The sequence below is a fragment of the Suncus etruscus genome, chromosome 8 (assembly GCF_024139225.1).
Source record: "Suncus etruscus isolate mSunEtr1 chromosome 8, mSunEtr1.pri.cur, whole genome shotgun sequence".
Taxonomy (NCBI): Eukaryota; Metazoa; Chordata; class Mammalia; order Eulipotyphla; family Soricidae; genus Suncus; species Suncus etruscus.
The window spans coordinates 69,298,190-69,370,278 of NC_064855.1; the positions used below are offsets into that span (position 1 = coordinate 69,298,190).

At 36.9% G+C, this 72,089-nt stretch overlaps 1 protein-coding gene and 1 pseudogene across 1 annotated transcript; one reads left to right on the forward strand and one right to left on the reverse strand.

Annotated features, from left to right (window-relative positions):
• Positions 1 to 18,951: 18,951 nt before the first annotated feature.
• Positions 18,952 to 55,649, reverse strand: TNFSF11 (TNF superfamily member 11). The gene is made up of 5 exons (XM_049778831.1): positions 55,428 to 55,649; positions 47,763 to 47,930; positions 25,344 to 25,356; positions 25,147 to 25,278; positions 18,952 to 19,373 (listed from the first exon to the last, which is right to left on the reverse strand). Exons 1-5 carry the CDS (start codon positions 55,647 to 55,649, stop codon positions 18,952 to 18,954), a joined length of 957 nt encoding a protein of 318 aa, XP_049634788.1.
• LOC126016825 (uncharacterized) lies at positions 45,317 to 45,428 on the forward strand (annotated as a pseudogene).
• Positions 55,650 to 72,089: the final 16,440 nt, after the last annotated feature.

A 72,089-nucleotide genomic window follows, 5' to 3' on the forward strand; every position in this document is an offset into this window, starting at 1 on the left:
GACTTAATTAATTATTTGTTTAAAATATTCAGTCTTTCTAACAACAGTGAACAACTCAGCTGAAATTCTGTAACACTCTGGGGTAAAGGTGCTGATACCTCCCCTAGAGATATCAGTGTTGCGAGAGGCTGCAAATCTCTAGCTGGCTGCTCCCAACCCAGATCTTGGTCTCCAAGGATATTCCCAGATTCCATTGTGAAATGGGTAATGAGAAACTCATAGATATAAAGAGCAAGCTCTATTTATTAAGAAATAAACCCAGCTCTAAACAGTCCAGCTCGTTCATATTTACATGGTTCAAAGATTAACTCCAATTCCATTCAATTGATTTATACTATTGATACACAGTGAATGACCCCTGGATGTACAACTATCCTTTTTTTCTGACAAGTATCAGGGTCTAGGAGAAGACATAACCCTGACCAATCAATTTTTAATTTGAATCTAGTACTTTATAGATTGCATAGCATCATCACTCCACTAAGCACTTATTTATTACAATATGTAAACTTCTCCTTCATCCAGATACAAATGCCCTTATTCTTACTCCACATCACAACTGAATATAGATGACCACAGGAATCAGGGAAATAACACAGAGTTTGGAGCACATATCAGCTTTGGGGGCCTGGAATAACATGTCTTTCTTTGCACCACTGGGTAAAGATCTGGTAGCCTAAGTACTATTGGAGAAGCCTCATGACAATAACAGAAATTAATTGATAAGTCAACAAATAAATAAAGTGACTCTAGAGACTAGATGAAAGATATAGCACAAGATAGCTGGATTAGCTGGAGAAGATGTTTGTAGTTAGTTTACAGAAGAGCAAAAGAGTATAATCCCAGGTTTGGGGGTTTGAGGCCTAGACTATATTTTATCAACAGTTGTGAACCATAAAAGGAGAGAGAAGAGGGGTAAACTATATAGGAAATGCAGTATGTGGAGATGAAATCTGTTGTCCAGTCTTTTCTACACTACTTTATTCTATACTCATTTAGATGGCCCTGATCTAGAACATTGCTTTACTCAGTAATTCAGCATTAGTATTGCTATTATTTTCCTTATGCTGGAGAATTAATCCAGGTCTCATGCTTTTCTGCTAAGCAGTTCCACTATTCATCCCCATCTTGACCATACTCTAACCCAAGTCTATCATTGCCTGGCTGGTTGAATATTTGATAGAACATGAGGCTCTGAAATCTATGGTTGTGGTTTTTGTGTGCAACATTAAATTGGTATTTTATTATAGTTCAAGGTCCTACAAAGATTTTTTGAACAGTGTACCCCCCCAGAATAACTGTATGCATACATATTTATGCATGTGCATGCACACACACACACACACACACACACACCATGTGAAGACAAAGGCAGAATTATTTAAGTGATGTGTCCACAAGCAAAGGAACTCTGCCTCTGACTACCATTCCAAGTCCATCTCAGAAAACAGGAATTGAGGGTATCGGTCACCATTCCCTTCCTACCCCATGTGGTCCTATAAACAAAAGAAAATTCCAAATATAAAACCACAGCACCACCTACAGGAAAACAAAAGAAAATAATTCAACTATGTAGATATAATCCCTCACCAGAATTTGGCTTTAAAAATAACAGAACAATAGAAATAATGAAAGAAAACAGAAAGATAGACATAATGAATGAAGATGACAAATATTCAGAGATCAAATACAAATACTCAGAATTGGAGAGTGTAACAAAGAATTTAGAAAGACCTATCCTAGTGGACCTCAATAAAGTAAACACAAAAAAACAAGTCTGGTATATAAAAAGTGATATACAGGTCAATAATGTTTGAAGCCATAAAATACTCTCCGAAGATGATAGATATAAGGGATACAATGAATAAAAAAAAAGAAAAATCACAGCAATCAGATGCAATCTCAGAGTCAGAAAAGACAGTAAAATTAAATACAAAATTCCAATAATGTCTTAAATGGAAGAGAAATAAGATTTAGGAAAAAAATGAAATATTCTATGAGATCTACTAGGCTTTATTAAACAAAATTAGAAAAATAATAACTATGAGAGAAAGTGAAGGGAGAAGGAGAATAAAGTATTTATTCAATATTTATTCAAAGAAATAACTGAGAATATCTCAAACTAAAAGAAAATACTAATGACTAAAATTTAGGAAGTTCACAGTACACTGAAATTTATAAGAGCATAAAAATTTCTACATCAAGATACACCATTATTAAATTTTCAAAAATCCACAATACAAAAATATATAAAATACAATATTAACCCTATTAAAATATCATAATATTTTTCAGCAGATAACCTACAGGCCAAGGAAGAGTCACATTATAAAAGATAAAAAGCACCCATCAGGGATTACTAAATGTGAAAGTGCATTATTTAGATATGACAGAAAAATAAAGACATCCTCTTGTAAAAAAAAAAATGAAATTTATCACCACCAGACTACCTTAACGGAAATAGTGAAAGATAAAATAAATGAGCTCAAAAGCATGAGCAGTGTTAGTATTATAATAATCAGAAACATAAATAAGAATAATATGCAGCAACAGTAAAATTAAATGGAAGTTAGAAATTAAATCGTTTGAAATCAAAGCTAACACAATGTTTATTTTGTAGCTTTTAATTTATTTTTTTTATCTTTATTTAAATACTATGGTTTACAAAGTTGTTCATAATACAGTTGCTTCAGGTATTCAATGTTTCAACATCAATCCCACTACCAAGTGTAACATTCCCTCCACTATTGTTCTGTCTCTTACTAATCCCACAAGCCTGCTTCCTTATCAGAAACAAAATAATTTATTAAATGTTACAATAGAATGGATCAAAAAAGTATCAAAAATACTTTAGTAAAATAATTGTGAACATTATTATATCTCACAATGGAATCATTAAAATTATTGCTTGGGGGGTTACTGCGCAGTTTGTTTCTGGTTGAATCTTCTATTTTTTTGTTTATTGAGCTTATTTGGGTTCAATGCTACTTTCCTATCTAATTTTGTGTTCATATTGGGCTATCAGTGTTGCATTTTTTAAATTTATTCAAAAATCATGCATCACATAATTGACATAGTTGACCATAATACATTTGTTCCCATAAGTTAAAGCGAAGTTATTTAAAAATAATAGAAAGAAAAAAGGAAAGAGAAGAAAGAAAACTTTTTTAAAGAGAAGTACAATTACAAGCAAATTTGTGAAAATTATTATATATCCAATGAGGTCATTAAGATATTGGCAAAAGGTTTAGTAAGCTATTGTTACTATCTTACTATTCTATTATTTTATTTGCTTCTAAGCATTAAGTGACCTCAGCTACACATTGACATCAAATATAATGAAGTTTTCCAGGAATTCAAAGCACTATTAGTGATACTATGGCTTTTGTGGAGCATGTTAACAGCTGCCGGGTCTCCAAGAAGGAGATGGAAGGAGAGGGTACCTTTACTCACTCAAAAAAGCTCTGGTGATATCAGTCCAAATACTAGCATACCTGGAGTTTGGTTAGATTGATGTATCAGTAGATAATAATAGAGAAGTTATGAAGCAGGGCCATAAGCAAGTGACAATTATGGGTAATGGATACAGCAGATGTGGCTTCGGTAGGTGGGGCCTTGGTCTACCCTCTCCTCCGGAGATTGTCAGCTTTCAGCTGTGTGGCTGGTATACATGATTTTTCACATCTTGGTTTACATCTCTTTCAAGAGAAGAGTAACTCTGTGTAACTGGCCTGGTACAAACATAGTGACTGTTTAGGGCATAGTTACAGCTTCATTATTTGGGGTGCTGTATGACCATGGCTGTGCCCCAGGATCTGTAGAATTGGGAGGATACACTGTCCAATTCCATTTTGAAGGGGCCTTAGAAGACCAGAGTACTTTGAGTTTCACCAGCTTGACTATGATCTCTTCTGAGATTAGTCATTCTTTTCAAAAAACAACAATATTTTCAATAGGCAAAGTTTAATTATAATCTCATAGACTCCACAAAACAAATATTCTGGATCATAAATAATTAGAAGAAAAAGTAAAGAAACCAAGGGAATAAGAAGAAAATAAAACCCAAATTAAAAGGTAAATACAAACAAACAAAATAATTAATTTCAGAAAGACAATCAGAAAAGAAAATATCAAAGGGCAGGGCTGTATTTTCTTTGTGGAAGGGTAATTATCATTCCCATTAATCAAAAAGCACCTTAAATGCAAATAATCTGCACTCACCAATCAAAGACACTGAGTGGCAGGCTGGGTGTTTTAAAAAGCAGAATTCATTATAATATTCACACTCACCAATCAAAGACATTGAGTGGCAGGCTGGGTTTTTTAAAAAGCAGAATTCATTATAGTATTCATACAAAAATGCACACATCAAATTTCAAGATTTGAAATATTGAGGATAGGGCTGACATTAATTAATATTTATGTACCTAATAGAGGTGCTTCTAAATATTTTTAAATTATAAATGAATGTAAAGGGAGATATTGGCAATCACTAATAATAATATGGAATCTGAATACATTATTACATTTGAGTGGATAGAATATCCAGATAGAGCATTCATAAGAAAATAATGATCTTAAATAGAATGTTTGATCTGATAAACTTAATATGTATGATAAATAAATATTTTCCATCTCAAAAATACACACTTTTTAAATACATGTGAAACATTCTCAAAATAGATCACATGTTGAAACACAAAATAAAACTCTCAATAAACATATAAAGTTGAAATAATAAGAATATTTTCTGATTATGATGGCATAAATCTAGAAATTAATGACAGAAAAGAAAACTAAAAATATGTCAAACATGTGGAGACTTAACAACATGTTTCTGAATAATTCCTGGGTCAATAAAAATATCGAAGGAGAAATTTTAATTTAATTAAATAAAAAATGAAGACACAAGATATTAGGTCCTCTAGAAAGTGGCAAAAGTAGTATTCAAAAGGAATTTGTAGCAGTCTAGGCCCTTAATCAATAAATAAGAAAAGTTTCTAGTGCAAAAATTTAACAATAAAATATCCCTCACAAAACTAACATTACATCTTAAAGAACTAAAAAAATAAAAATAAATCAATCATCAGGAGAAAGGAAATTAGAATGTAAATAAACAAAATTAAAATAAAAACAATTGGTAGAAAATACAGTAGTAAAACATATTGAAAATTCTTAATTGAATTCACTACAAGGAAAAAAAGCAAAAACTTTAATTTTAAAAACCAAGAAAACGGTAAAGTTACAAAAGATTTTTCAGAAACTTGAAGAATCAGAAAAGCTATAAATATTTATATGAAACAAAAGAAATGAAAGAGGCAAAGTTACAAAAATATGACAAAAATGCAAAGGATCATAAAACTATAAATATTTATGTGCAAGAAAAATAGACAAGAAATGGACAAATATTTAGAATTACAAAACATGCATGACTGAACCAGGAAGAAATGTATAGCAAGAAAAAATAACAGTCACAAAAACATAAAATAAAACTGTAATTTAAAAAATATCCCTAAGAACAAGAGTCCTATTCTAGATAGTTTCACTGATGAATTCTACAAAACTTTCCAAAAACTATCCTTTAAAAAATGTCTCTTAAAAAAAGCAAAGAGGTGCATTGCTCCTCCCAAACTTTACAGAAAATTTACAAATAATGCCACAGGGAATGCACTTACCTTGCACAGAGTCATGCCAGGTTTGGGCCCCAGTATTCTAAGGTCCTCCAAGTATGTTCGGAGAGATTGTTGAGTACAGAGCCAGGGGTTATCCCTGAACATTGATGGATGTGCTCCCCCAAAATTTAAAATATATATAGTTTACAAGATCTTGATACAAAGTTAGACAAGAACTGCACAATTGGAACATTTTAATCTGATAGTTCTGACAAAAAATATATGCAAAAATCTTCAACAAATTCTTAGCAAATTCAATTCAACACTAAAGGATGTATTCCTCATGACCAGGTGAGAATCATTTTAGGGATTCATTCATTCCAAAGATGGTGAAAATTCACCCTATCATATCAATAGATCCTGGGAAGTATTTGACAAGATTTTATCACAAATTTGTGATTTTTAGAAATCTTTAATGAATGTGAAGCAGAAATATACCTCAACACTACAAAGGCCATTTAGTCAAATCTATGTTTAATATCATTATCAATGGTGAAAAACTAAAAGCTTTCCCTCTAAGAATAAAAAAATAAGGATATTCATACTACCATTCATAATCAATGTAGTATTGGGTTCTAGTCAGATAAATTAGTCAAGAAAATATAATATTTTTACAAACCCAAATTGCACAAAGAACAAAATTATTACTATTTGCATATGAAAATGTACATAAAAATTTTCATGACAACCGGGCCCAGAGAGATAGCACAGCGGCGTTTGCCTTGCAAGCAGCCGATCCAGGACCAAAGGTGGTTGGTTCGAATCCCGGTGTCCCATATGGTCCCCCGTGCCTGCCAGGAGCTATTTCTGAGCAGACAGTCAGGAGTAACCCCTGAGCACTGCTGGGTGTGGCCCAAAAACAACAAAAAAAAAATTTTTCATGACAACCAAAACGCAATTAGAAATAATAAAATGGCAGAATACAAAGTCTGTGTAAAATGTCTGTTGCATTTTTATACCCGAATATCAAATGACAGTAAACAGAACTGAAGAAAGCAATTCAATTGACAACCACATCTAAAAGCATGAAATACTTGAGAGCAAACTTAGAATAGAAAGTAAAAGTTCACCCACACAATGCAAATTGTAATGTTAAAAGAAATATGAAAGACAAAGAAATGAATGATGCTATGTGCTGGTGAACTAGAATAAGTATTAATATTGCAATTTACCTAAAGCTATTTACAAAATTCAATATAGTTCCTATTGAAATTTAAGTAATATTTTTCAAGGAAATGACAAGCAATTCTAACATTTGCATGGAACTGCAAAGGATACTTAATAGCTAAAGCAGATAGGGGCTAGAGGAAGAAAAACATACAACTATATTACAAAGCTACAGGATAAAAGTTGTATTCGAGGAAAGACTAAAAACATTCTCAGACAAAAAGAACTCACACTATTTGCACTAATCAAACTGTCTCTAAACGAACTACTCTGAGATGAATTACACAATCCAAACACCCAATTGTAACAACAACAACCCTACACAACACAATGACACAACAACCCTCTCTGTCAATAATCTTAGGGTAGAGGATTGGATCAGAAAACAAAAACTAGATATCTGCTACCTGCAAGAAACACGCCTTTTAAGATAACCTTTTAGGATAGATATAGGCTTAGAATAAAAGGATGGAAATCAATTATTCAAACCAATGGGGGAAAAAAGCTGGAACAGCCATTCTTATATCAGGCCAAATTGCATTCAACCTCAAGAAAGTGCTCAGAGACAAAGAGGGTCATTTCTTATTGATAAAGGGAACATTAGATCAAGAAGGACTAACTCTGATCAACATTTATGCACCAAATGTAGAGCCAGCAAAGTATGTAAGATGCCTGCTCGCAAACCTGGAGAAACATATGGAAGGAAATGTGATAGTAATAGAAGACTTCAACACATTACAATCACTACTAGATAGATGCACTAAGTGGAAAACTAGCAAATTCTGTCAGTTTCTTTTTAGGAAAGGAACCTCCTGCACAAGACACGGTGGATGACACTGCATAAGGTAGACACCTCTTATAGTGCTCACTATCATGTTGCTTAGTACTCTAGACGTGAAAATTATGCTTATCCTAAAATGCTCCAGCCACAATCTAACCCAGAAAACTTCATTTAGCAAAGTTCACCCTGTCAATGATGAAGTGCCTAGAAATTGGAAAACCTTCCACTCTGAGGCACCTTCCTAATTTTTTCATTTTCTTATTTTATCATTCTTTATTTTTTCCTCTCCTCTTTTTTCCCCTTTTTCCCTCTTCTTTCCCACCTATATTATAGCTATTTAATCTATCTTTTATTAATGAAATTATTTTTAACCCATACTATGAGGGTCAGACTCCAATAACAACTTACAAAAGATCTCTTATCTGTTTATAAGTGAGAATGAGTTTGTATACAGTGGACTCCTTTGTCTGCCCAACCCTTACTGTAAACAATCCATGCCTATAACTGTATATAGCTTCTCATATATTATCCCTTCCCCCTTCATAACTCCTTATATCCTTTTTCCTCACAATCCTAATCTGCTCTCTCTCTCTCTCTCTCTCTCTCTCTCTCTCTCTCTCTCTCTCTCTCTCTCTCTCTCTATTTAACCCTCTTTACTTTCAATTCTTAACCTACTAGGTACCAAGTCCGACTGTCAGCTCCAATAGGCCACCACCCAGCTCCCAGAGCTAAAGGACACCCTCTCAGTCCCACATCTCAGGCCCTGGCAAGAAGTTGCAACCACCACTCCTACAGACTAATTCTCTGTGACACTTCTTCTCACACACCTCCCCTAAATGTGTACTGTTGCATGCTACTGAATTCAGCCCCAGAAGGAGCCCAAGCTCAAGGACACTACCTAATCCCTATTGCTGCAAAGCATTTCTCAATCCCAACAAGACCATGGTGTGGGATAAAAATGGGCCCTGGATCTCAACCCCCCCCCACAAGAATATCTCCAAAGACTTAAAGGGAATATCTATATTTTATTTTTATGTTTAATATCTCAATAGTTATATCTCTTAGTGTGTTTATCTCCAAAGTAAAAGTAGCCTCTTCCATCCTTTTATTTTCTTTCTTCCCTTTTTCTTAATATTTTTTTAATTTAAATATTTTCATTTTATTTTAATTTATATATATATATTTACTTGTTTGGGTTCTCCTGGGTAAGAAATTCTAGAAGCAAAGGTCTTGCTTGGGATAAAAGCTCAGGTCAAATACAGGGCACAGAGATTATATAGTTTGTCATTCTTATCCTCAAATACACCAGCAATATAACATTCCCTTTGGCACAGGCATACTAAAAAAGAGAAAATCTTATGTTTAGAAACAAGCTCTTATCTGCTAGGGATAAGAACCCATAAATTGTATAATACAGGGGTGCCTTCCACCCTGAACATGTGTCATGGGGACTCGACTTAGACTCCAGGTGATAAGCGACCGTCCAACCTCGAACCCCAGATCTCAATCTGCATAGAACTGACACAGTTCCCTGCAAAACTTCCCAGGGGAGTTCCTAATACCACTCTGGCACCAACTTACACCAGATTGATATGACATCCTGAAGAGGAACAGCAACAACTTGGGCTATTTTGCATTTTGTCATTGCTTTTTTTAATTTTCCCTCCTTTTCTTTTTTTAAATTGATAAGTTCCTAGATGGACTCCTCCCATCCTTTCTTTCCCCCCAAAGAAACACAGAACTTGAACCATCTTGTTCTGCCTCATAAATTGAGTGTGGGAAAAATAAAAGTGAATGGTATCAGGATCAGTCACATGAACATTGAGTGGAAATAAATAATGACTAGGCCTAACTACCAAACTCAAAATCAATGACAACAGAATCAAGACCTACAAGTTATATACAAAGGGGACCTGTTATACTAGCAATCTAGGGGGTAAGTAGGGGAGGTTTATGAGATGCATGCTGGGAATAGGGGTGAAGGGAGGTCAACACTGGTGGTGGGAATTGCCCTAATTCACTGTCACTATGTATAACTGTAAAAGACTTATAAAAAATACAATAAAAGTAAAAAATTATTGAAGTACCATACAATTTCTAGATATGGATCCAAGGTATGTGGGAACATAGATTTAAAAAGTTGATACATCCCTACCTAGATAGCAGATGCATCCTTGAGGAATGTCAACTGATTCAGCCTATATGTAAAATAATATGGTTACTCTAAAAAATCTAGGAATTGAGTTTTCATATGACCCAGCAATTCCAATTCTGGACATCTAAAACAAGGGCCCAAAAATTTTATTCAAAAAATACATTTCATTTCTATCTTCACTGCAGCACTATTCACATTATTCACAATAGTCAAAATCTAAAACAACCAAGTGTCCAAGGATAGATGACTAGATAAAGAAACTATGGTCCATATACACAAAGAAATCTACTTTGCTATAAGAAAAAATGAAACTATGGCATTTGCTGCTACATGGATGAATCTGGAGAGGATCATGCCAAGTAAAGTTAGTCTAGAGAGGGGACAGACACAGAATGATCTCTCTCATATATAGATTATAAAGAAACATAATTGGAGGATAACAAATTGATCTTCAGTAAGAAGTTTACTAAGTAAAGGAGGCTTAGGAGAAAGGATAGGATTGAAACAGGGAGATGCTGGAACAAAGGTGGAGGGAAGAGGACTCTGATGGAAGGTGGTATGCCAATATGTTTTATGCATGAAACACTACCATTAATGGGATTGTAAATCACAGTGCCTAAAATAAAATAAAAAATTTAAACTGAAAATAAATAAACATAAAAGAAAAACTATTGTCAGTAACTTACATATAAACAAAATTTATTTAACTTTGATTTCAACAATCCAGTAAAGAAAATAAAGCACACTATTTAGACAGCCATGCTACAAGAATAACATTTTTATCCAAGCAAGTTGCTAAGAGGACATTTCAATTAACTTGTCTTTGTCAAGCTTACTACATTGTTAAGAGCAGGAAACAAGGTGAACAAATTGTCAAGTTATCTTTAAGAAATTAACTCTAAACCTCTTTGGTTTTGTTTAAAGCAGTCAAGGCAACTTGTTTACCTTCTCTGTTAAAATGGGCCATTTCTCTATCTTGTCTTCTAAAATCAGGAAGAAAAATGAAGCCAAGTTAGGAGGGATGTTAAGCCTGATGTCTGCAGGTTGTTTTTAGCCCCTAATTTCATCTCAGTGTAAATGCAAAGTTATAGACAGTATCATGAAGCTCACAGGGGTAAAGGCACATCCTCCCATTCTAAAACCTGGCACCTCACTATTCCAGCTGATGCTGTTACCCTAAAACCTCACTAGTATTCTAATTCAAAAGCACACAAGCCTTACATCATGGGACTTTGATTTGTTTAGCACTTAGGGCTTCAATGTCATTTCTCTCTACTGAAATATTGATTGTAATGTTTGTTATCTTTCTAATTCAATGGTAGTGTAACAACAACAAAATTCTGGAAAGAAGATAGCATTCCTGGGGGCCTGAGAGATAGCATGGAGGTAAGGCATTTGCCTTGCATGCAGAATGTCATTGGTTCGAATCCCAGCATTCCATATGGTCCCCGAGCCTGCCAGGAGCGATTTCTGAGCATAGAGCCAGGAGTAAGCCCTGAGCGCTGCCGGGTGTCACCCAAAACAAACAAGCAAACAAACAAACAAAACAACTCAATCCCTTCCTTGTCAGGAATCCAGACAAATTTTTTCATCCTTGCTTCAGGAATGTCTACCTGGGGATCACAGGCACTTATGTACGTAGGAGGAACTGACTGCCATCTTGAAACCATGGCCACGTGCTAAAATCACATCCCTGAACAACATAAGTCTCAGTCCATATTATATTCACGATGGGCTAGATTGCTTATTCCTCCTGCGCTGTTGATCTGCACCTTTATTTGAGTTGAACTTGCTTTTTGAATTATAGACCACACATGTAAACAAATTCATGCTAGAATAGGGAGTAGAGGTGCTGCTTCTGTCCTGACATATTTGTTCTGCTTGTGTGGTTGTCTATTTCTTCTTCGCTCTAGATATTTCTCTAAACCTTGAGGTAAATTCTTCCCAATGCTCCCCTCTGTTTTATGATCTATTGCCTTATTTAGTTATATTTGATGTCTATTATTTATATTTCCCAAGACATGTGTATGTACCTTTTTCTTTTATATATTTGAATTCTAAATTTGAATAAGTTATAACCAAGTATCATCATCAGGCACGCCTCTTTACCAACAAAAGGTTCCAGGAGATTGCCACAAAGTATCAGTACCTCCACCTGCAGTGTGTCTATGGCATGTCTCTGTTCCTCATTCTGTGAGATGTTTTACTCTTTTTCTCATAGTGGTGGACAAACATTGTCCTTCAACTGTCTCCCATCAAAAATGAAATAATAACTTATTCATGGATGCTGGTGATTATGCCAAAGATTTCAGGTCATATTGCTCTGTTCTTTCAATTCTCTTGCCCTTTCTTCCATCATTCATGAATGCACTGTATTCCTAGGAGGTAGGAAGAATGCTTATATGTAATTTCATCTTATCTAGGTGTGTAGAGAGTACCATCAATCTCACCCACCTTCCTCTGAACTCAGAATCTTCGGAGAGGTAACATTTTCTTCAACTTTCTTCTATCCTTATTAGTGGTATAAACTCTTTCAAATAAGTTACTTTAAACTTCTAACTCATGGGCCAGAGCAGTGGCGCAAGCAGTAGGGCATTTGCCTCGCGAGCTCTAACCTAGGGTGAACCATGGTTTTATCCCATATGGTCCCCCAAGCTAAAAGCGATTTCTGAGGGCATAGCCAGGAGTAACCCCTGAGCATCACCGGGTGTGGCCCCAAACCCAAAATAAATAAATAAATAAACTCCTAACTCATAAACAACACCATATGTATCACTAGAAGGAATGAGAGAGTGTAAATCATATTAGAGTTGTCAGCAGAGACAGGTTGCCTGCTTAAATGGGGATGGGTTGGTAACAGGGAAGGTCAGGAATAAAGAGGGATTAGGTTTCGCATGAAGGGAGGATATTTGAGGGTGGTAAGTCTCTTGTCCTAATCTCAAAATAATATCATTAAAATATGCCAGTCAACACTTCATAGTTTGTCAAATCCAAATAGAAGTTTATTCATATTAAAATAAATACAAAGTTCCATTGTGAGGAGAGTTCAAGAGCACAATTGCAGAATTAATTGCAGAATTAATTTCATCCCAAGTCACTTATGGTTTGAACTTTACAGATTATAATTTGATATATTAATAGCTCTGCTGAGACAATAATTTGATATATTAATAGCTCTGTTGAGACAATAATATTGACCCCAATACATATTCACCCAGAACCTGAAACTGTGACTTTATTTAGAAAAGGGGCTTTGGGGACCAAAGCAATAGCACAGGGGGTAGGGCATTTGCCTTACATGCTACTGACCCGATTCAATCTCTGGCAACCCAATGGTCACCCAGGCCTTCCAGGAGCGATTTCTGAGAGCAGAGCTAGGAGTATCTCCTGACCGCTGCTGGGTATGGCCCCCAAAAAACAAAAACAAAATGTGGGGACTTTTGCAATGTAACCAATTACTCAATATATTAAATAAGGATTATTGTCCTTTGCTGCACAGAGACTTCATACAACAGTTAAAGGAAAAGACTGCTCTGTGCTTAACCTTGGGATGTAGAATTTAGCAATGGAATGAAAAGACAATAAGATGGGTTTCACTGAAAAAGAGTAGGCATGAAATCGAATGATTAGATTTCCTTTGCAGAGGTGATTTGGAGATACAGATACACAAGCACACAAGAAAGAATGCCAAGTAACAGTAAAAACAGAGGTTAATGTGATGCAGCAGCTTCAAGCCAAGGAGCCACCTAAGATTGCTGGCCAGTGTGATAAGTTGGGAGTAGCCAAGGAAAGAATCTTTCTTGCAAACCTGGGAGAGAAAGTGGCCATACTAATACCTTGATTTTTGAATTTTGGCCTTCAGTACTGTTAGCAAATACATTTCTACTGTTCATGAAAGATAACACATAGGCAGCACTAGGTAATTAATAAAATATCCTGGTATCTTCCACTAAAGAAATATAGCACAGCAGACCCATCAAAATGTCACTTAACTCCACATCACTTCATAATAAAGTTGAAGAAAAAATAAAAACAATGCTGACCAATGTGATATTAAGTCTTCAAAGACCTAATTTTTTGCCTTGCTAAAGTTTCCTAAGGATTATTGTTTTTTACTGCACAGACTTCATACAATAGTTAAAGGAGAAAACTTGTGCTCAATCCTGGGGATGTAGAATCTAGTGATGGAATGGAAAGACAGTAAGATGGGTATCCTATATTTAAATTCTTCCATGCACCAATCATCACACTTCACATAAATAAAATTCCTATTTCACATAGATAGAACTCCTGTTTCACATGGAAAGATGGTGTCCAATTTGGGCCACATGCCTAAGGAGACTGGGCAACATAGCTCTAACCTCAATCCTGAGTCAGGATGTTACCCAAATCTTTTTTTCCAAAAGAAGGCAAGTTTCATGAAGCACAACCTGAGATTGCTGAGATCAGGCTTTTGAAAAATAGAGCTTCTGCAGACTCTAAAGGAAAAGGCCTGAAGTGGTTTGTGTCCCAAAGAGTCACATCATGTAATTTAAGAACCTTTATCCATTATGTTGTATATCTATTATTTTCTTTTGGAAAACTAAGTTTCTGTGGAATCAACTACTATCCCCAGGTTTGGATGCTAGTAATAGAACAAGTAATTTATAGCTTTAGCAATTGAAAAGGACACTTGTGAGATATTTCAAAGCAGAATTTTACAAGGAATTATCCTAAAATATTTTTTAAAAACACTACCAAGATGGCGATTGCTATGGCTAGTCCACATCTGATAATACCAGAGTTGTATTAGCAACATGCTACCAATAGTAAGAACATTGATCAAGAAGTAATCACAAGCCTGCATAAAGTAATCAGTCAACAAAGGAGAGAGGAGGGGAGAGGTGATTAGAAAATAGCATTTCTGAATTACATGAACAGAAGAGTGGAAGTGTCATAACAGTGTTATTAATCAAAGGGATAGATTTCTGTTTTATTGGTAAAATCCAGCACTCACCGTGTATAAAATTTTTATTGTAAAAAGTGACACAGGGCTAAATCACAATCATGGGAATCAATAACTAATTAGCATTTATAAATGCAGCTACTGGGAAACATATTTCAATTTCATAGCAGGAACCCATGAAATCGATTAACAAAGCAAAAAGTGAAGAGAGTACTTGCTTTGCCTGCCCTGAGTGACTCCACAGGTGTTGTGTAGCACTGCAAGCTGTGTCAAAGTCGTATTCTCAAAATGTCCAAATATAATGTGATGCCACTAAGTCCAGTTAAACCAATAATTAGGCATAGAGAGAATAAATAAAATATGAAACTCTTGGCTTCCAAATGCATCATGTTTTCTGAGCCGTTTTTAGATGATCTTATAAAAGTGAATGGAACCAAAGAAAGCAGAAAAGGAACAAAGCAATTTCATCAACAAGAATCACTGCACATGTATTGTTTGGGGAAGATGCAAGTCTGTGTGAAACTGATATAGCTGTGAACAGTGACTTTAAAAGACAGATGGTTTCAAATTTGGCATGCATCCCTTCCTTCATTTTTGGCATGTATTAGGAAGAAGATTGAAATGGAGTCGTTAAAATGAGCAAACAAACCAATTTGCTATAGCATCCAACATGTGCTGATTCCTTGACAAGAGTTTGTCACTCCTTGACATATTCACTTAGCTGTTGCTCAGTGTTGACATGATCTGGTTCCATCTCAATCAGATGTAAATCTTCTCAACAATCCAAGGAACTCTGGAGGAACTTAATGATCCGCAGAGGGAGGGTGGGCAAAACAAGGATTAGGAAAACATAAAATGGAAAGGATTAATGAATACAAAAGGTCTGAAGATAAAGTACAGGGACCAAGGGTGCTTGCATTGCACATGTATAACTTCAGTCGATCTCCCCAGCACTGTGTGTAGTAGCCCTACCATCACTTCCAGGAGTGGTTCCTGAACAGGGCCAGAGTATGGCCTGAGAAACAGCTAGATGTGTTCAAATCTCATTTCCCATGAATACATAGTGGCAATAAAGACTAGAACCAGGGAAAAATGGGTGAAAAGAAAAAGGAATGAAAAGAAGCACATATGAATTAATAGTGGGGTCAGAACAATAGTACTGAGTAGGGCACTTGCCTTGCAAACAACCATTCTGGGTTCGGTCCCCAGCATACCACATGATCCTCAGATACCACCAGAAATGATTCTTGAGAGCAGAGCCAGGTATGGCCAAAAGTCAAGTCATACAAACAACAATGTAAAATAAGGTAGTAGTTCCTGCACTTCAGAACTTGCCACTTAACTAGTAAAAAACCTTGAGCATCCTTAGAAAGGGAAATGCTCAATGTTGAAGGTTGTACATTGTGTGACTGCAATTCAATCATGAACTATGGAATAATTATCTGTGGGGAAAAAACTGTAATATGACCACCTTGTAACCATGTGTTTAAATTAAAAATTAAAAAAAGAAAAGGAAAACACACTTTTCTTTTCCATCTGGCTCTTATACTTGGCAGTTCAGATGTTCTTTTTCAAAGCACCAACTAGTACTTACCAATTTTTTATTATATATTCAATCCAGAAAATCTGAAAAGATCTCTGAACTGCCAAGGGATTATGTACATGTAACATGCGCATTTCAGTCAGGTTAAATTTCCAAGTTCTTCCAGAGAGGTTCTCCCTTAGCATAGTAGATGCTGAGCTATGGGAGCTGCTCAAAGGGCTGGGGCCACCATGTGTTTTGTCACTACATCAGGGTTTTTACCATCTCAAAACCTTGTGTTTAAACTCATCTTTAAGAGAGAAGTCAGTTGCCATCTAAGTGAATAAAATAATAATGGGTCATTGGCATCTGCTTTTGAAAACTTTCAGTACACCTCCTTTCTAAGTCCAATTTTATGTCTAGAACTTGGATGATCTCAAGATCTCAGAAAGTTTGATGGTCCTCTTTACTGCTCTCATAGCATAATAGTACTTGAAATATCTATTGACTAACAGTATTCTTACTACACTGGCTCCTTACTAGAAGGAAAACTCAAGAATGGTAAGAGTACTATAGTGTCTAGAGTTCCTGGTACAATGTTTGCATGTAGTTTTTGGTAATGTAGAACAAATGCTAGCCACCTTTGACTACATCACTGAGTCATGTCATAGGAGCCAGAGTTATCATACAAACCAATGTAAGGGCCAGAAAATAAGCCAATAAATCTCTTTATATAACAAGATTTTATGCCAATGGGAAGTGTAAAAATTTTCAATAACCTGTCAAAATATATTTTCCCTAATAAGAGATTCAGCAATTAGAATATGTAGCCTGAAATCTCTGTACTAATTTATCCAAGATATTTTACTACAGTCACTATTTTTAATATCAAAGTTTTTTTTGTTTGTTTTTTGGGGGCCACAACCATTTGACGCTCAGGGGTTACTCCTGGCTATGCGCTCAGAAATTGCTCCTGGCTTGGGGGGACCATATGGGACGTCAGGGGATCTAACTGCGGTCCGTCCTATGCTAGCGCTTGCAAGGCAGACAGACACCTTTCCTCTAGCGCCACCTTCTCTGCCCCAATATCAAACAGTTTTAATACAATAGATGCAACACAATAGTTGAGTTCCACCACAGGTGTTCTGCTATTTATAAGTTTATAATTTGGGGGCTGGGGAGAACATATAGCAAGCTAGACACTTGCCTTGCAGCAACCAACCCAGGTTCAATCCTTGGTATTGTTTCCATGAGGTCAAAATGCCCATTGCAGTGCTTAATCCTTCTTCACTGTAGTAAAGGAAAAATATTCAGGATTCTTCCAGGCCCAATGATTGTCTTTCAGGACATTATGAAGAGAGCAAAGCACCATTTTTCTTTCCCAATATAAGAGAAACATAAACTTTCTAAGTGAATAAGCTTCTGTTTTCTATTTGGCTATACTCTTGCATATAAATCTCTTGCAAATAATTTTTCAAACTCCAAGGTTCATTAGTTTCATTGAATCTGTTCTGAATTTTTAATTAAATCTACATTTGTCCCAGTAACCTTTGGAAAGACAGACATCACATTACCATATTACATAGTAACATAAAAGAGGACTACAAAATGAGAGTAAGTTTTCTTATAAATTTATTTTCATAACCAAAAACTTTACATTTAAAAGCAATGATATTTTTGTACATTATAAAATAACTTTAAACATTAAAATCATATTTCCTTTTTGCTGATAAGGCACTGTTAATTTATCCATTAAAAATTAAAATTTACAGCACTTGTAGAAAAAAACACCTGTCCAATAATTATATAAATACTTGAAAGATTGCAGTTGTTCATTATGTATCTTTTTTGGGCAATGTCAGCTTTCTAAAGTCAATTAACTTCTAAATTTGAAAGGTACCTGGTGGCCAACATACTGCTTATTATTCAAGGCATTCATTGCATTTTTTTATAGACTTGACAAGTCTGAAAAATCTATAAAGTTAAAAAGAATGAAGAAATATAATACGATTGATATTAGCAAACAACAATGTTTCCCTTAGTTGCAAGTATTCCCCCAGGGCATTTACAAAGTGCACCAGTTAAATATGTCTGTACATTTAAAACATTAAATATGTCTACAGCAAGATATTTTTAAATATTTTGAATCAAATACTATAGCACAAATATAATTTACAATACTTTGCACAGAAAACATTACATCTGAAATATAACTTTAGATATTATATAAAAATACTTATATTTCTCTTCTTGATATTTGCAGGTTCCAGCATGATGTAAAAATCCAAAAGAACTTAACCCTTCAGAGAATGATTCATTTGCAATTAGGTGACAGCCTCATCCTGTCCGCTGCATAGTGGCATATAATCATGGTCTAGAGCCAGAAACTGAACACCCCATCCACAATAGTCCTACTGCCGTTTTCATTTAGCAATTATAATTGCCTCAATCTGCTTTAATTCTTGGAATTCATTACAAAATTTACAAAACCATTGTGTAAGAAAGCCTTTAGAGTTAACACTATCTGAGTGCAACATCTTCCCTTGGTACATATATATGTGCTTTCAACAGAGCCGAAAGGCTGCACAGTCTTCTTGTATGGTTGTGTTCTTAGTAGTCTCACATACCTATATGTCTTTTCTGGCTTATTAAAAGTAAGTTCTCCATACATCCTAGAAAACATATGTCAATTATTCCACAATACTGGCTTCACTCTATGTCTCGAACTTTAAAAGCCCCAAAGTATGTTGCATCTTGATCTGGATCAAGTAGTGAAGGGTTGGAGACTTCAATACTTATTTCCTCACCAGACCGTAGCTTAAAGAATCCTCCAACGTTTATGGAATAAAAATGGAATTCAGAATTTCCTGACCAGTTTTTGGTGCTTCCTCCTTTCATTAGGGTTTGAGAACTCGGAATTTTAATACTGGTTTTAATGACATAAACCATCAACTGAAGATACTCTGAAGCCAGGTTGCCTGAAGTTTCATGATATCGAAAACAAATGTTGGCATAGATGTAATAAAAGCCATCTTGGTTAACTATTAATTTTCCATTGCTGAAAGTCATGTTGGAGATCTTGGCCCATCCTCGGTTGTAGTACCAAGAGGACAGACTCACCTTGTGGGAACCTGAAGAGAGGAGAGACACGTGGTTTAAAATCTATTTCTTCAATGAGAAACATATTTCCACTAGCCAATGCTGTTTTCTTTTTTTGCTTTTGGGCCACACCCAGTGATGCTCAGGGGTTATTCCTGGCTACATGCTCAGAAATCGCTCCTGACTTTAGGGACCATATGGGACACTGGGGATGAAATCGAGGTCCATCCTGGGTTAGCCACATGCAAGGCAAATGCCCTACCACTGTGCTTTCACTCCTCCCCCTAGCCTATGCTTTTTCAGTAAAATGCAGACAAATAGTAGCCATTATTCCAGCAGCTTCTCAAAATAATTATCTGAGAGGAAAATACACTAGCTGCACTCTGCTCTGTACTAGGTGCATGAGAGACTACAAGGAACCAATCTCATGTGACCTACCCTCATGAAGTCTACAGTATACTAAAGATGTCTTCATATTGTTCATATAAGAAGCAGAAAACAACCCTGAGAAAAGAAAGATATTGATAATTGCCATAGGAATCCAAAGGAAAGAGAGAAATTTTTCCTGCAAGAGACATCAAGAATCTTTTTCTAAGTTGCTTCTATATTTGAGAACTGAGATGAAATATGGTAGAGTCAAAAGAAGCAGAAAATCTACTCCACATTGAAGAAAGACAATGAGCCAGAGAGAGAAAAGCAAGAATCAAGGAACAGAAAAGAACTGCCGGTCTTCATGTAATTCCACCTCTCTAACTCATGGAGAAAAGTTCATTTATACAGGATGCAAAGATCCGAGTCACAAATTTTATCAGGTTGAACTCTTAAACTCTATTCTCATCATTATCTCTTTTTACCTCCTCTAATAACACAAATGACTCCCAGCTTCTCCCAGAGAAGTTCAGCAAATAAATATTCTTGGTGTTGCACTCTCCATTTTCACAATTACATTCAATTCCTGTGATCAGAGTGTCATAAAATCTCCATGGATTATTAGGAATCTTCCTTCAGTTCCTTTACCGAGTTGAAATATGACAATGCAAAGGAAACACTTTCTAGGGCAATAAAAGTTTTACAGTATTTTCTCCATCAGCAGTCTCCAATGCTCTTAAAAGTTCAAATCTATTTTCATAGATGTATTAAAAAATCAGAAATACATTTTAAAAACAGAATAAATTATCATTGATATTTGTATGGACACCTCTTATCCAAATGGAAAAAAATATTGGCTAATGAGGGAAAAACTTGTTAGACAGTGTAAAATCCATAAACATGTTTCTCTCCAGGCACTTAGGCAAAGTTAAGTTTGTCATCTGTTAAGATATTAACAAGGCAAAACAGAGCTGAGCACTTTTTGAGTGGATTTAAAATGTATGCATCTAGGAGACATTTTTTTTTTTACTACCTAAGCCCTCAAAGAAACTAATCCAAGGACTCTCTTTAAAAGGGGAGCCCACAGGTCTGCTTTAAAAAAACTGGAAAGCTTTTGATGAGACTTTGTCATTGAAAAATACTTGCAGAATCAGAAACTTATACAAGCTACCTTCCCAGACTGCTTGAATCTTGGAGAACCCTGAGTATCTTCAACTACTCTATAGAATTAAAAAAAAAAAAAGGAAGTACTTTTCATCTCTGGAGTGCCACTCAGTAGCTTCAATAAGGCCTAGAGATCTTCATAACAAGTTGGTCTAGGGGCCAGAGCAATAGTACAGTAGGTAGTGTGACTGCCTTGAATGGTCTAACCCAGATTTGATCCTCAGCATCCTGTATGGTCCCAGAGCATGCAAGAAATAATTTCTGAGCACAGAGTCAGGAGTAACCCCTGAAGACTATTGGGTTTGGCCCCAAAACAACAACAATAAACCAAAAATCAGGCTGGTGCAAGAAACAATCAAGGGGTGATGCAAAAAAGAAAACTGCAACAGGTTTAAGCTAGAGTGCACAGTTCAATAGGCAGCCCTGCAAAGGCCAGTAATCTAGGTTTCAGTCCCTCTATGTCCATGGGTGGAATATTTCCTTAATCCAATGTCTTACTTACAGGATATTATAGCAAGCCAAAGAAGCCTTTAAGGGAGATAAGGCCTATAGTATCCATCTTTTTTTCCTCACAGGAAGTCAACCCCATGTCATCTTCAATCAAAGTATCACAAACATAAAGATCATCTCATGGTTCCAAATGAGTCAAGATGAGACTAGAATTATCAATTTACCACATCTTGTAAATACTAGTAATCCTTCTGAATTGGTTAACAACTGCCTCCTTTGACAAAGGCAATACAAAGTAAGATGCTTTTTATCTTAATCTATTTAATTTCCCAATTTTTGCCTGTGATTTAAATCTTCAGTTATTTGGCCTTATAGTTTATTTCCTCTGATGGCAATTAATAAAGGAAATGTAAGGACTAATGATTAATTATTTAGGTTGAAGTCTAAATCTATTTTCTGAACAGGATGAATCAGCTAATGTGAGAACAAGGACTATCCATGACATGACCTGGGAAGGAAAGAAACTAAAATGGGAGATGAGAGGAAACCTGAACTATATAACTCTCATCAGCAGCAGAGGCCAAATAGAATGGGCATCCTTATTTTCAACCAATCATATATCTTGTTGGTTTGTTTTATTTTTGGAGTGCCAAAGATGGAACCAAGAGTCTCACTCTACAGGCATAAACTCAACTGTTGACACAAATCCAGCCCATTATATCTATATTTGTATTCATTCATCAATTCACTTATCTATTCAGTGAACTAGTTCTTCAATTAATGTGTGTGGTGCTTTTCATGGACTTTCACTCTGTCTCTAATGAAGAATTATATCAGCAGTGTATTATGAGTCAATGGCCACAAAGTAGAGAAAGACATAAAAAATATAACATTTTTATGTCTGCAAGTCACAAACCACTCAACAAAATTTCAGTTTAAGTGAATGCTACACAAATGAAATTCCTTGGCACTCGAGTGAGCTTAGCCCAGTGAGGTTCTGGGACAGAGGACCAGTGGACAGGGAGGACTTATATTGAATGTGGATGAGCTGAGAGAAGGGAATACTGTTAGTGAGGAAACCTGCTAGAGAAAAGCAAGAACTGTGTAGCACATTTAAAGCCAAAGGGAGAAAAATCATTAGAGTAAAGGAGATGTGTCAAGAAAAAGACAAAATGAGAAAGATGAGGAAAATACATTGCAATTAAATTAGTAGACCTCACATGAAAAACCTGGCTTTCTATGACTAATGAGGCTGGCTGATGACCTCCCCAGCACCCATGGTCACTTCTGTTTGAGGCAGAAAACCTGTCCAAAAAACCTGAGCACCATCACCCACTCCCATATAAATCATGCATTCTAACTCCATAGAACTTCATTGTCATCAAGGAGCTTTCAAAACGGCTAAGTTAGTTGCACTGGTGGTATATTAGTAAGCATAGTTGCCTTCCAAAATGCCTAAGTTAACAGATACCCCACAACATATTCTTGCTTTTGCATAATAAAGTGTAAGCTAGGTCTTGAAAAGAGCATACACAATTAAAGCGATCTTCCTCTAATTATTCAATACAGCCTCAAACTGGGAGAGAAATAGATTCTATTTTTCTCTAAACAGAAGTATACAGAAACTTATTTCAACTCAGCTTCAAACTTTATAACCACTGGAAAACAACCAGGCATTTTGCCTTCTTCTTTGGCAATGATTTGAAGGTAGGTGCCTGAAGAAAGAGTTTTATAACTAATCATGCTTGTATTGCCAAACAGACTTTGGCACATAGTCTAATGCAATATTTATTATATGCCATTTAAAATGAAATGAAAAGATAAATTCAGAGCACTCAGAGCACACACAGCTGATAGAGCAGTATTAATTTAATTGCCTCTGCTAACATGTAATGTTCTACACTCCAAAACTCAGGGTAGCTTCACCACAAAACACACAAACACATCTAGGAGAAAAATCTGCTCATTATGAAATTTATAGCTAGTATAGGATGTAGTTTCAAAAATCTTTGATGAACCAAGGAGTTGGGTTTTTACTCTCCTATGTCTTGAGTTGGAAAAAAATCTCCTCATGATTCATGCTATGATAGTGGCTTCGAAACATTAAATAAAAACTTGGATTTTGAGCATCTGAGAGATAGAACAGTAATTAGGGCACATGTCTTACATTTAGACAACCCCAGCTCATCCCTTTTACTTCTTATGGTTCTCTGAGTATTGCTAGGTGTGATCTTTGAGCATAGAACCAGGAGTAAGCCCTGAGCGCCACCAGATATGGCCCCCAAACCAAAAAATATATATTAAATAAATAAAATAAAGCTTGGGTCATTTTAAACTCTAAGAAAATATATGTTATACCATTCTTTTTTTGTTTTTTGTTTTTTGTTTTTGTTTTTGGGTCACACCCGGTGGTGTGTGTTACTCCTGGCTCTGTGCTCAGAAATGGCTCCTGGCAGGCAAAGGGGACCATATGGGATGCTGGAATTCAAACCACTGTCCATCCTGGATCAGCTGCTTGCAAGGCAAATGCCCTACTACAAATGCTTTGCTATCTCTTATGCCCTGTTATACCATTTTTAAAATCAAATGCAATATAATAGTTAATTAAATTCATATAATAATCTTAAATTGCATTCACATAAGACTTACTTTATTATGCCATTTTCCCTATGGGCACTTACTACATGATCTTACTAAATCTTTAGAGCTTCCTTATGACATAGTACTATTCCCATCCTTATGAAAAAGTAGATGCCCAAATGATTTCCATGATTTGGACAATGTTACATGGCCAGAAGTAGAACAGAAAAACCTTAAACCAGGAAGTCAGACTCTAGGGCCCTAGAGGTAATCTACTCAAGGAAAAGAAGAACTCTGGTTTTATTTCCTTTTCAATAAAGTCCATTGCCAACTTCTAAGATAACTTTGAGTATAAAAATCATGACCTTGTGAATTATCCAGAATGGAACATGGCTTCTAAACCTGACACTACCTCTGACTTCGGGCAGATAACAAGGGCTTCATGAATTTTGGCTTCCCTGTTTGCACAATCTGAATGGTGATCACTACCATGAAGAGGTGTCATGAAGATTAGAAAAAGTGAACACAGAGCAAAATGAACATAGTGTTCAGAAATAGTATAACAACAATAATGTTTAATTGTCACTCTTTATCTTAATGTTCTTTTCATGTTCAGCTTTCCCAAGGTAGAGTAGGTATATCAGTATATATTATATGATTATTTGATATATATGATATTTGATATATATGATATATTATATGATATAACAACTGGTAAATTCAGGTAGATGGAGGGTTAAAGCTCTGAGATTCTTTATTTCCAGAAGATAATCAGGATTTCACAGCATTGAGTTAATTCTTACTAGAGAGCATAGATCCTTAGACAGGAGAAAGAGCACCTCATTTCCTAGAAGATTACTGCTTTCAATACATGATCTTGTGTCCTCCATGGAGCGTTGTATGAGAAAACTTCATTTATAATGGCCAGCATGAATTCATGTACAAAGGGTCTCTGGGTATTGCCAACTTACATTATGGCAAGAAAAAAAATGAGCTTTACTAGGGATTGTCATCTCAGTTCTGTACTGTCATCTGGTAGTCTTTTAAAGAAAATATACCTTTGATAATCTGAAAATAAAATAGTGATGATGTCCATTCTGACATGATGGATAATTGACTGAAAATGAAATGATTTCTTTACTGGCCTAGATGTTAAGACTCATAGACATTTAGACAAAGGCAAGTAATAGATTGAGTATTTAAATGGGCTAATAAATTACTTTTGATGCAAATGAAACTCACCTGAGGGAATGTCAGTGGCATTAATTGTGAGATGAGCAAAGGGCTGAGTATCAGGCTTATTTCTTCTGGTCATATCAGCCCGTGGAATTTCCAATATCACTAGAAATGAAAGAAACCATGTTACTCCAAAGGCTACTTACTCATCCTATGAGACTGAAAGCATTCAAAAGATCTATTCTTACCTCTTTCTGGTTTACTGTGTTGTAATTCCTAAAATAAAAAGAAAAAAAAACTTAAGTATACATTCATTCTTTTGATAAAGCAGTAAGAATTCAGGACTGTTGCACACACAATAAATGATTGCTCTTCATCAAAATGTCAGAAATCCATAAACATTAAAATTCCTTGACATTCTGGGTAGTTATTGAGGGACATCTGCACTTAAAGAACTCTGTTGATGTAACTGAAAAAGTACAACACATATTGGCCATCTAACAAAATGGACAATAAAATAAGAAATAAAAGACAATGAAAATTATAAAACATGGACTAATTAAATGTAATTAAACCTCTGTAGTGGGTAAACAAATGGAGATTAATTTAACTAGGAAAACAGCAATTACAAAGAATATATGACTCTCCTAATTCTTCAGGGAGGCTCTTTTGATGACAATATTGTTAGTGAATTCCTATTATAACACCAAAGCTCAGGTCACAGGAAAAAAGAATGATGTCTAGTTCCCAATGGTTAATTTTTTATTTTAAAATGTCAGTGTATTTAAGGTGTTGTGTGTAATTCTAAAAGCTTTAGAGTACTGATAATTAACCTAAAATATTGCCCCAAACAGAGGTTTAGAAGACTAAGCCAGAAAAGTAGCCCAGGTAATTGCATCTTTCTATTTGAGTCCTAAGAATGAAGGATCGGCAAGGTAACCTCGGGGCCACCTGAATTAAGCCTTTGCTATCATTAAATAGAAGGAGGAACAAATAAGAGTTCAGGTTCAAATTCCAGCTCAGCCACCTATGTAAACTGGCTATTAACAACATCTGTATTAGAAGGTGGTTGTGAAGATGAAATTAGATAATTGCATGTAAGCTCTTAGCAGGGAATCTGGCAAATTCAGATGAAACACCAGAGAGAGATTCCTAATGTCTGTTATTGATCTGTGCTAACCATTTCTTCCCAGTATCACTCTGTCCCATCCCCTGCAGTTTAAAAGATAAACTATATCACTAGAGTTATTTGCAAGTCATAGAAAGAAAGAAAGAAAGAAAGAAAGAAAGAAAGAAAGAAAGAAAGAAAGAAAGAAAGAAAGAAAGAAAGAAAGAAAGAAAGAAAGGAAGGAAGGAGGGAAGAAAGGAAGAAGAAAGGAAAGGAAAGGAAAGAAAAGGAAGGAAGGAAGGAAGGAAAGAAGGAAGGAAGGAAGGAAGGAAGGAAGGAAGGAAGGAAGGAAGGAAGGAAGGAAGAAGGAAGGAAGGAAGGAAGGAAGGAAGGAAGGAAGAAAGAGAGAGAGAGAGAGAGAGAGAAAGAAAGAAAGAAAGAAAGAAAGAAAGAAAGAAAGAAAGAAAGAAAGAAAGAAAGAAGAAGAAAGAAAGAAAGAAAGAAAGAAAGAAAGAAAGAAAGAAAGAAAGAAAGAAAGAAAGAAAGAAAGAAAGAAAAGAAAGAAAGAAAGAAAGAAAAGAAAGATAGAAAATAGATAGATAGACAGACAGACAGACAGACAGACAGACAGACAGACAGACAGATAGATAGATAGATAGATAGATAGATAGATAGATAGATAGATAACCTTTTGTTTTGTTTTGTTTGGGGGCCACACCCAGTGATGCTCAGGAGTTACTACTGGCTTTGGGCTCAGAAATTGTTCCTGGCTTGGGAGACCATATGGGAAGCCGGGGGATCAAATTGCAATCTGTCCTAAGTCAGCCACATGCAAGGCAAACATCCAACTGTTGTGCCACCGCTCCAGCCCTAGATATATACCTTTATACACACTTATAATACCTTTTTATAATATCCTTTTCACTGTATATGCCATTATACATTTCAATATATATATATATGTTATGTGATTTCTGGAAGAGGGATATAAGCAATTGTGTGATAGATGTGGTACAGTATATGAAACATCTAAAGCATAAACATTAACATTATTGTAAACCAGATTATAGTAGAAGGAGTAGTGGTAGTAGTAGTAAAAAAGCAGTAAAATAATAGATTAGGAGGGCCCGGAGATATAGCACAGCGGTGTTTGCCTTGCAAGCAGTCGATCCAGGACCTAAGGTGGTTGGTTCGAATCCCGGTGTCCCATATGGTCCCCTTGCCTGCCAGGAGCTATTTCTGAGCAGACAGCCAGGAGTAACCCCTGAGCACCGCCGGGTGTGTCTCAAAAACAAACAAACAAAAAATGGATTAGAAAACTTGAAGACAAGAAATTTGTAGATCTATTTTTTTCTTTTATCATTAGTAGAAGAGAGGGAGGACGGGAGATGGAAGCAGTTAAGTAAGGGGGACATGACAGGAAAATAATGGGTTGAATCATTGAAATGTCAACAGTAGCAGTTATAGGCACTTTGTGGTTGTGGTGGTGCAGTGTCTCTGTATACCAAAAGCATCAACTTAAACACTGATGGCTACAAACAAGGCAAAGTATTCCACCACTGTATGATCAATTCAGACAATGGTTCTGAGAACTTTCAACAGTGAAGCTAATGTCTCAGACCTCCAGCCTCAATGTGAGAGTCAAGCCCTCACAATTCCTCAGAGATTCCAATATGGTCAAGTTGGAGATTTTCTTGGAGTTTAACTCCCTGTCCAGACTCAAGTCAGTGATGATGTGGGCAGGAAATGTCTGTGCTTTGCCACCAAGAAATGGACTTCTCTGCCTGTTTAAACACTGCTTTGGGATAGAGCTAATGGTGTTCATTATAGCACTACTCAGAAGCACTTCCATTGTCTGCTAAGAAAATAAAAGGCATCAAGACTCAGGATGAATCAAATCTGCAGCTAGAGACAACTGGGATTCCTTACTCCATGTTCTATCTGCCATGGGTGTCAAGAACTGCAATTCCTTGCTGGAAACCCTGAAGGAAAATTCACATTTGAAAAAGAAAGAGAGCAGTTTGTGTCTACAACCTACAGCTACCAAAAAAAAAATGTATCTCAAATTTTCTCCCACTGTACTCTCAAATTTTTATTTGTTTGTTTGTTTATTTATTTATTTATTTTATTTTTGTCACACCTAGAGACATTCAGGGATTACTCCTGGCTCTACGCTCAGAGATTAATTCTGGCAGGCTCAATGGACCATTTGGGATGCAGCGAATGGAACCTAGGTCTGTCCTGGGTCAGCGATGTGCAAGGCATATGCCCTACCACTGTGCTATCTCTCCAGCCCCCATGTACTCTCAATTTTTTTGAGCTGCAATTCATTGTTATTTAGGTGCATCAATAAACATAACAGCTTTCTTTTTTCTTCCTTTCTTTTTTGTTTTTGTTTTTGTTTTGGGGCCACATCTGGTGATGCTCAGGGGTTATTCCTGCTCTAGTCAGAAATTACTTTTGGCTTGGGGTGGCCATATGGGCTGCTGGAATTCTAACCACCATCGGTCCTGGTTCGTTTGTGTGCCAGGTAAAAACCCTATAGCTGTGCCCTAAACATAACAGTTTTCTAAGAGAATACTTTTTTTTTTTTTAACAGTCTTTCACAGTCATATTTCAGTAACAGTGACAGTGAATTAGGGCCTTTCTCACCACCAGTGTTGACCTCCCTCCACAATAGTTCCCAGCATGCATTCCATACCTCCAACCTTAGCCCCCTAGACTGCTACCGTAACAGGTCCCTTTGTGTATAGCTTGTTATAGTTTGGGTCTCTTGAATCTACTGTCTTTGACAGTGGTTTGAGTATTTAGGGCTGACCATTTTTTATTTCCACTCTATGCTCCTGGGACTATTTGTCCCCTGCATCACATCCACTTTTTGTAGGGAGACATATAAGTGTGAGGCAGAACCAGATGATTCATGTTCTATAGTTCTATTAAAAAAATAAAAAAAGACAGGGGCTCCTATCTAGAAGCTATAAATATAAATAAAATTTAAAAAAAAAAAGAGAAAAGAGGGAGGCAGATGTCGCAAGTGCTTTTTTAGTTTTTGTTTTTGTTTTGCATAGATTCAGTAAACTTTGGGGGTAATGAGAAAATAAATTTCCTTGGCCTAAGAGTTATGCGGTGTCTCTACCCTTGAAGCATACTGTCATGAGACCAAATCTAGGTTCTAGTAAGAGAACATTTATTAGGGGCCTTGACTTGAACCTAGTCTGTAGTTAGCCTGAATGATTTAGAAAATATGATATATGTTTTAGAGAATCAAATAATTTTAGTAAAATAAATTTGAGATGTGAGGGAAGAGGAAAGAGACAGAGTATACATATTCAAAAGAGAACATAAACTTGGAAAAAAGTCAAGATGGACATTTTCTTTTCATTTAAAAACTTAGCTCTACCACTGCTTAGATACAGAAACAAGCAAAGTATATAAATACAAATAAGGAAATTGTGATAGCTGGTCACAGTAGATTCAAATAAAAAAAAAAGATTAGAGTGGGTAAAATGGAAATCAAAATAGCAAGAACTAAAGGATATTATGCAAGAAAAAAAATAAGTCCAGAAGTAAAAAATAGTTATTCAAATTAGCCTGCAGTGAACATACAATTGAGGAGTGGCTGAAATAAAAAAAACAAGCCCATAAACATTAACAGCAGAACTGAGGGTACCTGAAAGGAAAAAACATAGGGCATGAGATATAAGGTGCAGGAGGTTAAGGAAAGGTGATAGGTGGTCGGTTAGTTGGTGGAAGGTTGATTATGCTTACTTTTGAGCAATTAGTAAAATGACTCTTTTAAAAGTTAAAAAAAAAACTGGCAACAGAAAGATAATTTAAGGAATTGGATATATGCCTTGCATACCTAGGAGCACGTGGTTGCATGCAAGGACCTGAGTTTAACCCCTAGCATCACTTAGCCCCTCTGAGAACTGAATTGTGGGAAGAGTGGCCCCAGGGCCCCTGCGCATGTCTATAGATGCCCAAAATAAAAATAAAGGAAACTCCTTTATATAATTTTAATATGGATTAGGTGCTGAGACATACTACAGAGTGTTTTCATAAATGACTGTGGACTCCATTTACTTACAGATTTGTTATATTTTCATAATTTCACATACTAAAATTGAGTTTCAAATATTTGATGCCAACAGAGTTTCATCTACTATAGTATGACAGGTAGTAGTAATCTAGCACAGCTTTCAAGCATGCCGCTTCAAAATAGGGTGCCTGGGCTAGTGCCATAGTACAAGTTGGGTCTTTACCTTGCATGTGTCAAACCAAGGTTTGACACCAGCACTACATTGTATCTTTTGAGCACCACCAGGAAAAATCTCTCATCCAGAGTCTGTAGTATTCCTTTTTTTTTTTTTTTTTTTTTTTTTTTGGTTTTTGGGCCACACCCTGTGACGCTCAGGGGTTACTCCTGGCTATGCGCTCAGAAGTTGCTCCTGGCTTCTTGGGGGACCATATGGGACGCCGGGGGATCGAACCGCGGTCCGTCCTAGGCTAGCGCAGGTAAGGCAGGCACCTTACCTCCAGCGCCACCGCCCGGCCCCAGTATTTCCTAAATACAGCCAGGTGTAACCCAAGCCCATTCACCCTAAAAAGGGTTACTTCAAAATTCAGTTCTTGGGCACATAAAACATTTAAACTGGTATTTTCCAACCTCTTTGTTTGAGAAGCAAGTCATGAGAGCCAGAGGTGAAAGAGGCTCTGCCCAGATGTACAAAGAGACCACCCTTATCACCGAGACTCAAGGAGACCATGAGGAATTTCAAAGAACAGACTGCGCCAAGGTCCCCAATTCCCCAAACTTGATTCAGATCCTTTGGCTTAGATCGCATCTTTCAGCAATTTTTCCCCTTCAACTAAAAGTATTGAATCTTCTTTCCCTGATAAAGATTTCATGGCAAGGAGAACTCACATTAAATGCATTTGTATTCCATTCTCTTGTTCATCTGTCTTTTGTCAGCGAAGCTAAAAAACCTTTTGGGGCCCTGTAGATTGTAAGAGAAGAACAAGGGAAAGAGAGTATTCTCCCATATTTGTCAAAAGACTGCTAATGGGTGGATCCCTCCCTGGAGAGCCCTGAAAGTAGATGTATATTGATGAGAACTTGACATTAGGAAACCTAGCCTCAGAATTTTTAGGGACTTCAGAAAACAATGGGCTAAGGAGTCTTTTTAACAGCCAACAAAAGGCTGAGTCGCCATCCAGAGGTGATGTAATAAGATCAGCTCCACACTGGGGCTACTCATCATGCCATTCCTTGAGGATCAGAGACCTGGCTATGGACATCCCAAGCACAGATCTTTCCTGAATACCCCTTAGTATTTTTCACTTTCAAGATGCTAACAAACCCCTTTTAAGGCAAATCGACCACTGACAATTCCATTTATTTTCTAAGCTTTGCATCGGCATTGATCTTCTTCCACATGAGGTGTCTACTTTGTCACATTAATTAGTTTTCGAGTGTGCAGTGGTCTTTATTTTCACATATTAACAGTTAAGCATTCTCTTCTGATTTCTTTGAATTCAGAAAATTTTGAATGTCTCATTTTGGGAAAACACTGCAAAGCATATCTTAGTTCCTTTTCTCTGAACAAATGATTCAGATAAAAGAGTAAAAGAGAGCTTTTTTTAAAACAGATGTGTTTAATTTTATGTTAAACCCATGTATAAGTTAATAGTAATAAGTACAATAAAAAGCAATTCTTTGAGACGAATATCCAATACAATCCTACTCTGCCCACACTACCAGACATCAGATTTGCATGAGAAAGGTATAGGCAGTTCTGACACTCATGCACACAACCCCAGCAAATAATCCAACAGAAGCTGGGAACAGTTCTCTGGATAAAAAAGCTGGGCAGAAAGCCTTCTCAGCAATCTTCCCTTGGCCAAAAGCCACTAAAGAGAACCCAGTGTCCTGCTCTCCAGGAGGATCAGCAATCTGCCTTCTCAGAAAACAGTATGTTTAGCATCTGTTACAAGCAAGGGACAAAAAGAAATGCCCTGGTTTCTATAAACTACCACAACAAATAGAATAATTACAAATAAGTTGTCATGAAAATTCACATGAATGAATGAACTTATCATGTCACGCTGTAATAAGCAGGCTTTTCAGCAAATGCATGCATTTTTAGATAAGCATAATTTATGCCTAAATTATGACAGCTTCATTTAACCCTTTGAAACAGGACCAAAAAAGAAAACCTAACTGTTGGTAGACAGCCAAATTGAAGCCAATGAAAAGAAAGCCTCTGACATACTGCCACCTCGTGGACGTTGTTCGGTATGTCACATTCAGGACAGCACAGTTAGGCAGGTAGTCCCCACTCCTAAGCCTAAAAACTAGAAAGATAAGGACATTTCATCACATTTTAAAACATCCTTATTGTGCTGTTCTCTCACTTAGACTTTATTAGCTCTTATTCTTTGCTCAGAATGAATTTGAGCAGACAAGATAATAACTAATAGGATTTTCTTTTTCAACTTCAACTTTTACTTCAGCCATAGAAAATGCTGAAATTTCATTATGGCTCTTTCATGAGAGGAAGTACACAGAAGATCAAGGTTAATGTGTAACTCTGTGGTCTCTTAAAAGTCCCTGCTTCCTTTCAACTTCTCCCAAACTCAACGTATCTAAAAAGCAGAGGTGTGCAGAGAAGCACAAAAGGAGTCTGTCTGAACACCATAAGCCAGGATTCTTGATTGTCTTTTCACAGGTTTCTGAAGCTTTTGCCAAACAAAGGTGGAAAGGAGATATCCCAGCACTGGCTCAATTATACTAAATTTGTTTCACTTAAGAGAGATTATATTGTGCAAGATTTTGTTTGTTTGTTTTAGAGCCACACCCAGCAGTGAACAGGGTTACTCCTAGCTCTGTGCTCAGAAATCGCTCCTGACAAACCCAGGGAACTATATGGAATGACGGGAATTGAACCACCATCTATTCTAGGCCAGCCACATGCAAGACAAATGCCCTACTGCTGTGTTATCACTGCAACCCCATATTGTACAAGATTAAATTTGATATCCATGAGGATTTTCAACTGGTAGATCCTTGAAGGAACAGTTATGGGAAATTTGCACCCAAGTAATTCAAACACTTTCATCTTTTCACTCAACTGGCGATAACTACCCAAAACAAGACTTTGATAACATTCGAACTCAAGAAGGAATGCTATTAATTTGGTCTTAAGTTTGTTTGTCTGATTGCAATGGTCTTTTTCCTTGAAAAATAATATAAATTTAAGCTCCCATTGAGGGCCTTCACAGCTATAAAGATTCCCTAAAAGGGTCACATTGCTGGAGTCTGGACTTATCAGACTGAAAAATTCCATGCATGCATTGCGATGTGAATTGTGTAATCCCTGTGGTAACTGTCAATCAGTGCAGAGAAGAAGCAATTTGTACAGCCAGATGCTTCAAAACCACTGGCCCGGGTCTCAGGTGGCTGCCTCCCTCTGCAGCAGCTGCAGGGACAGCTGGCTGGTTGAATAAGGATTTAACACCCCTTCCCCAGATATAACACCAGGTTCACACGCTTGTTAACATATGTAATGCATTCTTTTTAACATCTTATGATACCCTTCAAGTAATTTTTCTCCAAGCATACCTACAAGAATAGAGTATTCATCAGCTGAGTTAGCACATGAATGCAAACACATGGATTGTTTCTGAAAATGAATAGCCAATTTCCTGTTCATGCTGGGAAGTCCCTGCAGACTTACCTAGTAAATAATGGAGAAATTCATCCCCTTTACTCCAGCAAGAGAACTATAGGCTTCCTTGAGCTCTCATTGTTTCTCATTAGGACTACTAGTCTCCCCTTCCTGAAACAATTGCTACTAGAATTGAGGAACCTAAAGCAGTGTTGTCCTTCAACCTTTATGAAGCCCTGCAGAGCACTCCATAGACCCTTAGTTACAATCACAGCAAGCAGTCCAGTAATTTCCAGCCCTCTACAATTGCAAAGCACCCAGCACTGGCCCATTGAGCAATGCTTGAAGACTGCCTGCTCTGAAGTAATATGGGAGCATATCTCTTCTCCAAATATAGTCCTTAAAAATTCAGGGTCAAAAATCACATTCCTTACCTAGATCTATAAAGCCTTGGATTGATATAGGACTGAATACCATTACTGCCTCTACTAGTTATACTTCTCTCACATCCCACAATTTCACAATCCCTCAAAAATACTTTGAAACCTCATCATAGGTTCCAGCCCTGCAAAACTATCCAGAGTTGGCTCTTCCATAAGGATCTTGCCTTTTGTATATGCAGATTTTTAAAACTTTTTTATTTAAACAAATTTATTACATACATGATTGTGTGGGTTTCAGTCATGTAAAGAACACCACCCATCACCAGTGCAACATTCCCATCACCATTGTCCCAACTATCTCCCTCCTCCCCCACCCAACCTTCGCCTGTACTCTAGACAGGCTTTCCTATTTCCCCCTCCGTACTTTCTCATTATTAGGATAGTTCAAAACTTGGTTATATATGCAAATATATAAAATATATTTTATGTACACAATCTTTCAAAGAATTGGCTCACCTATTTCAAACAGCTCTTCTTTCAAAGTGAAAATTTTCTTTCCAAGGGATTATTAGATTACAAGGCACAGAAAAAAAACTTTGGCTTTGTAAGCAGCCATGAAAGAGTTGGGGTCTAAAATGAAAATCTCAGCTTCTAGTTTTTCCTTACCTAAATTTGCATGAGCTTCATCATACCTGATACATCAGGAAATACCTTTTTATACACTTAAATGGATTAAATTCTACTAGTTTCTTAGAAAGAACCAATGTTTTCAAAGTTCAAGAGACATCTCAGCAATACATCTTAATGGCCAGGATCCATGGACACATGGTGCAATCTAAATCCAGTTACAAGTGATATGGTGGAGTATGGAGGGTCCCATGTAACAGAGTCTTAATGGATATCAGGAGAGGAGAGGACTTCTCTGGAAAGCATGAGGACTACTCCTTCCCCCTCCCAAATGGAGAACTAGGGGTGAGCAGCTCAGTAAGTAGAGAGGAGGGCAACCAGTGGATAGGATACAGTTTCCACTAAATCCTGAACCCCTCCAACTCAATTTTTTATTTTGTAATACAGATTTGGAAGGTCTCTCCAAAACCCAAAACTCTCTCAACACAGGATTCAACCTCCCATTTTCCATTTAAGCTACACCACTCTCAGTCTCACAACCAGTTGATATCATGTCTGGAATCAGCCTCTGCACATTACCCAGAAATTCTGAAAATTCTCCCTGAAGAATTAGACCAAGATGGGTATTTCTTCCCTCCTCCCCCACAGTCCCCACATGTCCAAATCACAAGAGGTCTCATTTCCTCACCCCAGAAGTCTGCTGATTAGAAGAAACACACTTTGGTCAAAGAAATCATGTACTTAAGCCACCTACAAGATCTGAGGAAATTGTGTGCCCTTGTGTTTCGAAAGCAGAGTGATGCTTTCCTGGCAGGGGTAATGGCAATGCTTGGGAATAGAAAATTAGTTTTTATTGTTTAACCTTCATGGTTTAAATGAGGAGGCTTCTGCTGCATTTAAAGGTCCCCTCGGGTTTTCATGAAGTAGCCATCTGACAGCAATATTAGTCTTCATAAAGAACAGTGATTTTAAAATGTCTTGTGCTTTGGTACTCGTTAAAGATGTTTAATCGAGGGGCTTGGCAGAGTGACTGCAGTGAGGTGTCTCAGGCTCGAAATACAGGTTACCAGCTCTCTACTTTCTATTACTACTTGAAGCAGAAAAATGCCACTTGACCTGGGCACAGCATTGGATGGTCAAAAAGCTGCCTCTTTGGAAGATGCTGCCGATCAGGGACAGAGAGGCACCAATCAACCACTGCAGAAGAATGAGACCACAAAGGAAAGAGTAAGGCTGTCAGTGAAGACCTCTCAAGACTCAAGGATCTAATGTGTTCAGGCCCCAAAGAAGGAAAAGCCCTCCCACCACACACAAAGTAGCTGGAAGATTATCTTTGAGTGGGAAGTTGCATTCAAACCCAGCTAGCTTTTGATGTTACTGAACAACTTGCCCCCTGCTGCTGATTACCAACAACAGGGATGATGGACACAATGCATTTAAGCTGGTTTCCTTGGGATCACTAAGCACCATTGTGTACCCATTCAACAGCATGAGAATTCTCCTCTCACAATATCAGTTCTTGGAGCATTCATATTAAAAGGACTCACATTCAAAAGACTGGGGGCAATGTCAAGACAGGCCCCATAGTTGAAATCCATGACCCAGTCAACACCAAAATGTGCTGGTTTTCCCTAACAAGAACACCTAACACTGACATTAAGAAGGGAGGGAACTATGAAGGCATGTTTTGGGAAACAATGCCTGAGTTTTGGGTGACAGAAAATTGATTCTTATCATGATGGGCCTGAAAAGACATGTATAGGGCTCTATGTAGTTCCATCTGCCACCTTTTTCACAAAGTGTCCTGATGACTGTCAAGTATTTTAGAGATCCTTCTATCCTCACCATCCTCCAGAATTCCTGGTCTAAGAGTCAAAGATGCTATGTTTCTAGCACATAGGTCCTTTCTGTCCAAATGCTGCATATAATTAAATTAAGAAGCAACCATTAGCCATACAATACCAGCAATTCCATGGAGGCCACCTAGTAGAAGATGAGTTGGCCTGATGGGATGAGATGGAGGTAATGAACCTGTAGGTCGAGGATTTCAAAGCATAGATGGTGTTCAGGAGCCTCACCTTAGCTGATGATTAAAGGGAACCACTGGGGAATTTCATAAACTAGAAAAATAAGTGACATATTTAGATTTGTATTTAATTTGTCTGTTTGCCTTGCAGGTGTCAGGATTAAATCCAGGATTCATGTGTCTTAGGCATGCGCTTTCCAAAGGAACCACTATCCAGGTCAGATTTAACATTCTAGAACACTCAAATGTAGAGAGGATAGTCTATGGTTGGGGATATCAGGATTGTGATTTCAGCTGCACATGAGTCGGGACAAGAAATGAAGACTGCCAGGATAATAGGCTACAAAATCAGATTCACAAGAAAAAGAGAAGTACTGGGAAGTTTGGGGGGGGGGGAGGGCTGTAGCATTCATGGGATGGAAGTAAGAAAAGTGTTAATGAAAATATAGACCATCTTTTTCCTTCTATTTGGGGCATAGACATAAGAGTATTTATTGGTATTTACCATGAAAGGATGGTCATGTGAGAAACAAGCAGAGACACTGATGGGAGATACTCAATTAACAGAACTTTCTGATGGCTAGGAACCCTTCTGTTAAAATTTTCTTTTTTTCTTCTGTAATCACTATTTTCAACCCGTCTTTAATTACTACTACCATTGCTGCCACCACATGTTCTCAAAGAGCAAGTGTTCTCAAAACTAGGGTAACACTTCAGAAATGAGGACATTATGTTCATTGGAATTCCCTCAGACCCTGAACCTCAAAAGGTTCAGACAAACAATTCTTGTCTTTCATCTCAGATACCAACCACTCACTACACATCTACCTTTCCAAATCCATACAGACCTGATCTTTCTTGTCAAATGCTTTCAATTCCCTCACTAAAGACTTCCTTGCCCACTGTGACTCTCATCTTTCTTAGGCTACTGAGAACACCATGGGCAGGATCCTTTTCAATGCTCATTCTAAAGCTTTCTTTTAAATGGGCAACCTTCTAGGAGAGGGTTTCCATAATTAGAGGGAAAAAATTTGTTCTTTAACTGCCACAGCACAATCAGTGTGACAAATACAGCAGCCTCGATTATCTTTAAATCAAGCAGAAGAAACAATGCTCTAGAGCACTGTTCATCTTTTTTGACCAGAGTCTTCTAATCCCTGTTTAGTTCCTCTGACCCTCCAGTCTATAGTTGGCCCTCTGATATCCTTCATGGCCTCCAATTTTTATCTGTGCCCTCTTGGAATATCCTGAGGGCCTATAGAGAACTGTGGGGACCCCAATTGAAAAATACTACCCTAAAGCATTGGCTTCCACTTTGTTGACATAGGCTGTCTTTGTAGGACAAGCAAACTCCTGATAACAATATCTCAGTGGATCCTTTACCAACAGTCCTTCTCCAAGTGAGGACCTTAGTTTTGTTTACTTCTGAAATCTCAGTCCAATTCTATGCCACAGGATTAGATATTGCTCAAGGAGGCATATTTATCCTGCTTTCTATGCTCTTAAAACTACATATCTGGGGGCTAGAGAGATAGCATGGAGGTAGGGCATATGCCTTGCATGAAGAAGGATGGTGGTTCAAATCCCGGCATCCCATATGGTCTCCCGAGCCTGCCAGGAGTGATTTCTGAGCATAGAGCTAGGAGCAACGCTGAGTGCTGCAGGGTGTGACCCAAAAACCAAATAAATAAATATATAAATGAATAAATAAATAAATAAATAAAAACAAAAAACAAAAGCAAAACAACATATCTGAAATATCATTTCTCTGTAGTCCTCCTGGTATGAAAATCAGCCTACCTCTGACACACAAATTGATCATTCATTTATTGCAATTTCTCCTCCCTTTTGTCCATCCTGAGATTCAGTATATCTAAGAAATAGTCCATTGTTGGCTAAAAAACAATAGATGGCCTCAGTTTTGTAGAAAAAGTTCTGTAGATATTACTTCAAGTTTCTCATAAAGACATCTTTTATAAATGCTAGATATGATTGGGGTTGACTGAATTGCAGTTCCCAAAACTGTTACATCAAACTGAGATGAATTCCCATTGGAAAACCACTACATGACTAACAGCTTGAAATTGGAACATCAGTGGCCCCAAGCCCCAAGATTACTGTGGGTTTATAAAAAACTTTCTTGGGATACATTTACATATATAAATGAGACAATAAATACAGTGTAAACTGCTTCTTGCTTCTTGTTTTCAGAAGTCCGTGCTTTTGAGCAACTTATACTAGGAAGCTAACAAAACAAGTAGTTAATAAATACCCAAATAATTATGTTTTCATAAGCATTTAAGATTTATTTAAATTAATTGATTGCTTATGTAATTTAATTTTTTTAAATTAGCATAGGCTTTTTGTACTAGTTTACCTAGGAATTTAAGCATCATATACAATGAAAACAACCATTTAATATGATGAACTTTCTAGTTTTAAATTAATGAAAATAATTTAACTAAGTACAATTATAATAATAAATATTCATAATAATAAAGTAATTTAGTGCTCAAATTCACAAAACTTTTTAAGAGACAAGCAAGGTTTACTCAAAGATTACAAGTCTGTATCTTTAGACATCTTTCAAAGTTCCTCAAGTCAGGGCTGGAGCTATAGCACAGCAGTAGGGTGTTTGCCTTGCACGCGGCTGACCCAAGACTGAACTAGATTCGATCCCGGTGTCCCATATGATCCCCCGAGCCAGGAGCGATTTCTGAGCAAATAGCCAGGAATAACCCCTGAGCGTCACTAGGTGTGGCCCAAATTCCAAAAAAAAAAAAAAAAAAAAAGTTCCTCAAGTAAAAAAGGTCCACACATAAATCCAGTTTTAAATATCTTTTGCTCCTAAAACATAATAATCCTAGAGTAAATAACCTTTGAAGCATAAAATCTTACCATTTAAATTTTTCATAGACTTACATATTTCAAGAATTCATTCTTGCTCATATAGTGAGTCCACTTTCCTGTCTTAACAAGGTTTAATAAATATTAGAGTACTCATTGTCCCCTATACCTCATCATTTCCCCCTTCCAATCAGTTATAAGAAACACCCTCCTGCAAGCTTTGGTAGCAAATGTTCCTTTATCTAGAGGTGAATGACATTGCCCAGCTTCTGCTGCAGCAAGATGTGCACTAATGGTTAAGTTCCATTTAATAAGAGTTCAATAAAAGGGCTGATATCTCAATGCCAGAGTGATGCCCTAGCTTTTTCTTTCTTATCTTCTCCAACTGAAAATAAAAACAAATGGAGGACCAACTTGGGTTATATACAGAAGGTGTCTCCTGACAATTGAGAAGGTCTGGAAGACTCATCTCAGGATTACTATATGCAAGAGAAGTCACATCTTTTTTAGAATGAGTGATGAGCCTCTGTTGTAGCAGGTTAGACTATGCTAAATAACAGTGAATATTCACTGAGGATCAAAGCATATTTGCTAATCTTTGGATGTTCTAAGTATCAAGAAAATTATTTTACATTATAATTGTGACTCTCCTAATAAGTCCAGATATGTACTAAATTCCTAGGGAATTAAAATCAACAACAAAAAAGAACTTCACATAGAATTCATTGTTCAAAAATCATAGCATTGATCTTATCTGAGTTTACCATATTCCTGTAATTTTTATGGATTTAGGAGTGTATTGACACCAAGAAAATGCTTGGCTCAGGATAAACAAGATAAATTATTGGTAAGCATTATAATCATTGCTTTTTCATATTCTGGAGTAAAATTAGAGTTTTCTCAAATTAGTCCTTAACAAATGCCAAAGACCTATTTAGAGTTCATATGATAAGGTATTCTCTCTAGAATTTTCAAACTATAGAGATGCAAAAGAGGTAGGGCCACAGGACTGAAAGCATAAGGTTACATCCAAAAATATCTGTTGTACTGTTATTGACAGAGGAGCTACTATCTCATACTATATTATTAATAATTATCAATGATAACACTGACAAGACATATGGTAAATGAGTAGCATGCTTATCCATTCTAAATGACTTTATGAGTTGATTAGTGTCCCATATGTATTTTAAAATATTAGTTTGTAGAATGCAGTCATCACCAGTTGTTTATTTTTTCCTTGATTTGTGATATTAAATTGAGTGTCAAATGTTCAAACATGAGCCAAATTACTAAGTCTTTATCTTAATACATTCCATGATGTCTAACTTTTTCTAATTGTGCTAGTCTTTTTTGAAGGAACACATTTAAAGCCCCGAAGAATATAGTAATTTAAATTAAAAAAAAAAAAACACGGGCTGGAGAGATAGCATGGAGGTAAAGCGTTTGCCTTGCATGCAGAAGGATGGTGGTTCGAATCCCTGCATCCCATATGGTTCCCCGAGCCTGCCAGGAGCGATTTCTGAGTGTAGAGCCAGAAGTAACCCCTGAGCGCTGCCGAGTGTGACCCCAAAACCAAAATTAAATAAATTTTAAAAAATTTAAATAAATAAATAAATAAATAAATAAAATAAATGCTCATTGCTTGATTGATACATTTAAGAAACAGTTATCAAAAATGTAACTTTAAAAGCATTATTACAAAATCAATATACACTGCTAGATCATGCTCCCTTCTATACACCAAGGGGTATCTAAAATCTACTTTGGAGAGTAAATATTTGTGTAACTTAATATTGATCTTTTTCCTGTCTCTTTCAATACCTTTCAAATACCTTTGCCCATTCAGTTTTTAAAGGAATTTTCATAAACAAGCAGCCAAAGTTAAACAAAACCTGGTCTCTTTACAAATGGAGTCTGAGTGTTCAGAACATATTTCATGCATGAATAGATGAATTTCCAGCAGATTTGTCAGTAGATTGTGACCACAGGCCATTCCCTACTCAAAGAGCAGGCCCTCCTCAGGTCTGAGCTCACCACTCTTTCAGATGGCAGCTTCCGGAGGGACACCCTAAACTGGAAATAAGAGCTGGTCTATAAATTGAACACTCTATTTGTCTTAGTGTTTTCTTTATTGTCATAGACTGTTAAGATAGACTTTGTAAATTGTGGTTGGTAGAGTTGGATCACTAAGAGGGTTTCAGAGTTCTGTGCTAAAGGGAAAAAAGGCCAAGAAAACTTAGCCACAAACCCAAGAAAGGGGTAAAAACCAGCATTAGTTGTCTGACCAAAGACAGGCTGGGTAAACATCATATTTTGCACACAAATAATATGATATTGTGCTTATGTCTAGTTTTTGTTACCTTTGGATGGGTTGATCTCTCAATAATGATTACAGCCACACATGCAATTTTGTTTTACACTTTCACTCAATCTAAAATTAAGATATAAGACCACTTATGAATGCTTTATATATTTATCCTATTCTTAGCACTGGCAAGAGAAATGAAAAATCAGATTATTCTGGCAAGATGTTTAAGATGTGATATTAACGAATAATTCTCTTCAAAGGAGAAATATTTGGCAACTAGTTTATCTGGAATGGGTTAAAGAAAAGTAAAACTTTGGATATAGAAGTATTGGCAAAGTGTCTAACATAGTAAGCGATCAAAAATAAAAAGGTTGGCCGGGGGGAAAAATAAATAAAAAGGTTGATTCTAAAGGCAATGTACAAATAACATTCATTTCCTTCCTAAAGATCCTTTGTGTGTGAGGAGGGGGAGGTGGGGAGGTTCCGACCTTCATCAGGTCATCTGCCACTTCTGAACATAGATTGGTATATTGTTACAGTTCATAATCCTTTTAGAAAGACGAACTTTGGGGCTGGAGCAATTGCACAGCAGATAGGGAGTTCACCTTGAATGCAGTTGACTTGGGTTTGATACCCAGCATCCTATATGGTCCCCCTAGCCTGCCTGTTAGGAGTGATTTCTGAGCAGAGCCAGGAGAAACCCCTGAGCACTGCTGGGTGTGGCCCAAAAACAACAACAACAAAAAGACAACCTATGTGTATATGTAGTTTTATTACCTATTCACTTCTATAATGCAAGAAAACAAATGTGAAATTAAAGTTTTGCATTTGGAACATTTATGACAGCCCTTCATTAGCAGTAGTGCAAATCACAATTTTAAAAATGAAAAGAGAGAAAGATAAAGAGGAAAGTGAAGTAAAATGCCTGCCCCAGAAGCAGGTGGGAGAGGATAAGGGAAGAAGAGGGCATCTGGGAATATGAGAGGGAAACTTGACATTGTAGAGAAATGCTCTCTGGTAAAGGTTGTTTTACATTGTATGATTGTATATAAATCATAAACAACTTTATCTGTGGGCAAAAACCTGCAGTATGAACAACCTTGTAACCATGGTGTTTAAATTAGAAAAAAAAAGTTCTGCACTTATCTGTGGGTTATATCAGTCTATTAGTCAAATTTAGATTGTGTGTTAGATTAGGGCAGTTGACATTTTGTGTCTGTCCACAAAACTATGTCCCTGCAACTTGCAAGACACAGAACCCCTCATGATTAGTGTTACTTCTCAAAAGTTCAACAACAAAACTCCAGAAGGCTCCTTAAAATACTGCATATTCTATTTTATTGCTTATCAATTTCTTTAAGTTTCTGTTGGTTAATCAAATATTTTATCAGCCACTTGAAAAGCTCAAAAGGAGGGCCAGAGCGGTGGCATAAGCAGTAGGGCATTTGCCTTGCACATGCTAACCTAGGACAGACTGCAGTTCAATCCCCCGGCATCCCATATGGTCCCCCAAGCCAATAGTGATTTCTGAGCACAGAGCCAGGAGTAACCCCTAAGAGTCACTGGGTGTGGCCCCCAAAAAGCAAAAAAAGCAAACAAACAAACAAAAAAATGCTCAAAAGGAATGGAACATTGAACAGGCAAGTTCTGATGGAGCAGATGAAGACGAGAAGTTTCACTGAAAGAGAGCTAAGTCTTCTCTCCATCTGGGATTTGTTTTCACTTAGGATATGAACTTACTCTCACCTCTAAAAATCACCAAATTGTCTCAGCACCATTTTGAATCATTTAAACTATATTCACTTACCAAAACTTATTTTACATTATATTCAATCATATATATATACATACAGAGACTGAGGAAAGGCATATGCCATCATGTGTAAGGCCCTGAGTTCAATCCCAGGAACTACAATGCTCTGACCCAGAAGCACTGACCTATCAAGAGTGTACATTTCTAGGGCAGCTCTGCCTATATCCACCCCAAGCATCACTGCAGGTGGCCCAGATTTATTTTTTAAAAAGTAAATTTAATACACACATACATAGGTCTACACTAAAATGTTCTCTTTTGTGGATTTGTGTCCTAGCCTTTGCTCAAGTAATGATTTTGTTTAGTGGGCCAGAAAGATATTACAGAGGTAAAGGCAATGGCTGGAAGACTGCTGACCTGGATTCAGTTCATGGCACCACATATATCCCTTGAGCCCTGCTAGGAGCGATCCCTGAACACAGAGACAGGAGTAAGCTCTATGTACCACTGTGGATGGCACAAAACCCAAAATAAGACTAAAACAAACAAACAAAAAGCCAACACACAATAGCTGTAGAGATTTCTAGTTTTCTAGTTTATTTCTGTAAGTCTTGTGCATTCATTGTTAAATTTAATTTTAGAATTTTAAAATCTTTTATGAAAGGATTCTTTCACTCATAGTTTTAACACTTGAGATTTTCTTTTGTTTTTGGTTTTTATTGTTCTTTTTGGTTTAGGTTTGGGGTTCAGCAGTGCTCAAAGCTCATTTCTTGTTCAGTGTTCAGGGATTATTTCTGGAAAGGTCTAGGGAACCAAATTTGGCACCAACAAGTAAGCCTGGATCAGCCTCATGCAAGGAAAAGACTTTAACCTTTGTTTTATCTAGAATCATAATATTTACATTTTTATAAATGGGTCATCTAGGGATTATTAGTATTTATAATTTTTTGCTTATATCTCATGACTTTCTTTTAAATCGTATTATCTGTCCTTCTAATATGTGTTTATTATTATTTTATCAGTTTATGTAATTGCATTATCTAGTACAGTCAAACAACATTAAATAATATGAGGTCAATGAGTATATTTGTGTTCCTGACCTTAAGAGAAATGCTACTACTTTTGGATTAGATATGTCTTTAAGTTTGAGCTATTTAGACAACTTTAAGAATCTGATTCTATTTTCTAAAGAATTTTCAGCAGGAATAAATGTAAACTTTTTGATAATTTCTCAGTATCTGAGACAGTTTTCTTCTTTCACCTATTAAGATAAAAATTAAAAATTCATTAAAAATCCTAATAGTGTCGGGGGCAGAGAGGTGGCACTAGAGGTAAGGTTTCTGCCTTGCAAGCGTTAGTGTAGCACGGACGGCGGTTCGATCCCCCGGCGTCCCATATGGTCCCCCCAAGCCAGGAGCAATTTCTGAGCTCATAGCCAGGAGTAACACCTGAGCGTCAAACAGGTGTGGCCCCAAAAACAAAAAACAAACAAACAAACAAAAAATCCTAATAGTGTCTACGGCCATACCACCCTGAACGCGCCCAATCTCGTCTGATCTCGGAAGCTAAGCAGGGTCGGGCCTGCTTGTATGGGAGACCACCTGAGAATATTGGGTGCTGCAGGCTTAAAAAAATGCTAATAGTATCTATTTTTATATTATTTATTTTCCTTTTTTAGATAATTTTTAAAATAATTTCTTTATTTAAGCACTAAGTTACAAACATGTTCATAGTTGTGTTTCAGCCATAAAATGCTCACACACCCCCTTCACCCGTGCAACATTCTTGACTAAACTTACATGTTTATTTACTAGAAGAAATTTGAAGGGTAATTTCAGAGCCAAGACACCAGTAAAATTAAAAGTTATCTTTTGTGGGGCTGGAGAGATAGCATGGAGGTAAGGCATTTGCCTTGTATGCAGAAGGACAGTGGTTCAAATCCCGGCATCCCATATGGTCCCCCGAGCCTGCCAGGAGCGATTTCTGAGCACAGAGCCAGCAGTAACCCCTGAGCACTGTTGGGTGTGACCCCAAAACAAAACAAAACAAAAAATTAACTTTTGTAATCACAGTGTTTAAATTAAAGGAAAAAATTAACTTCTTCATTTAAAAAAAACCCACAGTGTGATTGATATACATAGATAAATAGAAATTTATTTAGTAAGAATTATTTTTCCAACTAGAATTAATTTAATGAAGCAAATATTTGATTTTAAACTAATTAATAACCCTTAATGGATAAAGTAGTTTTTAATAGACACCTCTTCAGTATTTAGGATATAAAGTAAAAAGCACCTTAGTGAAAATAAAATATAAAACAAAATAACAAAAATCAATAGCAAACAAAATTGTTATTGCTGTAGCTTTGAAATTATAAGACTTATTAAGACACCAATTTTAAAGCCATTTTGAGTATCTACTGCATAAAACTAAATACCTATGAACTAAATATAAAATAAAGGTACTATTTATAAGAAAAATTCCTTTGTTAAATATATTAGAATAAAATGTACTTCATTGATATCATGATGGACTTTTTTTACATTTTAGTATACCTGAAATTAAAATACAATAGAATTTGATTGTCATCCTTGATTTTTTTAGCCAGCATTTTTTTGTGTGTGAGATTTATGAAATTATAATGAAAGCTGAAATTAGTGATAGCTAAGATTTAATAAAATACATTAAATTTCAACTAAAGAAAGATTACTTCAATTTTCTGCCTTTATCTCTAACATATATGCTCTTTTTAAAATAATTGCTTTTTTCTTTTATAAATTTTTATTTAAACACCATAATTACAAGCATGATTGTAGTTGAGATTCAGTCTTAAACAGAATACCCCTTCACCAGTACAACTGCTATGATGACTTGTAAATTTTCTTCCAATAAGCTAAATTATAATTGGATTTTGATTTAAAAATTTGAGAACTTTAAGTTTTACTCTAAAATCAACAGAGATAGACTAGGGAGTTGTAGAGAGTGGAAAACGTGGATAGATGTAAGTATCCAAGCAGATGTATACACAAATGTGTAGTGAACACAGATGTGTGTGTAAAATGTGCAGTGCATACAGCAGTATACCCACCAGGTAACTATTGGATTTCTACCCAATTTTGGGAGGAGTCATTAAGCAAAATAATTCTAAGGCTGCAGAATTCCCAAGTGACTTATCCAGGACGGCAATACAGGTTGTGTCATTAATGTTTCTCAATGAAAGTGTTGGTGGAAGATATAATTTGTCCCCTTCTCACTTTGCTCTCCCAGAATATGAGAAAACTCCCATTTCCTCATCTCAATCTGCATCTCATTTCATGTTCTACCCCTTACCTCCTCACCACTGAACAATAGAATAGTTAAAATTTCTCTAAACAGAATTCTAGATCAACTAATGTGGAATGGGGGGATACTCCATTACAAAACTAAGTTATATAAAAGAAATATTTACTGGAGAGTGCTGGGAGTCCAGAGAATAATTTCTAGGTCAGGGAATTCAAAGAAGCAAAGTGACCATTGACTATAAGAAACCATTATTGTTCTCTTTCCTAATATAAATTTAAGTCCTTTAGAAAAAGGAAGGAGGGGCTGGGAGACAGTAAAAGGGTTAAGGTTATTGCTTTGCATGCTTCTGACCTTAGTTCAACCTCCAGCACCACCCTGGTGCTACAATATAATCTCCAGAGCACTGGTAGCAGTGAGACATAAAGAAAATAAAATATAAGGAAATGAAAGAAAAATAGAGTGAGTGCTAAGATTAAAACAGAGGAAAAAAAAAAGATTTTTGTGTGCTGCTGTTTACTATGATCAACTACTACCAACTTCAAAATAATTCTACTAGACCCTTTGGAAAATTCTTATTCTTTTACAAATTAATACAATAAAAAAAGAGACAAAGCACTTGGCCAGTTTTAATTTTTAGTATTAGAAGCGTCAGCAGGCAATTTCAAAATGCACACTCACCATTTGCGCAGCTGCTTTAAAGGCCTGCATAATTCTCTTACAGTAATCAGGTATTAATTTCGTGTCTTGGCTCTCCAGACTTGAATCTTGCAAATCTCTGTTTTCGTGGAGTTTGAAAATTCTATTGATGCAGTGAGTATCATCTTCTGATATTCTATTAGGATCCATCTAAGAGAGAAAAAAAAAGTAAGGATATCAGAGTGGTTACCATAAGTAATTCTATTTCAGAATTAGGATTTTAAAAGTCATTATGTGAATAGATAGATAGTACAGAGGTTATGATGCTTGCCTTGTACCCAGCTGACTACAGTTCAAATCCTAGCAGCACATGCAGTCTCCCAAACATCAAAATAAATAAATTAAACTTTAAAAATATAAAAAAACATCATTCTGAGGACAGGAGCAATAGCGCAGCGGTAGGGGGTTTGCCTTGCATGGGGCTGACCTAGGATGAACCTCAGTTTGATCCCTGCTTTCCATAAGGTCCCCCCAAGTCAGGAACAATTTCTGAGCACATAGCCAGGAGTAACCCCTGAGCATCAACTGGTGTGCCCCCAAAAGTCATTCTGGTATGATTTTTTGTACTCAAGTATTAACAAAAACTTGACAACAATTTTCTTAAAGTTTCCTTCAAGAGAACATTATTTCTAGTTCATTTTTATATGTAGCTGACTATTATCCATGATACACATAGACACATTTAGTTGAGCAGGAAATTATCAAAATCATCTGGAGATAAGAATAAAAGTAGGAAGAGAGTATCAAGGAAATAACATGTGGACACATGATTCTGTAGAAATAAATTTTCTCTTTAAGTCATCTGCAGCAAGCTACATGGGATTCTGAAACCTCCTGGGCCAACTATAAGTCTAAAAATGTACCTACATAAGTAAAATAAACCAACATCACTTGTAGCCATCATGTTACCCTGTGTGACAAGTCTTTTCCCTTAATCTTTTCCCTTAATTAAATTTTAATTAGCTGAAAAAAGGATGGAGAATTTTTTTTCCTGGTCCTAAAGAAAACAAAAAGCCAAAATCGACACTTCCCTTTTCAAAGGCTGGCTCACCTGTGTTTTTCAGCATCACTGACCATGTGTGATGTTTGCAGTCCCATTAGAATGAGGGGTCCTGCATGAGCATGCTTTATGTAAACAAAGCAGGGAAAGGGGAGATGCAAAGACATAAGTAAGCAACTGTCCCACCCTATATATTCCCACTGTGTTTATACTCTGGTTGCAAATGGTAAGAGAACCAATATTTCTTAAAGTTCAACTCTTTTCTTTAAATTACCTACTTTTTGCTGGGACTTATAAGTCTTTCAGTATTGTCAGATATGCCCAGTAAAGATATCAGTTATTTAAAAAAAATAGTTTAGCACCTTCTTTCAAATATCCAAAGTAGGGGCCCGAGCAGTGGCACTAGAGGTAAGGCATCTATCTGCCTTGTAAGCGCAAGCCTAGGACAGACTGTGGTCTGATCCCCTCCCCCCCCCATGTCCCATATGGTCCTCCCAACCCAGGAGTGATTTCTGAGTGCAAAGCCAGGAGTAACCCCTGAGCATCAATGAGTGTGGCCCCAAAACAAACAAATAAAAATCCAAAGTAGGATGCCAGAAAGTAACACACTGAGTAAAGCACTTGCCTTGTACACAGCCAACAGAGTTTGGATCTCCAGCATCACATATGGTCATTTGAGCACCACTGGAAGTAATTCCTGACTGCACAACCATGAATAGCCCTGAGCACTACTGGGGTAGCACAAACATGACCACCCTGACAACAATCTAAAATATATGCATTTGCTTTCTACTAGGTACGCACTACTAGATTAATAGGAAATTGAGGGGAAAAAATCACAAAAATAAAGTTCAATTAATACAATCTCCCAAGCTCCCTGGTTTAATTATATTTTAAAAAATATTTAGAATGATGCACTGGTTTATTAAACTGGACAGTATTCTACATCTAAACTTCTCCAAATGAAATGACAGCCTTTCGATAAATATGTACACATTGATATGAATCTTATAATTCAAGTCTTACAAATAGAAGGATTAACTAGGATAATAAATGATATATAAATTATGAAGCAAACTATTTGCAACTTGTGTTTTTCACACTTTCTTTAGCATAATTATTATGAACCAGAATATGTGAGTTTTTAACATATGAAAAGCTTTTAATCGCATATTTTTTTTAAAAAAAATTTCTCATGCCAATAACTATCCCACACAACCAGAAAATCTGGGCAACTTATATGAAGGGTCATTGGGTTCAGACCTCAAAAGAAAAGAACCCAGCAAAGACCACAGCTGGCTCACCACCAAAAAACTGCCAAGCTAAAGAACAATGTGGTGTTCATTGGGAAATGCCTGGGAGACCCTAAAATTGGCTAAGCACTAGTCCTGCTGATCAGCTAAGCTGACAAGCTAAGCATCATCCATCAGAAGCAGACGTTCCCACAATTCAACTCCTGAAAGTCTTGTCCAAGTCCCTGTAAATATTGTGCTCAGAAACCTGATTGCAGGCCCAGTGTGGCATCTACACACAAGGATCACCTAAAATCTACATGCTAACCAGATGCCAGGTGACTCTGCAATGCATTTGCCTTTGAGAAGGGATGCATGGAATTATTATTAACTGTATTGTAAATCACAACAATTTAATAAGAAAAGAAAGGGGAAAATACAATGTCAAATAATAGACTTTCAACTATTAAAATGGCTTCAAATCTCCTTAGAAGCAAATTTTATGTTCTACATAAGTCACACCTATTAGTACAAAAGCACCTCAACAAGGGCAAGAGAGACAGAATGAGGGCATATGTCTTACATACAGTTAATTCTGGTTGATTGATACCAGGAACTATCTGTTCTCCAGAGCATCAACTAGTAGAATCCTGGAGATCCCAGAAGGATTAGCCTTTAATTCCTGTAATCCCCTTCACCAAAATGCTGAATGTCATTGCACCTTCAGAACCTTGCATTAAACTGTCCACCTAAATAGCCAAAAATCACTGGGTGGGGTGGACTCCTTAGCACCACTTGGGAGCCACTAACAAATAATCAATAAACAACAAAATGGTTAATAACATTTCATGTTTTGATGCAAAGAAATAAATTGCAGACATTTTGTCTCCCCTTCTCTTTAAAAAATGACCAGACTCCAGGCTCTGCATCCAATCCCACAGCTAATTTAATCAACTCCCCTAAGGAAAAGGGATCAAACTGACTCTCCAACTACCATTAAGAAGCCTGGTTTTGGAAAGCTACATTAGAGCTAAAAGATATATAAAGTTTCCCAAGTGTTGTCTGAAAGGGAATCACATAGCATAGCATTATCCATAAAGATATGTTGCAAGGACTTAAGGGTGAGTGAAAGGTTAAAATTTTTCTTTAACCCTGCAACTGTTTTTTTGTTTGTTTGTTTGTTTTCATATTCTTATGGTCTCCTTCCCTGCAAATGGAGACTAGAAGAAAGGGTAGGAGTAACGATTCTGAGAGCAGAGCCATGTACATGTGGGCCCTTGCTTTAGAGTCTCCATCCTGAAGAGGCTGGATTCAGGCAGAGAGGCTAGAGCATTTCTTGCAGACCTAAAGACCAAAGGGTCCCTTGGCACACAGCAGTCCATAGAGAATTGGTCTGCTTGAAAAATGTTATCTCAACACATTTTAGTTCATCTGCATTAATAATTAGAGAATCTGCATCCTAGAAATTAGAAATAATCATATTTCCAGTGTTGCAAATGATCTACAAAGCTTTTCATTGTGGTGAACTTGCCAGTTACTGGGCTAGATGCTCTCAATAGAGAAGTGAGCAAAACAGACTGAACTTGCACAAAGAAATGCATCCTCAAACCACAGTAAATTGAGTACAAATGAAATTGAGTACCTTGAAAAGTTTGAAACATCAAATAAAACTTGAATATCTGATTCAAAATGGACTTTTGAAGGCATTTATCAGATAATGTAATTTATAGAAATAAACACTTCTCTTTTTAAACTTCCTTGTAACTTAATCATTTCTGGGTGAAAAAAGGATGCTTGACATTTGTATTACTTTGTTATCTGATGGATTTGTGTTTGTTTGTTTGTTTTATTTTAGTTTTGTTTCTGTTTTGTTGCCTTTTTTTTTTCTTCAAACAGCATACCTCAAATCAGATTTTCAGTAGTAACTGCTGTTCCCCTGGGTAACTGGGCGTGTGTGTGTGTGTGTGTGTGTGTGTGTGTGTGTGTGTGTGTGTGTGTGTGTGTGTGTGTGTGTGGTGTGTATTTTGAGGGGGTGGAAAGTGAGTTTGAAGGGAAACAAAACCTGTGTTTTCTAAAAAAGCTTATCTTATAGCTAAACTCTAAACTTTGAAAATGGTTATAGAAATCTTAAAGAAAAATGAAAGCACACAAATTTTACAAGCAACTTTTTAAGAGTCCCCTCACCAATTCTTTGTAAACCAAAGTATGAATACTATGTGGTAAATATATAGCAAAAGCCACATGCTATTTTTTCTTTGGCAAGGTTGGTGGGGAAAAAGCCAGTCTACACTGGACCTAGTGCCACTGAGTGTGTTTTTAAATCTAGTCATAGGCAATCTGCAAACTTTCAAGAGTAAATTCATTTATTTAGCTATTCAGAAATGAGAAAGGGAAAACTGACATTGAAATTTTTACATTATTCTGGTATTCTCCTAAGTTATTTAAACTAAAATTAAACTTTTCTTTGAGATTTTACATAGTTACCCCACTTTCTTCCTTTAAACAAAAACAATGAAACTGTCTGCTTTTTCTCATTTTTACTGTAAACTGAAAATGTGTTATCTGATACTAGATGATTTCATTCTAATTCAAATGTATTCCAAAACCCCAATTAGTTTACCAAGAACTTCAGTAAAAAAAAAAAAACCCTTTGATTTGGGGTTCAAGTCAAATGGTGATAACATAAGTGAATATGTTAAATCAGTAATAGTAATGTAAATAGTAAATAGTAAAACTTTATTCACTTAATCAAAATTTGGAATGGTGTCTAATCACTTAGTCAAAACAAGATTTTAGCATAAATAAAAGTGAAAAAATGTTGGAGTGAACCCCTAACTACTCATTCAGTACCAGCTACCAAATTATACTAATCTTTATTCTAAAAACAATCACTATTTTTAAACAAATTCTATACACTACAATGTTTTATTTCTAAGTACCTAAGAATAAACTTTTAGGAAGCAAACAGAAAAGCTATATTCAATAAAATGCAACCAGATATGATGATATATTCCTAGTTTTACATCTTTGTTTGTTGTTGGAACAAACCCAGGTGTGCTCAGATCAGAATTTATTCCTGATTCCATACTCAGGGATCACTCATGGTGGGCTCAGGGACTATATCAAATGCCTGGCATCCAATCCAGGTGGACTACATGCAATATATTAGTAACCTCTAATAAATTTTGCATAAGTCTTAGAGAAAATCCAATCTCTGGGGGCATTTAGAAAAATTGTATCCAGATATCTGTTGACCATAAATTCTCGAAATGAAAATTTTCAAGTTAGTTTTACTAACTTGACTACTTATTTGGAAAGAATTGAGAGTATCACTTCCATTCATTTGACTTCAGGATTGCAAAGTTATGAGCCAGGGCAATAGTACAGATAGTAAGGCATTTTGCCTTACACGCAGCAGAATTTTGTGCCAACCCTAGCACCCAATACGGTCCAGAGTCTGCCAGAAGCGATTCCTGAATACAGAGCCAGGAGTGAGCCCTGAGCACCACCAGATGTGATAAAAAATAAATAAATAAAAGAAATAGTAGAGGAAAAGAACTACTGTGTCTTCATCTTCTGCTCTTTTACTAAATAGTTCTCTTCTCTCTATCTCTCTCTGTCTCTCTCTCTCTGTCTCTCTCCACTCTTTCTCTTTCTCTCCCCTATAAATCTTGTATGCTGCTTAAGTTCTTTCCAATTTCCTGGCAATATGCCATGTACATAGTACGTGGACATTGTATGTTGACTAAATGACTCTTAACCTCTGATTTCACGGTAATTAACAGTGTTATGTGCAATTGCAGGCACTCAATATGCAAGTATTATTGGGAAGAGGGAAATTGATAAACCACTCATTCTTGATTGCAGTGTACCCCAAGGAAAGCAGAATTTTCATATAGATTATCGTTCTCATATAGATTTAAGATTAGATTTATTTTGCAAACAAGCCACTCAAAATGTTTAAGAAAACAAAATCTCAACGAGTAAAGATAATTTTTATAAACATACAAACACAAACGCTCTGAAGTACTTACTATTCCTTGTATTTCTATTTTGCTTTTAGTAGGTGATCGAGCTAATTTTATAGAAACAAAATTAATATTTTGTTTTATCAACTAAAAGCCTATGCTTAAACGTCACAAAATTAGTGAGCAATTTTACTAAAAAAAGAAATCTATCTTTAAAAATTGTAAAGTTCAAGACTCTGGCACATGGCACAAACTGCCCCATACAGCCCAAAACCATGCCATGTTTTGATGAGTCCAGTTTGGTTTAGTAATCACCTTTGAATCTGAAAAACCAATATAATCCAAACTCAGCTCTCCTTTCCCATAAAAAAAAATGCACAGTCAGCACCCCACTTCCTCTGCGAAAGAGTTCACAGCACTAGAGGAGAACATTTGAATGAATTCACCAACTGCTCTGCAATTTCCAAGAAAACACAAGAGAGCAAACCACCAGAAAGCATAATATTACATATTTACCCTTTTCATTCCTACTATCTCTGCAGTTCTGAGCTGTCGTCCACAGTCCACTGGGCTTTCAAGAAGCTGTTGCAGGGGTCTACCACCACCCTAGCGACACACACACGCCTTCCTTCCTGCCCTCGCCAACCTCAGTGGGCAGGCACGTGTGTGTGTCGTTCTTGCTGTGTTGGCTTGCGCAAGAGCTGAGCCCTGCAGAACAGCTTAGCAGCCCAGCCCTGGTCCCACCACCAGGCTGCTTTAGCCAAGAAATCAATCCTTCGACCCATTTGGCTACAGGATCATCGCTATCAAGATGCTTTGGCACTCCCACACACGCACGCGCCGCTACCTTGGCTCCACGTGGCCGCAAGCACCTGCTACCAGGACCAAACTAAACCCGCAAGTTTGCAAAGTTGCCAGCCCTAGCACGGCAACTTCAACTCCCCCCAGAATAAAGTAAATGCCTAAAACCTACGGACACATCATCGCCGTAATTGCAAGTTCACCCTAACGCAAGCTCATTTTTTAGGTTCCAGTGAAAATCTGAGGTGATCGGCCAATGCTATCTCTCGCGGGGAAATTCAAAAACGCATCAGGCCGTGCGAGCAGAGTGCGGGGCGTGCGCGCCTCGACCCGCCTTCGGTTGATTCTTTTTATCCGAGGAGGCTTTCCTGCAAAGACATTTCTTTTATTTATTTTTTTAACTATCTAAGTTCATTTTATTTTTTAACTTTTCTCTTATTATTACAAATATTTAAGCACCATGACTCCAAGCATATTTGTAGTTGGGTTTCAGTCATCAACAAAATACTCCCCTTCACCAGTACCATAATTCCCACCACCAGTTACAGCCCACGACCAGGAACTACCCAAGGAGTTGAGATGGTCCCTGCAGGATGCGCCCCGCCGGCGCGCCCTAGGTGAGGTAGGCAGGTAGGCTGGCACTCACCTGCGCTCGGAAGTAGAGGAACAGGGCGACGCTGCAGACGACCTGGCCTAGTCCCAGCCCCAGCAGAGCCACGAACATAGAGCGGGAGGCGGCGGCGGTTTGGGGAGGCGCGGGCGGCGGTGAGGGGTGCAAGGCACCCTCATGCGGGGCGCTGGAGCCGCCGCTGCCCATCTCCTCGGAGCCACGCATGTACTTGCTGTAGTCTCGGCTCGCGCGGCGCATGGCGCTCGGCCCGCTTGCCTGGGCGCTCGCTTCCCTCTTTGGGTCCCTCTTAGAGCTCGTCCACTCCAAAGTCAACTCCAGAGGCAGCGGGAGCCGGCGCGGTGCCAGGGGTTTTAGCCGGGCAGGGCTCCTCCTGCCTGGGGCGCGCGGGCTAGCGGGCAGGGTGCCCTGCCTCCCCAACTCTTATAAACCGCTCCGAGAGGGTTTGGGGCTCGGGAGCCAATCAGCCCCTTGCGAGACGGCCGCTTCCACTCCCACCTCTGGCTTGCCTTCCTTCCTTTCACCCACCCTCGCCAAAAGGCTTCCTCCCCAAAGGGGCCTTCCGAGGAGGCGGCTTTTGGGTTGTTCCAACCAACCCTTGATGCACCCTTGACTGACTTCTTTCTTGCAAACCAGGAGGTGAGCTGGTGCAGATGTTTGTCTTGGTGATAAAATAAAAGTGACATCCAGGCTGATGTCTCTGGTGCTTGACATCCCTGGGCCTCAGTTTCTCCCTCCTCTATAGAGTTTTGAAAGTTAGATATTGTGAGTTGGTCCTTCCAGCCCTTAAACTCTATTGTCTCTGGCCTTTATACAATAATGATGTTAATTTTTCTTCTTTAATTACACTCACAACTAGCATAACAATGTTAATGAGTGAGAAAAGTAGAATGCCTGTCTAGAATACAGTCGGGTGGGGGAGGGGGGAAGGAGTGGCATTGGTGGTGAGAAAGTTGCACTGGTGAAGGGGGGTGGTCTGTTTATGATTGAAACCCAACTATAATCGTGCTTGTAATTATGGTGCTTAAATAAAGATTTATAAAAAAGAAAGAAAGAAAGAAAGAAAAGAAAGAAAGAAAGAAAGAAAGAAAGAAAGAAAGAAAGAAAGAAAGAAAGAAAGAAAGAAAGAAAGAAAGAAAGAAAGAAAGAAAGAAAGAAAGAAAGAAAGAAAGAAAGAAAGAAAGAAAGAAAGAAAGAAAGAAAGAAAGAAAGAAAGAAAGAAAGAAAGAGTCATCTGAGGGTCCTTCCTGTCTCCCCTTGTCTCTGTGCCTGCCTAATTAAACACATCAGCATGGAACATCCTCAGGGGTCTGAGCTACAGGCTATACCATGATGATTTCCAGTAGCAGGTTCCATGTTAGAAACTTGGGCAGACTTGGAAAGTTGTCAGAGCCACCTTCCTACATGCACGTGTCAGCATGTTCAAAGTGGTTTTCAGTGTAACAGGTTCTAAAAGTGGCAACTTAAAGTCTATAAATAAATATCAACTCGAATTCGAAATGAAAGGATGTTGAGGTATGATCTGATAGCAATGTTTGCCGAGTGCACTTCCTCCTCCTAACACTGTCCTCTGCATCGCAGCTGTTTGTACTGTGGCATAGAGACTGGATGGGCATACATACGTGGTTTTTGGGGAACCTGTATGGCACATCCAGACATAATCAGGACAGACGAAAGACTGTAGTTGAGTATTAGTCCTTTATTTTATTTGTGTGTGCATATCAGATTTGTGAAAAGATGAGATAAAAGATTTCAAATTAATATGGAAATGGATGACATTAATTGTATATTCCATGCATTCCTTGCCTGTTCCTTTCTTTTCAGTTTTGAGGAAATAGTTGGTGTTTTTCCTTCTTCATTTGGGAAAGAACTAACTCTACATTTCAGTCTTTTTTGTAATTCTCCATTAGAAAAGAAGTTTTTTTTTAATATGTTGTAACATCTAAAGCCACAATGTCTCTACTGTAGTTCCTTCCATGTTCTTCGAGTGTTTCATACTTTCTTTGTATTTTGAATAATTTGATTCTTACAAAAAGTTTCCGCAAATACGTAAATCATGATCAAGTATACTTAACGCAGCAGTTTCATAGAAAGTTTGTCATTTGACATTCCTAACTGCTTAGAAGTTACTTTTCTTTAGTCACCTAATGATATCATTGTGTTCTGGTTTCTAGAGGTTAGAAAATGTACTCTCAAATCACTTATTACTTCTTTAAAGCTCTTTCTGGCCTATTTGTTTATTTGCCAACATTCCTACACTTCAATGTTTAAACCCCACAATTCAAGAACTTAATTTGTATTATTTATCTCTCTACCCCGATTTTCTATAATATTACTTGGTAGAATAAAGTGAGCAATAAATATGAACTGAATAAAACATGACTGCATGCCAGATATATCTACGAGGATGAGCAAAAGCTTGTTCTAAGACATTCTAAATAAAATTATATTTTAAGTGTAATTAAAATGTTTATATCTAATGAATTCTAACTTTACATTCTATAACATCTTTCTCAGAAAAATCTAAAGTGTGGGAGATGGTCCTACAAGGTTATCTCTCTTACTCAAGCTCTACAAGTCATCTCTCTTACTCTTATCCTGAATGGTGGGGCTAATACCATATGTCCATTTACCTTCATTGGAGTCAAGTACATTCAGAAGAACTAAGCTGCAAATGGAGAGACAGGTAAAAATAAAAGAACTGTACACCTGCTAGCTACTGGCTGTAAAACTATACACATATAAGACATTAGTGGAGATGGTAGGTCTGCTTTATGAGTGATCATAGAGTATCGTGACTGAACAAGGGCTGGAGCTGATAAGATGAGGTGACTGATACTGGCCTGAAGTGACTAGTGGAAAAGGCAACTTTAAGGTACAGAGCTAGCAGGGATTCCCCCTATTCTGAGTCAGACTTCCATGGATCCTGTGGAAGTATTTTTTGATAAGGATCAGGTTGAGGGAAATGTCAAATCCATTTCTGTCCTAGCTCAATATGCAAAGCACCTATATATGCAATTTTTTCTCTAATTGTAAGCATTGTATTTAGTTTCCTTCCAGCTATTACATCCAAGACATTGAGGAAAAGGAATCCACAGTCTACCACAAATTCATTCCAGTCACATTGTCTCTCACTTGAATTGATTGTTATCTAATTGGTCTCACTACTTTCAGGCTTACTACCCCTCAATAATTTCCTTTGAGGCAAAAAATATTTTCTTTTAAATTTGAAATTAATTTTAATTGAATCATCTTGAGATATACAGTTACAAAGTTGTTCATAATTAAATTTCAGTCTGACAATGTACAACACCCTTCAACAGCACACATATCCCACCATCGATGGCCTCCTTTTACATTTCACACTCCATTTTGCTCTCCCCCTGTCAGCCTTTGGGGCAGACCTTCCTCTCCCTCTCTCTCATTCATTTTTTCTTTTAGACACTGCTGTTTGCAATATTGTTACTGAAGAGTATTATGCATACACATTATCTCCATTCAGCACTCAGTTCTTGTCCAGAGTGATCACTTCCAACTGTCATTTCATAGTGAACCTCTTTCTGCCCTAACTACACTCACCCACTATATATATATAGTCCTACCATAATAATTATATGGGCTGAAGACATAGCACAAAGGCTAGTGCACATGCTTTCCAGACCAGAGACCCAGGTTCAATTCCTGCACTCATGGTTCTCCAAACACCACAGGCATTGATCTCAGACAATTGAGCTGGGGATAGCCCATTTTAATTTGTGTGGGGATAGCTTACACTAATAGGGGTAGCCGAACACCAAACAAAATAAAGATACTGCGACTTTTGTATGGTGTGTTTTTGACTGCTAGGGCTTCCTATATGACCCAGATTTGATCCCCGTATAGTTTTGATCTCCATATGGTTCCCTGTCTCCCTCTAGGAGTGATCCCTGAACACAGTCATGAATAATCTCTGAGCACTGCCAAATGTGATCCTCTTCCCCCAGCCAAGAAAATTGAATACACAAAATATTTTGGCATTCCTCTACAGATGGTTTAACTGGGAAGAAGACTAAATATGAAGAGTAAAGTGTCACAAATAATGTCAAGTAAATAGCCTAATATAGCTAGAAAAACATACTGAAAACTTTAGGGCTTATAATGTATAAACAATATTGAGGAATAAATACATGTTTTCATAATACTATTTTTACAGAACTTAAGAAAACTTGAATGTGGACAATCTTCAGATTTTTGTATAATTATCTACAAAATAACAGTCTTTAAACATTTTAGTCTTAGCATCATTTTACTATTAAAAATCAGATACAACATGCCAAAGATTTTAATGTAAAATATATCTATCAATCTATGTATTAGGAATTAAAGCAGACAATTTTTATTCATTGTGGTGACAACATATTATGTTTATGAAAATAGATATGTCTGATAAGAAAAATATTAGTGAAAAGGTTGCATTACTTAAGTTTGTAAAATATTTGTTCAAAGTTGAAATACTCACCAATCTGTTTCTGTACCCAATGGGATATATCACATAATGTTTTCCTTAAAGTATATGAAGAAATACTAATATATAGTTAGAAAATGAAGGAATGTTTTATTTGCCTTTTCAGGTAATTGTGAAATTCTTCTTTTATACTATATAAAACTCAAATTATGATCATTTGTCATTATTTGTAATGTGGAAACTAAAGCTATGAGTGAATGTTCCTCTTCTGCTAGAAATAGTATATTAGTCTATCTTTGTATTTAAATGGGATGATTTTATAACAATAGAATGGGTCATTTAGAAAATATTTATCCTCTGAGTTCCATAGATCTCAATTTTGACACATTTTTTCATCACCAGAAAACTCTTGAGTATTGGGAAGCAGTTATACACATAGTTTGAAATAAAAGTTTTCCAAAATTCGAATTTGTCTTTGAAAGTATGAACTATCATTGGCAGTAAATATTGTCAATTGTTTTCCTTAAATAGACTAACACACTTTATTTATTTTCCATGTGATATTTGTCAAATATCCAAGTCTGGAAAGCATAGTCTTTCTGTCAGAAAACTCAACACAAATGCATTTTTGTAAGACAGCTATATTTATTTATGCAAGAGAAGTGCTTGGGGGCAGTGCAATAGCATAGCAGATAGAAATTTGCCTTGCATGTGAATGACCAGGGTTTGATCCCCAGCATAGCATATGATTCACAGAGCCTCCCAGGAGTAACTTCTGAACATAGAGCCAGAAGTAACACTTGATTGCTGCCGAGTATGACTCCCCCCAAAAAATAAGTAGTGCTTAAAGATTTTTTAAATTTTGTCTCATGTAATATTAGAAATGTAGATTTCACTTTTAAAATTTATTAAATACAGTTATTTTCACTGATCAAAAAATATTTAAAAGTGAAACTGGATTTTTAAATCTATGAAATAAGCAGCAAGGAAGGATACAGTGACCAGTAGTACACTACTATGGCTTCTATAATTAATTTGTGTGTGGTCTCCTGCCTTTTGCCTATTAATGTAAATGTCAAAAGAAAAAAGTGATAATGAGACTAACATTATAATGTTATGGAAACTATCCTAATGTCACACTAACATTCTGGAATTATCATCATATAAGAACAGTTTCCTTCTTGAGGATCCTTTGAACTGCCTCAGGGATTCCTGGTAACCGGATCTCAATAGTTTAAGGTTTTACTTATGAAATCTTGCTCTTTTAGAAGAGGCAATTACTCAATCAAAATGCCCAAAGATATTAAGTTCTAGGGATCATGAAGTAAGAAAAAAATTCCCTTGTGCCAAAGAAAGGAAGCAAAAAAAGGAGACTAAGTACACTGTACCCTGGCTCACTGCTTGAGTTCCTATTCTTTAGAGATCAGTTAGTTGTGTCTGTTCTCCCAATTAAACATCCAGGTGGTTCCACCACAATTGACTAATACAAACCTTTCCGTTTGATTTGTCGAATATTTCTCTGTTGCTTTTAAATCTCACCTATGCATTTCTTAGAGGCCTTTATGAAACACTGGAACAACACAGACAGAACTTCCGTGGACTTATGTTAAATAATTTTACTTATTGAAGTTTTCCTGAGATGAAAAAAAAAATCCTAAGACAAAAATTAACAAGCCCCAAAATTAACGAGATAAGCATATTCCTAACAGCAAATTATACTCAAGTTTAAACTAGGCAACCACTTTGATTTGATTATGAAAGTGATATTGAATAGACTTCTCAAATGGGTGATGCTGAGCTTTAGCTGAAGATGGCTGTGAGATGCAGCTGATGTATGGAAGGCAAGTTGGCTTCTTAAAAGATAGACATTTAGGTGGGAGAGGGTGACTGTGTGTGCCGAAAGATCTAATTAGGAGCAAAAATTCTGAGGGAGGAAGTGCCATATCAGGCCTACTGATTAGAGCAAGTTGCAATTCAAAATGTATAGCCCCACTATGCCCTCTCTCTCTCTCTCTCTCTCTCTCTCTCTCTCTCTCTCTCTCTCTCTCTCTCTCTCTCTCTCTCTCTCTCTCTGCAAGCACAGTTAGTTTATTAATATCTGAGTCCTTATTTTAAAATAGGGGTGTAGGGGCCAGAGAGATAGCACAGTGGTAGGGCATTTGCCTTGCAAGCTGCGACCCAGGACCAAAGGTGGTTCAAATCCCGGCATCCTATATGTTCCCCCCATGCCGGCCAGGAGCGATTTCTGAGCACAGAGTCAGGATTAACCCTGAGTACCGCCAGGCATGGCAGAAAAACAAAACAAAACAAAACAAAAATAATAGTAGCATAAAATAGGGATGTAACACATATAACTCAAACCGAACAAAAATGGGTTTGGTAATTAATAGAAGCAATCTTACTTAGTAATATAAATTTTGTTTTTGCATGGAGTGAAATCTTCCCTCCACAACTCTCTGGAAATTTACTAAGGGTGTAAGAGAATGGAGCAGGAGGGGTCAGGTGTACCAAAAGATAAGAAAGACCTGATTTAACTGACTAATTACAATCTGGGTTGTTCCTCTTAATATTTGGTAAAAGGCTGTTTCAAGATAATTCTTTCATAGAGAATTTTCATGCTTCCTTGGGGATTTGCCAACAAATGCATCTGGAGTTTTTCTAGTTAACTTCTTAACTGCTTATACCCTCCCCTCAGTTTTTGCAACTAATGGTAAATCCCATTTTATTTCTCCTGATCATCCTATTTTTTAGGTGCACATATTCTTGTAAGCAGTACCTCTAAGTATAATTCTGCTTGCATACTTAAGATCCTGGTACAAAGTTACACACTGTTGTCAGTGAAATAGACCTTGTTCCCAATTCAGCTATTTTTTTAGTTTTTCTACCAGACTGACATATTAAGCCACAATCAAATATGTTGCAAGAGTTAAATTCTGGTTTCTTTGTCATTTCAAATCAACAGATTACCAAGAGACACATGAAAATATGTTCCTAGTCACTCATCATTAGGAAAATCCAAATCAAGACAACAATGAAATACCATCTTACATCAGTGAGGATGGCAAAAATATCAAAATTAATGGGAATAATCTCTGTTGGCAGGGTTGGGGTGAGAAAGGAACTCTCATTTACTGCTGGTTGGAATGCTGCCTGATCCAACCCCTCTGGAAAACAGTAATGGAGGGTTCTCAGTAAATTCAAAATTGAGCTGTAATATGACCCAGCAATACCTTTTTTGGGTATCTATCACAGGACAGGAGAACAGTCACTCAAAATAAGGTATACACACCACTATTCATTGCAACACTTAGTTCAATAGCTAAGACTTGGATTCAACCTAGATGTCCAACAACAGAGGAGTGAATCATGAAGATGTGTTATATTTATACAATGGAATACTACATAACTATAAAGAATGATGCAGTCATGGAATTTGCAGCAACATGGATGGCACTGGAAGATTTTATATTTAAATGAAGTAAGCCAGAAGAAAAATAACTACATGTAACTCCACTCTGGATTTAGGTGTATCTACCTGAGACCTGCCCATTTCTGGGAGGGGTCTTGGGAAGTGGATATTATGTTATCTTTACCTGCTGAAACCCTCCCATTTTCTGGGAGGGGTCTTGGAGAGGTTAGATAAGGGCTTTGTCCCAGGGGATCAGGCTTTTTGGTCTTTTGCCAGCATGGAGGTCAAAGGGAAGATGGCTGAAAGGAGTTAAGACGCAGGGCTAGCTAAGAATGACTGTATGTTTAATTGGTTATAGGCCAATATGTGTGGATATAGGCCACACATGTGGTGGATAGGGTATGAATAAAGCTGATACTTCCTGAAGCCTGACTGTGAATGAGATTTCTACCCACCACTCTCATGAACCTCCAGACCCGTCGGCTGAAGAGGATTGCAGAGCCATGTGGCCTGGGATGGCAGAGAAAGGTCTCTCCATCCATCCATCTCCATCCAGCACCATCATTAATTATTTAACACTACAACTACAAAATAATATCACATATATTTTTGATATTTAGAATAATTGCATAAAGAAATGCAATGGTCTAAATGGTATGTGTCTCAAACACCCTTGGACACAGATTATAGAGAGGAGAAGGAAAGAAAGTGGAGGAGGAGAAACACCAATTGAAAAGATGGAGAACCAGGGGCCAAGTGGTCTGAGTTGCAGAAAAAAAAAGGTAACTATTTTTTTCTCTTGGTGGAGGACTAAATATTCAAGCCAAAGTAACAAACAATGAAATCAAGAGACCCAAACTCTATCAATCCAATTTTTAAATGGGCCTGTTATACTAGCAGGCTGGACAGCAAAGAGTGGTGGTTGGGATAAACTCTGAGAACATGGTGGATGGAGGTCAATATTGGTTGTGGGATTTGCCCTGATCCATTGTATGTCTGATATACAACTAAAAAGCACTATATAAGTCACAATAGTTTCAATTAAAAAATTCAGAATTAATATCAAATTCAAATACTAATCAAATATCAGAGATTACCTAAACTATCCCTTGTTGCTTTATCTTCAATATTTTATGTTCTAAGCCTAGATTACATATATCTTTTCTGCAAGTATCTTTCTTTGAAATATGGTAATTTTTCCCACCAGTAGTATTTTGTTCCCACTTTGACATAAAAAATATCTACTTACCCTATAGTGTAATTAGTAAAATGTATTCTAAGCACATAAGAGAAACTCTTACTCTATAGTGTGTTTAGTAAAATGTATTCTAAGCATATAAGAGAAGCTCTTGACCAAGATTTCGGAGTTTAGAAAAGATTTTGAGGAAGTCATGTTTAAAATGAGACTTTTGGGATAAATAATAGTTGTAAAAAAACTATACGAAAAGCACAGTTAGGAAGGCTCAATAGCAAAATAGGATGTATTCAAAAAACTTAAACAAGTTCACCATAATTTTATCATAGTGTGAGGAAGAAATCAGTAAAGATGTGTCTAGAGAAAGAATGAGACCAGAACAATGAGTAAGGATCCAATCACTGTCATTGTTCAGCATAATTGAGATTTATATTTAATTCTAAGACCTATGGAGAGCAAATAAATTTTTTTGGTTTTTGGGTGGGGGGGGACACCTGGTGATGCTCAAGGGTTACTCCTGGCCTTGTGCTCAGAAATCATTCCTGGCTTGGGGGACCATATAGGATGCAAAAATATTGAACCGCTATCTGTCCTAGATTAGCTGTGTGCAAGGCAAATGCCCTACTGCTTGAGCCACCAATCTGGCCCAAAGTAATAGAAAATTTTTATTTGGTTTTTGAACCACACCAAGCAACACTCAAGGGTTACTCTTGGCTCTGTGCTCAAAAATTACTACTGTCTGGCTCAGGGAACTATGTGGGGTTCCTGGGATAGGAACCTGGGTTGGCCATGATCAGGGCAAATGCCCAACCTGCTGTACTATATCACTTCGTCGCTTTGAAAATTTCTTATCAGGGAAATAAAAATTCTAGTTTAAAATTTAGAACATATTTGCCTGCAATGTACAGGATGAGTTGGGGATCTTCTAGAGAAAGTGGACAGTCAGTCTGCAGACTGAGATGATTTACTAAATTTTCACCATGGTGTCAGAGGTTGGAGAAAGAAGTGATGAGTGCTATAATTATATAGGAAATGTAATACATTGGCTGTGGAGGGTGAGGAAGAGAAAGGACCTAGAGTTAATCTTCAAGTTTCTGACTTCTGAGGTTGAGATGCTATTCGCATTAATTAGAAATCCTGAAAGAAGAGCAGGTGGATGTGCTCTGTACCACACTTGCAGGTCTGAAGCTCTCCTATGACATTTCCCCTGAACTTATGTTAATTTGCTGGCTCATATTTGACCTTCAAGTTTTGTGTGGGTAACCTTCAAGTTTTGGTCTTTCCAAATGACTAGATTTTTTCTAAGATCCTCCCCATCTTTTCTTTTAATTTATTCCATCACTTCCCTTATTATAGATTATTTATGGGTATAATTTCAGTAAACTATGAGAGCATGAGGGTAGGGAATTTGTATTATTCTTTATTGTGCCATTATCACTTAGCAAAAGACAAGTATCTTTCACATTGTAGACATTTAATCAGTGTTGCTGAATAAAGTGAGTCCTCATGTGTCCTTAGCATAATGGAGCACATTTCAGGTGAAAAATATGTGATATAATTCTGAGTAAATAAATAATATAAATTACCATATGGCATCATTAATAACAACATGTAAACAAAACATTGCTGAATTGCACTTGTGAAATGGTGAAAGAAAAAGATTAAATAAATGCAGACTCTAAGACTGGAGAGATAGTTTAGTGAGTATAGTGATTGCTTTACACACTGTTGACTCTAGATTGTTCTTTTTTTGGGGGGTCACACCCAGCAACACTCAGGGGTTACTCCTGACTCTATGCTCAGAAATCGCCCCTGGCAGGCACAGGGGACCATATGGGATGCCGGGATTCGAACCACCGTCCTTCTGCATGAAAGGCAAATGCCTTATCTCCATGCTGTCTCTCCAGACCCTCTAGATTGTTCTTCATCATACATCTGGTTCCTTGATCCTGCCAGGAGTGAAACCTGAGTGGAAAAGGCAGAGTTATCTCTAAGTATTTCTGGGAGTAACCCCCGAACAATTAATTAATTAATTAATTAATTAATTAATTAATTAATTAATTAATTAATTAAAAAATTAAAATGGAGGCTATTATGGTCTTTTTTAACTAATATTACTGAATAGCTGAACAAATAAAAATCTTTTTTCTAACTAATATCTTATGTTCCTTCTATTATACCAAACTAGCTCTCATAAAACTAGATTCTCTTGCAAAATAAAGTAGGTGATAGCTCTGCATGCTCTTAACATGTCTATGCTCTCTTACAGAGAAAAAGCTTTAAAATTTAAAATAAATATTTAAAGTTATTGAGTAAATATAGACTTAATGATATTTCCTGGGTGGATAACAATTTTATGTATCACTATTTGAACTATAAAGGAAACCATATCTACCTTTTGCATTTATTTTAGTACAATATGGGAAAAATACAAAAAACAAGTCATATTATTTTTTAAATATTTATATAATTCATTTCTAACCTTTAGCTTTATTATTTAGACTTATTTAGATTTATCTTTAATCTTTAGCTGAATCACAGAACTAGACATAAGAATTAATACTGTATTAGTGAAATCTCCCCTATGGTCAAAGCAGTTAGAAATGTTCAGAGAGAGATAGCACAGTAGGGTATTTGCCTTGCACGCAGCCAACCCAGGATACACCTGGGTTCAATTCCTCATGTTCTATATGGTCCCTGAAGCCTGTCAGGAGTGATTTCTGAGCACAGAGCCAAGAGTAACCCCTGAGTGCTGCTGGGTGTGACCTCCCCCCAAGGAAGGAAGGAAGGAAGGAAGGAAGGAAGGAAGGAAGGAAGGAAGGAAGGAAGGAAGGAAGGAAGGAAGGAAGGAAGGAAGGAAGGAAGGAAGGAAGGAAGGAAGGAAGGAAGGAAGGAAGGAAGGAAGGAAGGAAGGAAGGAAGGAAGGAAGGAAGGAAGGAAGGAAGGAAGGAAGGAAGGAAGGAAAACTCACCAGTCACTGGGACTATTGGTTAACAAAATAGAGATGTTCATTTTTCTTTATTTCTGATGCATATTTTCTTATTCATATTTTCATTAAAAACATTATTTTATAGAAATTGGGTTCAATAGAGAGGAAGTCCAAGAGAAGATATAATTCATTGATAAATCCAGGACATTTGAAAGGTAACATAAAGGGTGGAACAATGAAATCTCCCCAGAAGAAGAAACGGGTGAAGAAAATTCAGTTGAACTCCGACATCAGAGCCTACCCAGCACACTAATTACTTGGCATGGAGATCCTGTCCAAAAATATTATACCGATTTATTTTAATTCCTTGAATGTCTTAATTCAAATCAGGACACTTACTTTTACTCAGTGCCATAGGCTTCTTTTAAAGATAGTACCAGTTTCTTATTTCATTCTGACTTTGCCACAAGTCCAGGATAATAAAAGTTCAAGAACTTCATGAACCAGTTCAGCACAGAGAACTCAGAGATTAGTCAACAGCTTAAACAAACAAGGCTGGCCAGGTGGTCCCTGCTTTAGTTCACCACAGTCTGGAACATGCACAAAGGTATTTAGGAAAGGACTTTCGAGTGCTTCGCTCCTTAACCAATCTTCCTCACTCCAGACTCATCTCATCTGTTCAATTGCAAGACATTTGACCTATGATAGTGAGAGATGGTTGGTTGCTGGTCCTAAGGACCCCTCCAGTCATCCCACAATGTCGCTCAGGAAGAAACAGTTTTTGGAGCTGAATGCATCCACTCATGGAGACCCTCATCAGTCTTCTCATCCTCCCTGCCAGAGATTTGAGGCTACAAGCTAGCTGGCAACTGCTACCTGGGCCCTCACTTTTAGCTGATGAGGAGTTGGGAAGAATGGGGAGGTGTAAATAAGAGTTTAAATAAACAGAATGAAAACAGACTGTAATTAATGGGCTCCACCACACAGTTAAACTGACCTGCTTCATGGTTTCAGACAGTTTTGGCTTCACCAGAGGACATTGCTTTTTCTGCAATCGCTCAGTTTAGAAAGTGAAGCAGGTCCCACCTTAGTTGAGACTAGATGGGAAGTTAGTTCAGCTGTGTTGTCAGAGTGAAGGATTTTTTTTGGTTTTGTTTTGGGACCACAACTAGTGGTTTTTAGGACTTATTATTGGATCAGCACTCAAGGATCACTTCTGCAGGTGCTCAGGGAAACATATGGGGTGTCAGGATTAAACCAGAGTCAGTGGGGTACAAAGCAAACACCCTACCCTATAGTATTTCTCTGGTCCATATAAGAGTGAAGTTTTTGTTTGGTTTGTCCTGGGTTTTGGATTTTGGGGGGTGGTTTTTGTGGGGTTTTTTTTTTTTTTTTGGTATTTGGGTGTGATCACCCAACTCTACACTTATGACTTACTCCTAGTGGTTCTTTGGAGGCTATATGAGATATCAAGGATTGAACCCAGGCTTGGCACATTCAGGCTTGGCACACTGCACTATTTCTCTAACTCAATAAGAGTGAAGCTTTACATGAAACTTTTTCTGTTTAGTGTTAAGGACCCCAAACCTGAAGATACTAAATATGGTGACATATCTTATGCCAATTTATCATGATCATAAATAAGTGTATTTCATTAATGGCAGAATGGTGTACTCCCGTAAATTAATATTCTATAATCTTAATCCCGGTGCTTCAAAAGTGACTATGTTTTGAAAATGCAAATAAGTTTTTAAAATGTCATCAGGTTTACCCTAATCTGGTCTCATTGTTTTCCTTAAAAGAAGATAAAAAATGAGGCCAGAGCGGTGGTGCTTGAGGTAAAGCCTTGCAAGCACTAGCCTAGGACAGACCGCAGTTTGATCTTCCAGAGTCCCATATGGTCCCCCCAAGCCATGAGTGATTTCTGAGCATATAGTCAGGAGTAACCCCTGAGCATCAATGTGTGTGCCACCCCCAAAAAAGAAGATAAAATTTAGACATAGGCACATACAAAAGGAAAATGGCATAGATATTTAGAGAGAAAACCACAATCTACAGATCAAAGAGATAGTTTTCTATCATGATCTGATTTCCTCTGAAAGAATCATTCCTATCTGTAGACAATTTAACTTGAAAATTCTCAATTTCCGAACTGTGAGAAAATAAATTTGATGTTTAAGTCACTCGTTCTATAGTACTTTGTTATAACCACTTTACCTATAGGCTTCTTTCACTCCCTCTCTGTAGAACCACAAACTTCTTAGTAGAGATATGATCTCTTTGCCTGGTACTTGCTTTTACATTCTTGAACACAGAGCCAGAAGGAACAGCAGATCACCCCCCTCTGCTCAAGTTAGACTTATCTTTTCTTCTTGCAAAGAAGTGGCAGCAATTCATTTGATCTCTGCCCCCCTTTTCTCTTTGTCCCCCTATTTTCTCATTGTCCAGAATAAATGTGACCTTAGAGCACAGAAAGCATCTCCAAGCTCCTGGCTAACCCTCAAGAAGGTACTGTATATTCAATGATTGAGACCCAAATAAATAAATAAATGATAATTTTTTCTTTAAAACCAAAGAATCTCTGAAGTGTACCCAGTGCTGAAGCCAATTCTTGTAAAGCTGAACTTAGAAAACCCTGCTTTACAAAGTAGCTCTGTATGATCACTAAATAGTAATAAAATGATCGAACTTAAACACCAAATCCAAAGCCAACGACAACAGAATCGATACCCAATCTACAACAAGCTAGACACAGAGAGGACCACTTATACTAGCAGCCTAGGGGGTAAAGGAGGGGGATATGGGATGCTGGGAACGGGGGTGGAGGGAGAACAACTTTGGTGGTGGGAATTCCCCTGATTCAATGTCAATATGTACCTAAAATATTACTGTAAAAGATATGTAATCCACTTTGGTCAAAATAAAAATTATTATCATATTAAAAAAGTAACTCTGACCAGATGCTTTTGGTACAAGTAGCATTTTATCAGATGCCATTGTGAATAAAGTATCTGCTCCACAAAATACCATCTTCCATTTACTCTCTTGCAATAGGATTATGAATTAAATGATTTGTATCACATTTAAGTTTGCCCATTCGTTATAATGTCTTCATTTTTTTGCCCATTATAAGTGTATGATATCTTTCATATATATCTAATATGGCCATGTCACTTATATCACTACATTAGGGGCCTGACTGCATTCTGAAACACTTCAAGGCCTCTAAGGGTTTGTCTATCCATTCCTGATGTACATCTTAACACAAATCTAAAACCTCAAGGGTGTCAAACTTCAGAGATTAAAATTAGAAGTACATGAGATAAAAAATAACTCCTTGTAGACTGTTTTTCACTGTTATCTAAGTCTGTGATGAAGTAAGTCAGTCATTTGATGCCAAATTCCACACCCTGAATAAGAAGCCTTAGGAGAGATCAACTCCAGCTGCAGGGTTTTACCCTAATGTAAGTGGGGGTGTACATTGTGAGAGGACGTGGGCAGGGAAGGGTCATGAAAAATAAAAAATCTATTTAAGAGAGTAGGCCCTTGTTCAAGTCCTGTCACTGCTGAAGCACTTTCCAGAAAATATATAACCAAATAAAAAGCTATGGCATTTACATGTTTTTTTAAAATTAACCATCATGATTTATAATACTATTAGCAGTAGAGTTTCAAACATACAGTGTTTGAACTTCAACCTCACCACCAATGTCAGTATCCCCCCACCAATGTCCCAAGGTTCCCTCCTACTCCAATTCCAGGTCTTTAGAAAATTTATTTTTCAAATTTTATAGTTTGGTTCATATGCTTATAATATTATTTACTCTTACTGTTATTGATATACATAGCTACCTCACTTTTATACCCAAAGTTTCCAAGATTCTTGAACAACATCCTTATGTTACATCTAGTCTGCCTTGCCATTTCTTCAACCATGTCCCTTACTTAGCATTCTCAATTCTATAATTCAGGAACAAGGGTCTGTCAATATCTGGTACCTTTCATTCCTGGGTTTTCTTACTCTGTGAGATGTGAGCTTACTCTTCCTTTGTACTCTATAAGCATAATCTTTTTTTTTTTTTTACTGCAGCATTCAGTGGTCATTGCTCTGTCTCCATAATCTAAAAGATGTTCACATCACAAGAGATATTCAGCAGTTCATATTTTCTACCCTTCAACTTCACTAATTCTTTGGGAATAAAAGTGGTTACCCTCAAAAACTCTCAGGGAGGACTGTAGCCATACATTTTTATCTGATAAGTTTTTGTCAAGTATTTACATCCCTATAATTAAATTCTTATTTTGACTTAACACAATCTTTAAAATTGTAATCCTAATTGCCTGTGTAACATTTGTATTTTTGTTATAATATAGACTATATTAAAATATGTAAAACTATTAAGAAGCAATTATTTATAAGTTCTTATTGGTAAGAATCTATATGAATAATTTAGAATCATAGTATCAGTATATAATCATATAAAACTGAATTGTATGTTTATATACAGAATCAGTATATGAATATTTTTTATTATTGAGACCACTTGAACAGTTGTGTCTTACTTGTTTTGACTTAATATTAAGCATTTATTTTACCAGTAAATACTTTTTGTAACTATCACCCTCATCAGTAAAGATTAGAGATTATATTTAGTTTAGGCAGTCATGTTTATTATAGTCATTTGGTAACACTAAAAGTAAAT

Bases quoted from the DNA above. Each gene is read 5' to 3' on its own strand.
- TNFSF11 (XM_049778831.1), bottom strand. From the start codon at position 55,649: ATGCGCCGCGCGAGCCGAGACTACAGCAAGTACATGCGTGGCTCCGAG. The intron at 47,931-55,427 runs GTGAGTGCCAGC...TTTCTCTCTTAG, and splicing joins TCCTCTACTTCCGAGCGCAG to ATGGATCCTAATAGAATATC. The intron at 19,374-25,146 runs GTGAGTTTCATT...TCCTCTCTTCAG, and splicing joins TGCCACTGACATTCCCTCAG to GTTCCCACAAGGTGAGTCTG.